The sequence below is a fragment of the Vanellus vanellus genome, assembly GCF_965231255.1.
Source record: "Vanellus vanellus genome assembly, contig: HAP1_SCAFFOLD_147, whole genome shotgun sequence".
Lineage (NCBI taxonomy): Eukaryota > Metazoa > Chordata > Aves > Charadriiformes > Charadriidae > Vanellus > Vanellus vanellus.
In genome coordinates this window covers 22,257-87,400 of record NW_028126926.1, presented here as the reverse complement: position 1 = coordinate 87,400, position 65,144 = coordinate 22,257, and the positions used below count along the sequence as shown (strand labels likewise).

Genomic DNA, 65,144 nt, shown 5'->3' with positions numbered 1-65,144 from the left:
CTTCTGAAAGCTGGCTTTGCCATAAAACGAAGTAAGGTTAAGGGACCTGCACAGGAGATACAATTTTTAGGAATAAAGTGGCAAGATGGACGCCGTCAGATCCCAATGGATGTGATCAACAAAATAGCAGCTATGTCCCCACCGACTAGTAAAAAGGAAACACAAGCTTTCTTAGGTGTTGTGGGTTTTTGGAGGATGCATATTCCAAATTACAGTCTGATTGTGAGCCCTCTATATCAAGTGACGTGGAAAAAGAATGATTTTAAGTGGGGTCCTGAGCAACGACAAGCTTTCGAACAAATTAAGCAGGAAATAGTTCATGCAGTAGCGCTGGGGCCAGTCAGGGCAGGACAAGACGTTAAAAATGTGCTCTACACTGCAGCCGGGGAGAATGGCCCTACCTGGAGCCTCTGGCAAAAAGCACCAGGGGAGACTCGAGGTCGACTCCTGGGGTTCTGGAGTCGGGGATACAGAGGATCCGAAGCCCGCTATACCCCAACAGAAAAGGAGATATTGGCAGCATATGAGGGGGTTCGAGCTGCTTCGGAGGTGGTTGGCACTGAAGCACAGCTCCTCTTAGCACCTCGACTGCCAGTGCTGGGCTGGATGTTCAAAGAAAGGGTCCCTGCCACACATCATGCAACTGATGCTACGTGGAGTAAGTGGATTGCACTGATCACCCAGCGAACTCGAATGGGAAACCCCAGTCGTCCAGGCATACTGGAAGTGATCATGGACTGGCCAGAAGGCAAAGATTTCGGAATATCACTAGAGGAAGAGGTGATGCGTGCAGAAGAGGCCCCACCGTATAATGAACTGCCAGAAAATGAGAAGAAACATGCCCTGTTCACTGATGGGTCCTGCCGAATTGTGGGAAAGCATCGAAAGTGGAAGGCTGCTGTGTGGAATCCGACATGACGAGTTGCAGAAGCCACTGAAGGACAAGGTGAGTCGAGTCAGTTTGCAGAGGTAAAAGCCATCCAGCTGGCTTTGGACATTGCTGAGCGAGAGAAATGGCCGGTACTTTACCTCTATACTGATTCATGGATGGTGGCAAATGCTCTGTGGGGGTGGTTACAGCAGTGGAAGCAGAACAACTGGCAGTGCAGAGGTAGACCCATCTGGGCTGCTGAACTGTGGCAAGATATAGCTGCCCGGATTGAGAATCTGGTTGTGAAAGTACGTCATGTAGATGCCCACATCCCCAAGAATCGGGCCACTGAGGATCATCAAAACAACCAGCAGGTAGATCAGGCTGCTAAAATTGAAGTGGCTGAGGTGGATCTGGACTGGCAACGTAAGGGTGAACTATTCATAGCTCGGTGGGCCCACGATGCCTCAGGCCATCAAGGAAGAGATGCGACATATAGATGGGCTCGTGACCGAGGGGTGGACTTGACCATGGACACTATTGCACAGGTTATCCACGAATGTGAAATGTGTGCTGCCATTAAGCAAGCCAAGCGGTTAAAGCCTCTTTGGTATGGAGGACGATGGCTAAAATATAAATATGGGGAGGCCTGGCAGATTGATTATATCACACTCCCACAAACTCGCCAAGGCAAGCGCCACGTGCTCACAATGGTGGAAGCAACCACTGGATGGCTGGAGACATACCCTGTGCCCCATGCCACCGCCCGTAACACTATCCTGGGCCTTGAAAAGCAAATCCTATGGCGACATGGCACCCCAGAAAGAATTGAGTCGGACAACGGGACTCACTTCCGAAACAGCCTCATAGACAGCTGGGCCAAAGAGCATGGCATTGAGTGGGTATATCACATTCCTTATCACGCACCAGCGTCGGGTAAGATAGAACGATATAATGCACTGCTAAAGACTACCCTGAGAGCCATGGGGGGTGGGACCTTCAAACATTGGGATACCCATTTAGCAAAAGCCACCTGGTTAGTTAACACTAGGGGATCTGCCAATCGAGCTGGCCCTGCCCAATCGAAACTTCCACGTACAGTAGAAGGGGATAAAGTCCCTGTAGTGCATATGAAGAATATGTTAGGAAAGACAGTCTGGGTTAGCCCTGCCTCAGGCAAAGGCAAACCCATCCGTGGGATTGCTTTTGCACAAGGACCCGGGTGCACTTGGTGGGTGATGCGAGAGGATGGGGAGGTCCGATGTGTACCTCATGGGGATTTGATTTTGGGTGAGAATAGCCAGTGAATAATTTTATGATGTAATAAGAACTGATCTCAGTATCTGGCGCCCAGCAATTTTCCTTGAGATCGACATCTTCAACCTGTGGACCATGGGCATGGACTGTATTGCATTCCCCAGTTATGAGCTTCAAATACAGCACCCACCAGTTCAGCACTACACATCATCTTATGTGCCCTGAGAGACTGTTCTCATTGGACATTTTTAAGGGATGGCTCATAGACTATGGGAACTGAAAGATCTGGGCATGACATAGATGGTATGGAATAAGGGGTGGATAATGTCCTGGTTCCGGCAAGGATGGTGTTAATTTCCAAGGAGCCGGCAGGGGAGGCACGTATTCCATACCACGTGACCCATGCCCCGCTATAAAAGGAGCTAGCCGGGGCGGGGGAATCAGTCACCACTCGGGGGTGGGTTGCGGTGGTGCGGGTCTGGTCGGTGCGCTTCGCGGCGGTACTGTAATCGCGTTCTTGTATTCCTTTACCGGTGTTATTGTTTTTCTTTCTTTCTTTTCTTTCTTTTTCCCTTTGTCTGTTCTGTTAAATTATAATATTTCAACCCACGAGTTTTTCCCTTTTCTGCTGATTTTTCCCACGGCTGTGGGAGTCGAGTGAGCGGCTGCGTGGTTCTCTGTTGCTGGCTGAGGCCAAACCACGACACCAGGGTAGCGAGCTTACTGTGTGCCCTCCTCGCCACCTTAAATATCTCAGACTCTGCCATCTCAAGGTCACTGCAGCCAAGGCTGCCCTTGACCATGGCATTCCCCACTGCCTCCTCTTTGTTGGTGAGAACAAAATCCAGCATGGAACCTCTCTTCGTTGGCTCCATTGTCACTTGGAGAAGGATGTAATCATCAATGCGTTCCAGGAACCTCCTGGATTGCCTATGTGCTGCTGTGTTTTCCTTCCAACAGCTATCAGGGTGGTTGAAGTTCCCTCTGAGGACCAGGGCTTGTGAACATGAGCCTACTCCAATCTGTCTATAGAGGGCCTTATCCACTCAGCCTTCCTGGTCAGGGGCCTGTAGCAGAACCCCCCTGTAACATCACTTCTCTGTGCTCTCCCTTAAATCTTGACCTATAAGTTCTCAGTCGGCTCCTTATCCATCCCCAGGCAGAGCTCCATGTACTCCAGCTGGTCCTTGACATAGAGGGTGACACCCCCTCCTCGTCTCCCCTCCCTGCCCTTCCTGAAGAGCCTGTACCCATCCTTTCCAACACTACACTCATAGGACCCATCTCACCATGTCTCCATGATGCCGATTAGATCACAGTCTTGCAGGCTAGGGAGTTCCCTCTAAACATGAGGAGGACCTTGTTTACTTTGAGGGTGTCAGAGCACTGGCACAGGCTGCCCAGAGAGGTGGTGGAGTCTCCCACTCTGGAGACATTCCAAACCCAGCTGGATGCCGTCCTGTGCAACTGCTGTAGGTGCCCTTGCTCGGGCAGCAGGTTGGACTAGATGATCTCCAGAGGTCCTTTCCAAACCTAATGTTCTGTGATTCTGTGACCTGTTGGAGCATGTGCATAGGAGGGCCACAAAGATGACCAAGGGCTGGAGCACCTCTCCTGTGAAGACAGACTGAGGGAGTTGGGGTTGTTCAGCCTGGAGAAGGAAGGCTCTGTGGGGACCTTATAGCAGTCTGTCAGTACCTAAACAGGGCCTACAGGAAAGCTGGAGAGGGACTCTTTATCAGGGAGTGCAGCGATAGGACAAGGAGTAATCATTTTACACTGAAAGTGCGTAGATTTAGATTAGGTCTTAGGAAGAAATTCTTCACTCTGAGGTGGTGAGACACTGGAAGAGGCTGCCCAGAGAGGTTGTTGAGGCCCCATGCCTGGAAGTGTTCAAGGCTACGTTGGACAGGGCTTTGAGCAACCTGATCTAGATGGAGGTGCCCTTGCCCAGGACAGGGGAGGTGGAACTAGTTGATCTTCAAGTCTCTTCCTACTCTGACCATTCCATGAGTCTGTGATTCTCCCCTTGCAGGGATCTCTCCTTCCACTCACAGCTTCTCCCCACAGCAGCGTGGGGAGCTCTGTGGGCAGGCTGAGTGGGGATCCTGGCAGGGGGCAAAGTCCCTGCCCTGGCACACAGGGGGCTCCCTGGAGTGCGCGGACCCTGTTGTGAAGGACAGCCCGGGGCAGCCCTAGCTGCACCCGCAGCTTCCCACCCTGAAGCCATCCCCAGGAGAAGGCAGCCATCATGACCTTTCCCTCTGACGGTGCAGCAGGGAAGCCCTGCTCTGCAGCACGTCCTCCTTCTCCACCCCAGAGAAGCCAAGACAGACACCGTGACAGCTCCTCTCAGCAATGGCATGTGCCAGCTCTGGAAGACCTGTCCAGGATACTCAGACTGCTTTCTTGTCTTATTATTGGGCAGGACATGCAGACAATGGCAGGCAGGGACCTTCTTTACTCCTGGTGGGGGATAGGGCTCAGCTGAGTCAATGGAGGCATCTCATCCTGCGTTTCTATTGCTAGCACTGGAAGGGGACTCAGCTCCCTCCCATGCCTGTCACAAACCCACAGGCGGTGGCACTCCTCTTGCCTCACTTCAGGTGGGCATTAAATAGGCACCTGCATGTGAGCTCCTTGTCTCAGCTGCCATGGTAATGAATGAAGATGTAGGGTAGGAGCTGGCTGTTCAGATGAAACACCTGGTGACATCTGAGTGACAGAGGTTGTCCAAAGAGAGTGGAAGAGAACTGCACCTGTCCCTATTTACTGTTTTCTTTGCAGCCTATGTGCCATCTACCCAAATGGTGTCCTGTACCACAGGGAGAGCTCACTTTGTCTCTTTTCCGTCAGCTGGGTTGACTAGATCTCCATTGACTATGATGATGGTTTTCATCCCCACGTTGCCTAATGAGATTCCAGGCAGTTCCTCTCTTTCATGTCCCAACAGAAGCCTGTAGTTTTGCGAGATGCCAAGGCTCTCACACATCGCTACATGTGGCCGGCAGGTACCGCACAGGAAAGCCATCCCCGTTCCGAGTGAGTGTGGGATAGATACTCCAGACCACCCTGCAGACAGGTTCGGTGCCTTTGTGCCAGCCACGGATTGCCCCCACCACAGCGTGGCAAGGTGTGTCCCTTCTCCATTCAGTAGACATAGGGCAGTGCAGGAACACGAGGCACATCACACATGGGCCTACGCTCTCCGAATGGTGGGTTTTCTCCCTCCCACATTTGACCTACCCCCTTGAAGACACAGTCAAGGAACAGACCAACAATTTTCACAGTGGGCTGCTCAGCAGCACCTTGTTGTTCATGGAGATGGCTTTCACGTGCACGGAAGGCCTTCTGGAGCAGCAAAGAAAGCATTGACAGCACCCCCGTATCTTGCCAGGCCTGCACTTCCCAGCCCTGTTTCTCTCTGTCCTTGGGGACGGCAGGCTTTGCTCGCTCTCTTGACATCCAATCATTTCAGCTTTGTGTTTCCATCCCCTTTGGCATGGCTCATCTCTGAGGCAAAGCCTTTGTAAACAGGGGGTCTGGAACGCTTGGTCCAAGGTTTCTCTCAGTCAGAGCTTGGCCTGGTGCTACACCTGAGGTGCCACAGCCCTTACGGGCACTGATGCCCTCAGCCAGGACGAGCTGGAGCCTCTGGTTTTTGACACCGATGGAGTAACTGCCAAGGTGTGGTAGAAGAAGTCACAGAGTTTGGGGTGCTGCAATGGATGGGTTCATAGTTTTCAGTACAGACAGGCTGGAAGGATTGGGGATGGGTTCCCTCAAAGTGAACAAGTTGCTTGGATGTATGGAGCTCCTTCATGGGGCAAGTGACAAATTGGGTGAGCCCTTTTGAGTGGAGGTCATAGGAAGTGCCAGTAACAGTGCTTTTGTGGTGGGAGATAAGGAAGCCACAGTCAAGGTGGGGCAGTTGGCATAGTCTTTTCTAAGCACCCCAAAGAAGTCTCTGGGTGTAGAAGAAGCCTGGTCCTCCATGGGGACTTTAATGACCTGGCATTTTCCGGAAGGGCAACACCGCAGGATGCAAACAGTCCAGGCAGTTTTGGGACAGCTTCTGAGCACAGCTGCCAGATGGGCCAACAAGGGTCATGCAAACCCAGATCTGATACTTGCAAGCAAGCAAGAGCTGCTCAGGGATGTGAAGACGGTCTGTTGTGACCCTGAAATGGTGCGGCATGATCTCCTGAGGAGAGGGAGAAAGGGGAATAGAAGACTGCAGATGCCGGTCATCAGTGGAGCAGATTTTGGTCTCTCCTGGGTAATTGTAGTGGGGATCCCATGGTCAGCGGCACTGGTGGGCAGGAAAGCTAAGTATACCTGGTCTTCAAGGACAGCATCCTCCAAGCACAGCAAGCTTATAGAATCATAGAATCATAGAATCAGTGAGGTTGGAAGGGACCTTTAAGATCATCAAGTCCAACCATTAACCTACCCTGATAAAAACACCACCACTCCTAAACCATGTCCCTAAGCAGCTCATCTACCCTTTTCTTAAACACCTCCAGGGATGGTGAATCCACCACCTCTCTGGGCAGCTTATTCCGATGTTTAATAACCCTTTCAGTGAAAAAATGCTTCCTAATATCCAATCTAAACCTGCTCTCACATAACTTGAACCTGTTTCCTCTTGTCCTATCACTTGTCACCAGGGAGAAGAGGTCAGCTCCCATCTCTCTAAAACCTCCTTTCAGGTAGTTGTAGAGGGTGATAAGGTCTCCCCTCAGCCTCCTCTTCTCCAGGCTAAACAACCCCAGATCCCTCAGTCGTTCCTCATAAGGTTTGTCCTCCAGACCCTTCACCAGCTTTGTAGCCCTTCTCTGGACACGCTCCAACACCTCAATGTCCTTCTTGTAGTGAGGGGTCCAAAACTGAACACAGTACTCGAGGTGAGGCCTCACCAGTGCCGAGTACAGGGGGATGATGACTTCCCTAGTCCGGCTCACCACACTATTCCTGATGCAGGCCAGGATGGTGTTGGCCTTCTTGGCTGCCTGGGCACACTGCTGGCTCATGCTCAGCCGGTTGTCCACCAACACCCCCAGGTCCTTTTCTGCCAGGCAGCTTTCGAGCCACTCCGCCCCCAGTCTGATCTATCAAGAATCGCTTGAAACGTGGAAGAGAATTCAAGAACTCAATACTATTTCAGGAACAGTTGAAGAAGAACTGAAGATAATAAAGATGTGTGATTGTAGCTCAACTTAGTCTTACAGTAGGTGGAGACAGATCTGAGATACTTCATGTCCTTTTTGCCTCATATTTCACCAACGAGTTCTCCTCAGCCGTTTTGCCTCAAGGCAGGACTCTAGAGAAATCAGCCAGCGGTGAATAGGAACAAAACCAGGGGCTACTTGAGCAAACTCCAATGTTACCATTCAAAAGGATCCAGATGTATAAATCCGTATTCACATAGAGGGAGTGAAGGTGTCATCAGCTCTGGTCCTTGCCCAGGACATATGCAAAAAATTATGACTATTTACAGAACAGTATCAAAGTTCTGAAAATGAAGACTTCTTACACACTTATTACACTGCGGCCTTTTCTGCATATGTTTCAACTTCTGCCTCACATCATCAGTCAGGGGGTGGTGCCCACACAGAGGTGCCCACTGCCTCCCAGATTCCCAGGCATAGCTGAAGCCCTGACGTGGGACTGGGAAATGTGACCCCGGGCTGATGGGAGCAGTTGTGGAGCTGCGGCTGGTGGACAGGCAGGGTAGGGCAAAGCATCTCAGTGGAGACAACAGATTTCTCTCCCTCCAGGAGAATAGGAAGCCTGGGCAATTGCACCCAAGCTGTCCAGCGCTGGAGGAGGATGGGCAAGGAGTGGGTGTGGATGTTTCAGAATCTGCCTGAAGATGCTCCTGTAACCCAGACCCCTTGGGGTCAGTGCACCTTTGGCCATTCCAAAGAGAGAATGCCGTTCACTTTGTCTCTTTGCTTCCCTCTGTGAATGGAGGGAGCTCGTGACTTCAGCATGTGCCTCGCTGTGAGCGCATATGAACCAAGACACTCTGGGGCAGGGAGTGCTTTGGGGGTTCTCGGGATCCGTGCTTGGCCCCTGTAGAGGCAGTATGGGAAGTGCACAGCATCAAATAGACGGTGCAGCTTGAGTGGTGTGAGTAGAATTGTAGAATCGTAGACTCATATGATAGTTTAGATTTGAAAGGAAATTAAAGATCACCAAGTCCCAACCCCCCTGCCCTGGGCAGGGACAAGTCCCATTAGACCAGGTTGCTCCAAGCCCCGTCCAACCTGGCCTTGAACACCTCCAGGGATGGGGCAGCCACAGCTTCCCTGGGCAACCTGGGCCAGTGCCTCACCACACTCACAGTGATATTTTTTTCCAAATATCTATTCTAAATCTCCCCTCTTCCAGTTTGAAAGCATTCCCCCTCGTCCCGTCCCTACTTGCCCTTGTAAAAAGTCCCTCCCCAGCTTTCCTGTTGCCCCCCTTCAGATACTGAAAGGCCACTATAAGGTCTCCCAAAGAGCCTTCTCTTCTCCAGGCTGGATGCTGATGATCCAGGGCCAAATGCCTGGCCGGGCATGTGTGCCACCAACCACATGTGCCGTTTCGTAGTCGGAAGCCATGGGCTGGAGCCTGCATGTCCCTCTGTCACCAGAAACTCATGACTGTCCTTCTCGATGGCTTGCTGCGGTTCAGGTTGAAGGTCAGCCATCTCCCATCCCCACAGCAGGGCCAGAGAACCCTGTGGGGCATGCGTACGCCCACCTCTGTTTCTGCTTGAGCCCCACAGGAGAGCTGGGCCAGCAGCCTGGGTGCTGGCAAGGTTCTGAGGCTCCCACATTGGGTTTTGGAAGCTGTGGCACGGCCACAGGGGACAAGCAGACCGTCCAGTGAAGCCCATAAGGGTTGCTCAAACTCCCTCTCAGAACCTCGGGCACCTTACCCACTGCTGTCCCATGTGCTGTTCACGGCCCAGCACAGGGCTGGCAGGACGAGGACAGGGAGCACATTCATCACTGCCAGCAGCGGCACGTGGCAGCTGCAAGAGCCGAGGGGTCGTCCCCACCAGTGCAGCAGCCAACGCAGTGCCCACAGTCCTCACGGTGCCTAAGGTGCCCTTGTTCCCAGGGCTGATGACACAGAGTCGCTGGTTCTGGGCGCTGGGCATGGTGGCTTCTCAGGGGGAAGGAGGGGCAGACTGGGGGGTTCCAATCAGGAGGGGAGGCAGAAGCTGGGATTGGACAGCCCTAAGAGACCCCACTGAATGCTCTGCCTGTGGGATGATGGTGTGAAGGCCCCGTGGCAGGCAGCAGCGCCTGGCTCCGAGCACTGCCTGCTGACAGCTCGCAGGAACAAACCAAGCATGGCATCATTGCCCTTTGGGCAGTGCCTGCTGCGACAGGGCAATGGGTAGAGGTTTTAAGGCAAAAGAGGGTCGATTTAGACTACATAGACTACATCTTTGGCAGCAGGCTGGCCAGCTTGGTGAGGCGGGCTTGAATCCAGAAGACTTGGGGCTGGGGTGAAGGGGACAATGCTCATGCCATCACAGCTTACTGGGGAATAAGCCCGGCCAACCAGAACAGTGACAAATATTCCTAGGTGGACTCCCAAGGTGATATCCAGAAAGCCAACCACCTCCACGGTGCGTACGACTGTGATGGATCCTCTCGCTCTCCTCCAGGAAAACCTGCATGCTTGATGACCTCTCTGAAATGCCTGAATTGATGAGGCCTTCTACAGACAGCTGGAAATAGCCTCATGGTCACAGGCCCTGGTTCTCATGGGGGACCTCAGCCATTCTGGTATTTGCTGGAGAAACAACACAGCCAGTCACACACAGTCCCAGAGGTTTCTGCAGAGCATTGATGAGAACTTTTTGACACAGTTGGTGGGGAAACCAACGAGGAGAGGTGCGCTGCTGGACATATTACTGACAAATAAAGGAGGACTAGTTGGGGATGTGAAGGCTGGGGGTAGCCTTGGCTGCAGTGACCATGAGATGGTGGAGTTCCGAATCCTGTGTGGAAGAAGCAGGGCAAAAAGTAGAACTGGACTTAAGGAGAGCTGCCTTTGGACACTTCAAAGACATACTTGGAGGAATCCCATGGGATTTTCCCATAGAAAAGGTCCACTTCCTCCAAGCTCAAGATCAGTGCATTCCTAGGAATAAGCAATCGGGAAGAGGAGGCAGGAAATCTGCAAGGACCTTCTGGAAAAAACTCAGGTGCAAGAGGGAAGTTTACAGAAAGTGGAAAAAGGGACTGGCCACTTGGGAGGAGTATATAAAAATTGCGAGAGTATGTAGGGATGGAGCGAGGAAGGCTGAAGCCGGCCCTCAGCAATCCAAGGCCCTGGGGGAAGAGAAAAAGCCTGGAAAAGGGAAGATTTTCCCTTGGTCAAGGTGGATAGGGTTAGAGATCATTTAGGCAAACTTGACACCCACAAATCCATGGGCCCTGAAGGGACGCACCCGGGAATGTTGAGGGACCTGGCAGATATTATTGCAAAGGTGCTCTCCATCATCTTGGCTTTAAACTGGAAGAGGGCAAGTTCAGATTGAACATTAGGAAGAAGATTTTCACTTTAAGGGTGGTAAGGCACTTGAACACGTTGCCCAGAGAGGTTGTTGAGGCCCCATCCCTGGAGGTGTTGAAGGCTAGGCTGGACGTGGCCTTGGGCAACCTGTTCTAGTGAGAAATGTCCCTGCTATGGCAGGGGGGATGGAACTTGATAATCTTTAAGGTCCTTTCAAACCTAAACCATTCTATGATTCTATGATCTTTGAAAGGTCACAGGGGACAGGAGAAGTGCCTGAGGACTGGAGGAAAGCCAAAGTCACGCTAGTCTTCAAAAAGGGCAAGAAGGAGGACCCAGGAAACGGCAGGCTGGTCAGCGAGACCTGGAAAGGCTGGAGAGTTGGGTGGAGAGGAACATAATGAAATTCAACAAGGGCAAATGTAGAGTCCTGCACCCTGGGATGAAAAATGCCATGCACCGGTAAAGGTTGGGGGTTCACCTGCTGCAAAGCAGCTTTGCCAAGAGGGACCTGGGAGTCCTGGTGGACAATAAGTTGACCATAAGCCAGCCCTGTTGGCCAAGAAGGCCTATGGTCTCCTGGGGAGCATTATAAAAGAGCGTGGGCAGCAGGTGGAGGGAGGCCATCCTTCCCCTCTGCTCTGCCCTGGTGAAGCCACATCTGGAGTACTGTGTCCAGTTCAAGAAACACAGGGAACTACTGGAAAGAGTCCAGTAGAGGGCTACAAAGATGTTCAGGGTACTGGAGCACCTCTCTTATGAGAAACAGCTGAGAGAGCTGCGTCTGTTGAGCCTGGAGAAGAGAAGGCTGAGAGGGGATCTCCTCAATGCTTATCAATATCTAAAGGACGGGTGTCAAGAGGATGGGGCCAGACTCTTTTCTGTGCTGCCCAGTGACAGCACAAGGAGAAACGGGCACAAACTGGAACACAGGAAATTCCATCTGAACACAAGGAAAAATGTCTTTACTTTGAGGGCACCAAAGCACTGGAACAGGCTGTCCAGAGAGGCTGTGGAGTCTCCTTCCGTGGAGATATTCAAAAGCCGCCTGGCTTCATTGCTGTCCAACCTGCTGAAGATGACCCTACTTTGGCAGGTTGGTTGCACTAGACAATCTCCAAGGGTTCCTTCCAACAACTACCATTCTGTGATTCTGTGGTCCTGTGATTCTGTGATCTTCTATGTTTTCCGTTGGCCAACGGGATTCCCCACCAGTGCCCCCAGATGCTGCCCTGTCTCTCACAATTGCTCCATTAGAGCATGCAGTTCCCTGCACGTGTCCTGAACCACCTCTGGCACCTCAAATGTCACCCGGTGTTTGCATCGGAAAAGCTCCCTCCTGGCCTCTGTCTCCATTACTCACAGGGCAGCTCAGAGAAGGAGCTCACTCCGATTTAGGGCAGCTGAGCTGAGGCAAGAGGAATCCTCCCTCTGGTGGGTCTGTGGGGTGCACTGGAGAAGCTGAATGTCCCTCCGGCCTCAGAAACACTGCTGAGAGCTGAGATGCCTCATTGACTTGGCTCAATCCCTGCCCTGCACTGGTGGAAATGATCCCTGGCATGTCACTGCCTCCGTGCCCTGCCTGGCAATGGGGCAGGAATGGGGGTTTCCAGAGGGGAACATGGACACCTCCTGTAGGTCCGCACACCCTGGCAGACAATTCCACCTGCAGGAATCAGTCCATTCAGGGTCCAGAAAGAGACAGTCAGTGATGACTTCATTGTGCTTCAAACTCTGCTCCCCAGGAGAGGCCCCACTGCCTTGGAGGAGCTGTCAGCCCTGGAGGCGCAGGGACACCTCGAGGGGTTGGGGCAGTGCGGGGAGGAGGCAGAGAAAGGCCCAGTGGTCCCCTGCTGCTGAGCTGGGCCGGGCTGCTGGGATGGAGGGAGCTCCTGGCAAGCGGGCAGTGCTGCAGAGAGACAGCTCTGCCCAGGAGCAGCTCCTCTGCACAGCGCAGCAGGGCTGAGGGCACTGCCTGCAGGCAGCGAGGGCAGAGCAGGGAGGCAGAGAGAGGTTGAAGGCAGTCTGGAGAGGGAGGATGCTGAGGGCGAATGGGGGGAGAACTCTTCCTAAAGCAGAGCAGCTGCAGTAGCTGGAGAGATCTCCAAAAGCTGGCACCTCCCACAGCCCGTGGGATCTTTCAGAAGGACGCTCACACTTCTCTGCTGTGGAAGAAGAGGACATTCTCTAGATTGGGGCTTCCCTGCTTCACCATCAGAGGCACAGGGCATGACAACTGCCTTCTCCCAGGAATGGCCAAAGGGCTGTGAAGGTGGGTGTGCAGGCAGGGGTGGTCAGGGCTGTCCTTGCCAGCAGGGTCCCTGCAGCCCGGGGGCTGTGTGCCGGGCAGGGACTCTGCCATCTGCCTGGGTCAGCTCTCCGCCTGCCCAGAGAGCTCCCACGTAGCTTCTGTGGGGAGAAGCTGTGGGTGGAAGGAGTGACCCCTGGCTGGGCAATGTCCTTCACCTTGAAGAGGGCGCTGTGTGGGTCAGGGCTCTTTACACCTCCAGATGACCTCTGGTCATTCCTGGAGGGACTTTTCAAGATGGAGTTCCCTTAATATGAAGGTAAATTTCTTTTGCTGTTTCTTCTCTTGGTTGGCTGGGTGGGCAGTGGCACATGTCCAAGAGGACTTTCAAATGAAAGATCAAAGGAGGGATCCCTGTAGAGATAAGGAGCTTTCCGGAGTCCGTGTCTTCGGTTTCCAGCTCTGGGGGCTACAGACAGCACCAGCATCCCCTTTCCAGTCTCACCAGGGTCTGTGGGACCTGCCCTTTAGCCCCTGCACACACGCAGAGGCTGCAGGGCAGAGCTGGGCACACGGGGGCTGCCATGGGGTCTGCGAGCAATGGCAGGGAAGAGACGTGGGGGCAGGGAAAGAGCTGCTGGCAGGGAGAGCTCCAGGCAGTGGAGATGGGCAGGGAAGGAGGGAGCTGCTCCTGGAAGCCCTGCTGCAGGGGAGATAGGGGCACCTCCAGCCACCTCTGCAGTGCAGATGCCTTCCCTGAGTCACCCAGCACAGCCCTCAGCCCTCACGGCCATGGGCTCTGGGGTGGGAGTCAGCTCTGTGCCCGGCAGAGCAGCAGGAGAGGCGAGGGGCATCCCTCCTGCCACGTGCCCCATTGCTGCTGCCCAGCGGTGGGGCTGAGGGCACCTGCCCTGCATGATCAGTGTCTGGGTGGTGGTGTGCCCAGCAGGGTGAGGGTAATGCTGCCCTGAGTGCCCGGCTGCCTCTCCCCGTGACTCCCCCAGCCAGACCCTCATGGGATTTCTCCTGGTTTCTCCACGAGTCTCCTTTAAAGTTATCTTTTTATTGCTGTCAGCCTCCCTGGGATGGGAATTTCAGCTGCAGAGTCCCACACTGATCTTGTTCATCCACTCCTGCCGGTGTGTCCATGGGAACCAGTGTCAAAGTTTTCTTCTGACTTGTGGGGCTGTGGGCAATGCAAGTTGTGCGGGTGGGGAAGGAGTCCATTTTCTCTCACTGAGATCCCATAAATTGGGTATGTCCTTTGGGTGTCCATGGAAGCTGTGAGCTGCCCTCCAGGATGCCAACCTGTCCCATAGCACCTTTGTGTTATTGAAAAGCCCCACAGAGAAACACAGAGACTCTGTGACTGAGGAAATGCTGTTGGGTGGGTGAAATGAGTCATGTGTGTCCTTGGCTAGAGGCGGACTGCTGAGACCATGAGAAAGGGTGAGACATTTCATGGTCTGAGATGGATTCTTCTGCTCTCAGCACTGTCTGATTGCATAATAGAAGAGGGGAATCCCCCTCCATCTCATGACGGTGCAAGACGGAGGGACAAACCATCTCCCCTGACTCTGCTCTCTGCCCCAGGCAATCCTCATGTCTCACAGCACTCACTCTGTTCTCCTGGAGTGCAGCAGAAATGCTGAGGGTTTCTGACATCCCAGAACAATGCTCAGGGGAGGTGGGAGAGCTGTAAAATACCCAAAGCCTCTCCAACTGCCTTCTGCCATCCTGGTTCCTTAGCAGTGCATGTGCAGATGCTGACAAGCCCTTCTGCATTGTAGGTGTTTCCATCAGAACAGGCAGAACATCGGCACGGACCCCGGTCCTCACTCTTCCCAGGAACTCTTCCCTCCTCACAGCACAATCAGCAAGAGTAAACCAGAGCTCGAGTCAGGAAGCTGAGGAATGTCTCCTGGAAAAGGAAAAGGGCGTATTACAGGAGGGGCAAAGTCTATGGGAAATGGCTTTCATTTTCCTTAGGGAAATCTCTGGTAACAGACCTCTACCATGTTCCCCTGCCCAGAAGCAGCAAATGTCCAACAGCAGCTCCATCACACAGTTCCACCTCCTGGCATTCGCAGACACACGGGAGCTGCAGCTCTTGACCTTCGGGCTCTTCCTGGGCATCTACCTGGCTGCTTTCCTGGGAAACGGCCTCATCATCACCGCCATCGCCTGCGACCACTGCCTCCACACCCCCATGTACTTCTTCCTTCTCAACCTCTCTGTTCTGGACCTGGGTTGCATCTCCACCACTCTCCCCAAAGCCATGGCCAATTCCCTCTGGAACACCAGGGCCATCTCCTATGCAGGATGTGCTGCTCAAGTCTTTCTGTTTGGCTTCTTCATTTCAGCAGAATTTTCTCTTCTCACCGTCATGTCCTATGACCGCTATATTGCCATCTGCCAACCTCTGCACTACGGGACCCTCCTGGGCAGCAGAGCTTGTGTCCGCATGGCAGCAGCTGTCTGGGGCAGTGGGTTTCTCAATTCTCTCCTGCACACGGCCAATACATTTTCACTCCCCCTCTGCCAGGGCAATGCCGTGGACCAGTTCTTCTGTGAAATCCCCCACATCCTCAAGCTCTCCTGCTCACACTCCTACCTCAGGGAAGTTGGGCTAATTGTGGTTAGTGCCTGTTTAGCCTTTGGGTGTTTTGTTTTCATTGTGGTGTCCTATGTGCAGATCTTGAGGGCTGTGCTGAGGGTCCCCTCTGAGCAGGGACGGCACAAAGCCTTTTCCACGTGCCTCCCTCACCTGGCTGTGGTCTCCCTCTTTATCAGCACTGGCATGTTTGCCTACATGAAGCCCCCCTCCATCTCCTCCCCATCTCTGGACCTGGTGGTATCATTTCTGTACTCGGTGGTGCCTCCAGCAGTGAACCCCCTCATCTACAGCATGAGGAACCAGGAGCTCAAGGATGCCCTATTGAAACAAGCCCAATGGACGCTGTTTCACCGAAAATAACCTGCTACCCCTTCTCTGCACATTGCCCAGGGCTTATCTTAGATCATGAGCCTAATTTTTCTCTTGTCATAATCCTGCTGATTGATATTTTTCTGTGTTTATACTACTTGTTCTGAGGCTTGTTCCTACTGGGTCTGACCCTTGCACAACACTGTGTCAGGTGTGGCTTGACAGATAACAGCTCTTAAATGAAATGGGATGTCTCAGGTAGAAGAGCGAGAAAAGGGAAAAGCAGGGAAAAAAAAAAACATGGGCTGAGATAAATATTGTTTAATAGAACAGTAACAGAAAATAAAAGCAGTAGCAGTAACAATAATAATAATAGTAATAATAATAATAATAATAATAATAATAATAATAATAATAATAATAATAATAATAAAGTATATCTAGAATAAAGTGATGCCAAACAAATTGCTGTCACCACACAATGATTATTTGCCCCGCCTGTCTGGAGAAGTAATCACCAATCCCTGCTCCCAAGCTGACTCACATTTACTTACTGAGCATGACATCTATGGGATGGAACATTCCTTTGGCCAGCTTGTCTTATCTGTGCCCCCCCACATTCTACGGGACGTTGAAAAAGTCCGTGACTTAATATAAGCATCACTCAGCAACAGCTAAAACAATATGAGTTAACAATGTTATTCTCATAGTCAATCCAAAACACAGCAGCTACCAGGAAGAATATTAACTCTATCCCAGGCAAAACCAGGACAGCGTCCGCCCCTTATTCTATACCATCTACCTCATGCCCAAGTCTTACACTTTTCCATAAATCACCACCATTTTCCTGTCTTTCATATATGTATATATGCACACAGATATCATTCCCTTAGTCCATGGCCCATCCCACTGAAATGTCCCTTGAGTTCATTTAGTCCATGACTTTGGGCTCCATCTGTTGTAACTGTCTTTCCTGGCAGGAGACGTGGTGTGTGGTGTTGAATTGTTGCGTGCTGCATCTGGAGCTCGCAGCTGGTGTAGCCGGCAGGGCCCATGCCCATCATCTGTGGGTTGAAGATGTCGATCTCAAGACAATTCTCGGGTGCCAGTTGCTGCAGCCACTTCTGGTTCCATCACTTCTGCACTTTGCTCAGTTTCATCAAAGTTCATTCTTCATTAATTTAGGTCACTCTCACTGTAATGCCATAGATAGAGCATATAGCAACTGTAGTAGTGATGACATATAGTGGTAATTTAACAATAAATATCATATAATTTGATTCATTGGCTGTTCTCACCAAAATCAAATCCCCTTGAGGAACACATCGGTCATCCCCATCCTCCCGCATCACCCACCAAGTGCACCCAGGGCCTTAAACAAAAGAAATCCCACAGATAGGATTGCCTTTGCCTGTGTCAGGAATAACCCAGACTTTCTTCCCGAACATATTCTTCATGTGCCCTATGGGGACTTTATCTCCTTCCACAGTATGGAAAAGTTCTCACTGGGCAGGGACAGCTCGATATTAGATCCTCTAATGTTACCTTACCAGGTGGCCTTTGTTAAATGGGCATCCCAGCGTTTGAAGGTCCCACCCCCATGGCTCTCAGTGTAGTTTATAGCAGTCCGTTGGATCGTTTGATTTTCCCGGAGGCTGGTGTGTGGTAGGGGATGTGATACACCCGCCCAATGCCATGCTCTTTGGCCCAGGTTTCTATGAGGCTGTTTCGGAAATGAGTCCCACTGTCTGACTCAATTCTCTCTGGGGTGCCATGTTGCCATCAGACTTGCTTTTCAAGGCCCAGAACAGTATTCTGGGTGGTGGCATGGGGCACGGGATATATTTCCAGCTATCCTGTGGTTGCTTGTGAGGACGTGGCACTTGCCTTGGCGGGTTTGAGGGAGTGTGATAGAACCAATCTGCCAGGCCTCCCCATATTGATATTTCAGCCATCATCCCCAATACCAAAGAGGCTTTCACTGCTTGGCTTGCCTAATTACAGTACATGTTTCACATTCGTGGATAACCTGTGCAATAGTGTCAGTTCCATGGTCATCCCCACCCCTGGATCACGAGTCGATTTCTACATCACATCTCGTCCTTCATGGCCTTAGGCATCATGGGCCCACCGAGGTATGAATAATTCACCCTTCTGTTGCCAGCCAAGGTCGACCTGAGCCACTTCAATCTTAGCAGCCTGATCCTCCTGCTGATTGTTTTGACGTTGCTCAGTGGCCTGACCCTTGGGTACATGGCAATCTACGTGATGTACTTTCACCACCAGATTCTCTATCTGGGCAGCAACGTCTTGCCACAGTTCAGCAGCCCAGATGGGTCTACCTCTGCACTGCCAGTTGCTCTGCTCCCACTGCTGTAACCACCCCCACAGACCATTTGCCACCACCCATGAATCAGTATAGAGGTAAAGCACCGGCCATTTTCCTCATTCGGCAATGTCCAAAGCCAGCTGGATGGCTGTCACCTCTGCAAACTGGCTCGATTCACCTTGTCCTTCAGTGGCTTCTGCAACTCCTCATGCAGGATTCCACACACGAGGAAACTTCCCAGCCTGGCACAGCCCTCTGACTGTTACCCACTGCTGCTCTGCCATGGGGGTGGTAATGAAATGGCAACACACCGCCCAAAGGTGATTAAAAGAAGATCCAGTCAATACTGGCAGGGTATCAGGGCATCCACTTTGTACCTTAGGTGGACCGGTCTGTACTGGAAGGGGATTAGGAGATCCTGTTTCTATTGGGACGTGGCACAGGCTTTACTCGGAGGGGCCCAAGTGACCCAGTTTGTACTTTGATATTTTTAGAACAATGCACAGAATCCTGACTGTATCTGTTAGTCATCTTGAACAATACAAATAGACTCACCATTTTGCATCACTTTTATTTTCAGTCCATTCAGTACATTTCAGAAAATGCTGTCCCTCTATTGAATAGTTTTGCTGCAAATACTATGGGTAGATATAAATTCCTAAGGACAAGAGTATGTTTTCTGATTTTCTTCTAATTAAGCGTAAATTATCTTCGTGAACTTCATATTCTTTCTCAAAATCTATATTTTGTGCTTAGTAGTAGTTCTCCTGTGGGAGCTGTTACAAAGGCACTTGAGCAGCAGTCGGTGCTTACATTTGGGGAGCTTTGTATCCTGGCCAAATAATACTAAAAAGTTGCAGGGGAATCATGAGGCTATTTTGCTCAGAGCAGCCACCAACAGGGTTTTGGTACAGTGTCTGGCGGACTCTGAGCTGTGGTGAAGGCTGAGGGCAGCTGTGGAATGTGGACCTGGGAGGACCAGGACCCCAGTGGCTGCGAGGGGGCTCACAGCTGGTCCAGTGTCACCCCTGCGCCTGTGATTTCACTTTGGGGCACATTCCAGAGCCACCAGACAGGCAGGGGTTGGGAGACGGTGTTGGAGGGAGGGCACGACAAAGCGCTGTGGCACCTCCGGGAGAAGCACCATCCACTGCTGCAGGCTGTGACATGGGCGATAGCTTGGCTCCCAGCGACACTCATCCTCACCCAGGGAGAGGAAGATGAGTGCTGTGCTTTGCACCGCCTTCAGTGAGCTTTGCCTGGAGGAGAAACTCTGCGATGTGGTTATCAGCGTGGGTGACATTGAGTTCAGTGGTCACAAGAACATCCTCTGTAGCTGCAGTTAATACTTCAGGTCAGTGCTTGGAACAAGAGGGGATGGGGACACACAGCATTTCCCAGGCTGTGTCACGCTGCCTTAGTGTCCCTCCAGTGCTTCCCTCAGCCCCAAAACTCTCCTCCAGCACATCCCCATAGTCCTGGTGCCTCCATGGACACCGGAATTCATCCCCAACCCAAGATCTCACAGCAGCACTGGAAGCAGTGCCTGACGAACCCCCCAATGTGGTGCAGGGCTGGAGTGTGGCCAGCCGGGCTTGTCTGCCGTGGGGCGGGAGGTGTTCCTTCCCCACACACTGCCATTCTCTGGTGGTCTTGTTGAAGCAAGGAGGGCACTGGCCCTGTGGCTCTCTGTGCACAGCCGGAGGCGGTGACTCCTTGTTAAAACAACCGGCTCATAACACATGAATTAATAAATTAATAAACCCCACAGCCTCCCAGTGTAGCTACTGTGTGTGCCGAAATTGGTGCCCAGAAAGGAGGCACAGGGGATAACCGAGTCCGGGTTTAATGCAGCAAAGATGATTTTTCCCCCAGCACTGCTTTGCTTTTTTCAGGGCTTTGTTTTCCACCCGCTGGAGCAATGGTGGGAAGGTCGTCTGTAAAATCCCCGGCACTTCACCTGAAATGATGTGGCTCATTATCGAGTACGCCTACACCGGCACAGTACCGGTCACGGCCAACAACGTTGAACTTTTGCTGATAGCGGCCGACCAGTTCAACGTCATGGGCATCGTCAGACTGTGCTGCGAGTTCTTAAAGTCCCAGCTGTGCTTGGAGAACTGCGTCGGCATCTGGAGATTCACCGAGTATTACTACTGCCCTGACCTGCGGGAAGCAGCCCACGCGTTCATCCCCCTTCACTTGGAAAGGGTGACCAGGGTATTGAGAGTTTCTGGAGCTCTCTGTCAACGAGCTCCAGTGCGTCCTGCAGAAGGAGGAGCTCCGTGGGAAAGAAGGGGCCGTGTTCAAGGCCATTCTGCAATGGATGGCTCACGACCCGCAGAACAGGAGGCAGCAGGTTGCAGTCTTGCTGGGCAAGGAAGAGTGGAAGGGGGGACACAGGGGATGTATAAAAAAAAAAAAAGAAAGTCTAGGGTATTCTGAGTTTAGAAAAAAATAAACTCAACATTGTTGACAGTTAAGACTTTGCTTGAAACTGTTGAAATCCTACCTAAGCAAGAGTATGAATGTCGCAAGGTCGGGCATTGGAATAGACTGCCCAGGGAGGTGGTTGAGTCACCATCCCTGGGTGTGTTTAAGAGATGTTTAGATGTGGTGTTGGGGGATATGGTGTAGGGGAGAACTTTGTAGAGTAGGGTAGATAGTTGGACTCGATGATCCCAAGGGTCTCTTCCAACCTAGACAATTCTATGATTCTATGATTCTATGAATTTGTAGTTCATATTCATTGTACAAACACATGACTCACCCAAATCCCATTGCTTGTTAGCACGTGCATGGTTTCCGAAGGCACACACACTGACACTGACTGTATGGAAATGATCAGGTATCTATTTTCTATGAGTGCCCAGGCCACAGTTGTGTGAGGCATTGCACAAACATCCAAAATCAATGCACCGCTGCAGCAAAGGCCAAGAGGTTCCTGGGCTGTGATAGGAAAAGTGTTGTCTTCAGCTGGAGGGATGTGATCCTTCTCTTCTCCTCAGCACTGGTGAGGCCACATCTGCAGTGCTGTGTCCAGTGCTCGGCTCCCCAGTGCAAGGAAGCTCTTGACCTCCTAAAGGACTTCCAGCAAAGTGCCCCAAAGCTGATTTAAGGGGTTGCAGCATCGTTCCTAGGAATGAAGGCTGAGAAATCAGCAGTGTTCCCAGAAACGTCTGCAAGCTTCAGCATATCAACCAGCAGAGCTAGACCTCGTCATTCAAGGCAGGATTCCATGCGCTAGGGCTGTGTCAGCAGCAGCTGTGGTGATTGAGAGAGCAAGAAATGGTCTCCTGGGGCACATCCTCATGCTAACGGTTCATTCCTGACTCCTTCGTCCTCCTCCGCAGAGTTCAAGCAGCAACTGTGTGTGTGCTGCGGTTGGGAAGTGCATTGGTTCATGGCAATAAACAGAGGTGGTCATTGGCCTCTTTGGCTGAACTCTCCGTCCGAGCCCCAAGGTGCTCTCAGAGTCCCCAAGATGTCCCCTGCCGTGGCTGGCCCTGCAGCGTGGGCAGTCGGGTGCCCCAGGGCAAAGCCCGCTGCATCTGCCCCGGCTGGCTGCGGAGAGGAAGGGACAGCGGGGGTGACAGTCCGGGGTGTGACAGCCCAGGGGGTGACAGGAGGGTCAGCAGGCGGTGAGAGGCATGGGGGGTGGCAGGATGGGCACAGGGCTGTGGGGAGGGCCAGCACTGGCCCACGGGCTGCCGGGAGGTGACTCCGGGTGATGAAGGCCCCAGGGGGGACAGGAGGGACCCCAGAGACTTGAGGGGACAGGAGACCCATCAGGGACAGGTCACAGGACAGCAGGGACAGCAGCGGCCTGGGGTGGCGACAGGCCTTTTGTCACAATGAGCGTGAGGTGTGGGGGGGCGGGGGCGGCGTGCCGTGTCCCCGTGGCCATAGTGACCGGTCAGGCCTGGCAGCGCTGCGTGCCAGAGAGGGAGCAGAGGCCACGCTGGGCTCAGCCAGGTAAAACGATGAGGAAATGTGGGAGGATATCTTATAAGAACAAACTTGCCAGATGTCTTTGAAAGCTGCTGGAGAGCGCTGAAAGGGACAGAAACAGAACGGAAGGGCAATTTGAGGAAAAAGTGGTTTGGGCGACTTAATGTTGTCTTCAACTTGTTTTACTCCACTGCACTGGAGAACTGGTTTTGTGGCAGTTGCAGAAACTGCTCACCAGCAACATTTTGGATCAAGAGTGTATCTGTGAGGTATAATCTACGCAGGCCCTTGAAAGCCATCTTGCACAGGAGTTTTCTCCCTATCTAAATGACAATTTGGAATCTCTTTTTAACGTGACTTCTTTTCTACACCAAAGAAATTGTCATTCAGGTGCTACTGAGCACCATTTCATCATTCATTTCTAACTGTATTTTTTTCCCTGGTACTACGAGTTAACCATATCAGGGCAGTACTGAAGTTTTACGGTAGAACATTTATGGTGAATATATGTAAGCACTGTTCTTAGAGAAGTCTTAAATTCTCTTAAATCTAGTCAAAGATGCCTGATTCTCAGAGATCATAACGGTTTTGTATTACCCAGTATGATATTTCAGTTTGGTAATCTGCCGTCTTGATAAATTTGAATGTGATTAAAGACTTGGGGATGGGACTTCTCAGAAACAGAAAGACCTGTAACGTGTTTTCATTCCTTAAACATTAAATTCCCCCCAACCCCGCCCCTCCCGCCGGTCGTTCTGTGACACTCTTACAACAATCTTTTCTTTAAAATGGGTACTCGTGGGTGTTTTCCTCTTCCTTTTTCATGTATTAAAAGTTAAAGAGAATAATATGTACGCTGCAGTAACTGTAACTTTGGGCTCTGCTGGGTGGAAGAGGAGACCAGGGCGTTCCTTCAGAGTGGGTGTCTGCACTGCAGGGGATGGCAGGGAGGGTGCCCAAGTCCCCTCTCCCAAGGTGTTTGTGGGAGCAGGTCCCTCCGACTCCCTGCCCACGTCTCTGCTGCCTGGAGCTGTCCCTGCCGGGAGCTGTTTCTCTGTCCCAACATCTCCTCCCTGACAGTGCTCACTGACCCCATCCCTCCCGCTGTGTGCTCAGCTCTGCCCTGCAGATCCCTCCTGGCAGCAGGGCACTGCCCAGGGACATCTCTGCGTGCCAAGAGGATAAGAAGAGGCTCAGACAAACGCTAACGAGAACTGAGGTCTCCGTGCCTGCTCCAGAGTGGAGAAAAAAAAATTCCTATCTCCCAATGTCAGGGATGTCACAGTCAGGGGTGAGAAGGTAGAGTTGAGGCTCCTGAAAGAAGGGAACAAGGCCAAGAGCAGAAGTTCAGGAGAGCAGGCTTTGGCCTTCTGAGGGACCTGATCAGAAGAATCCCATGGGATATGGCCCTGCGGAGAAGAGGGGGGCAGAGAGCTCTTTGATAGTCAAGAATCAACTCTTGCAGCTCCAGAACAGTCCACCCCATCATACAGGAATTCTGTCAAAGCTGGCAGGAGCCTGGCATGGGTGAGAAAGGAGGTCCTGACTAAAATGAAGCATGAAGGGGCAGCCCAGAGAAGGTGGACGCTGACTGGCTTCTGGCCTCAATGATTCTTTGACTCTGTGCTGGAGAGAGCTATTGTGTGAGCGTGTGCTTGTCTGTGGCGGGGGGGGATCAGGGGGACGAGGGGATCCCAGGGCCAGGTTCTGGATAGATGGAAGGTGTCAGACCAGCTCTTGGAAGGATCCATTTTTGCTGTGTGTCTATATGGGTAGATATCTTACACTAACATAATACAGCACACAAAGAGCCCACCCTTGTTTCCCTCTCTCCACTGACTGTGGTTTTGATTGCCCTAGAAACCTCTTCATGCATCCGTGATGAGGATGCATTTGGGGGGGGGGGAGGGGCAGGGAGGCTGGGTGAGTAGAGGGATGAGGCTGACTCTGACAGGGGCCATGAAGCAGCTGCCCGGAGGTGACAGCAAGGACTTTACAAGGAAGAAACTTATCTCTGTTGACGTCATTGTTTTTAGGAAGGCAAAGCTCGCCTTGAGCCAATGGTTGCAAGGAAGGTCAAGAGCAGAAAGAAGGCTTAGGGGGACGTCCTTGCAGCCTGTCAGAACCTAGGAGGAGGTCATAAAATATGGAGATAGGCTCTCCACCTCTGGTGCATATTAGGAGGATGAAAGACAAGTGTTGGGTGAAAGAGGGGATGTTCAACCTGGAGATAAGGAGAAGGTTTTCCGCCAGTGTCAGGGCTCGCCCTGAGCCAGGTGGCCATGAGCCCTGCCTGCCCTTCTGTCTGCCATGGTTGGTCAGGTTGCTGTAACAGAGGTGCCCCCAGGATCAGAACCCAGGTGGGCCTCTTCCACCTGCCTCACCCCCTCCCCTCCCCAAGGACGGAATTCCTCTTGGGTGAGGTCTCTGATGCGCTGGATGACCTCAGCCTGCCAACCAGCCTCCTGAGGGCCAACCAGGCTGCTGCTGTGGAAGTGCCCTCAGAATCATCACCATGCCAGCCATCTCCCCTTGGCCTGCCACTCCCCTTTCCCTCTGACCCTATCTTGGCTCTGCTGGGAAGAGCGGTTTTGTGGTAAACCTCTTGTCCCCAAATTGCTGGGGCCAGCTGCTGGCCAGTCATGCTACTACAACAGTAGTGGCCTCACAATCAAATCAGAACTTGTCTCACCTTTGCCTATCTCTCCCCATCCACTCCCTTGACTCCTCATCTCTGCTGGACCCCACCTTCAACATCCAAACCCCGTTACTGGCTTTTCCCTCTCCTCTGCCCCACGGGTTGCCAGAGACAGGGTGGCACATCTTATGTTTAAGCTTTGCAGTGCTCATGCATAGTTATTGTGATAAAGTCAGTGCTGAGATCAGACTCTACGGTGTGGAGCAGTTTTAACTGCAGAATGGCAGTGGTGGCAACTATGTTGGTTTCGAAAGGGGGAGGGGCTTCTGTCCGTTTTAGAAAAGGGAAATTTGCTTTCCCTTACGTTGCAGGTTGACCTGATGGGTCTTTTCACATTAATCCCTTTCATTGCCCTGCTTGGAAGATGACATTTTCCCACCTTGGGTCAAGACGATGGGCTCTCTCACAGCCACTCCAAGTGTCTTACTCTGGAGTTATTCAGCCTGAGTTTGCCATACATGAAGAGTGTTTGTGCATGCTCATGTGTCCGCTAATAAGAGGGCCAAGTTTCTCCTATTCCCAATGGCCACTTCCGATGTGTGAGAATCTGCTGGCAAGCGTTCCAGGATCCCTGGTGCCAGCCCACAAGAACCTGGGCCTTCCCAGTAGACCCTATGGATCTTGTCCAAGACATACTCTTGAATTCCCAGACTGATGGGAGTACGCTGCATTGGTTGTGACTTCTGTTCATGACTATATGTTACTCTGCTGGAAGCTGAGCTGCTGTTCCAGCTTACTGTAGCTCATTTTCTAAAACCTTTAGTTCTGTTTCTAAATCTTGTGCTTGTCCAACTTCTAAGTCCAGCTGTTTAATTTGTAACCAGGGTCTATGCCTGTTTACCCTGAGATCTTCCTCTCAAACTTTGATTAAGATGATTGTCTTTATTTTGGGAAATTCCTCCTCCTTCAATTTATGGGTGTCTTTTTTTCACATTCTTTACCTCGTCATCCATTTCTCTCAGGAGATCCTGTGAATCATACATGGCACACCACAGGGTTCCAATGGCACCGGCTTCCTTTTTCACTTTGCAATGACTAAAGTAAACTTGACAGGTTGGAGAAGTGGGATCTGCTACTTTAAGACAGTGGGATCTCCTAGGGCATTGCCCTGGTTCAATCACCTGCTTATTGAGTTTGTAACATCCTTTTCCTCCTTAACATATATTTTAGCTCAAGCTGCCTGGTCTGTTTTATGCTGTGCACTTCCCATACAGCCTTTACACAGGCAAACACTAACAGGAATTTTGCTGCTCCAAGCGACTCAGTAGAAAAGAGTTTTAAATGTGTTTTCCGTAAGCTCCAATTCCAGATTGACTTTCCTTCAGAGGTCCATTGGTTCTGAGCATCCAGAAAGCCACACCAAAGATGCAGTGTGGGTCATTTCAGTCACCACCATCACCCACAAACCTTCCACTTTGACTGCAGGGCTTGCCTCTCCGTTTACAGACCACGCAATGAAGTTGGGATGAGGCTGTTCATTAGGAGAGCTTCCCAGACAAAATGCTGTTTGAGCCCAGCCAAGGATGTGTTGGGGACAATTCCTCGAGGCAGCCAACCAAATATTAAATGAGCACAGAGCTATTTGTGGCTGGAATTCTGTGTGCAGGAGCAAGGACTGCCTTTAGTCCAACAGTGCAGTTCCTTCACTCTTGTCGTGGTTTGGGCCAGCCTGGCCACTGCGACAAACGACAGATGCTCTCCCTCACCTCTCTTTCCAAGGAGAGGAGGGAGAGAGAGAAAGGACTTGTCAGTTTAGATAAGTTAGTCAGTTTGGGGTCACTTCTCATCGCCGCTCCTATCCAAAGGTGTGACCCCTCTACAATTTACTGCTTCCGACCCTCCAACAGGGCATATAACAAAGTGAGCTGCCCTTGGTTGTTATAGCAAAAAGTTTAAGCAAGAGCCTCTCTGCATACCATGCCTTGGCATCAATTATAGATAATCAGGTTTTGTCACTCTGAGAGCCAACAACTTACGCACAATATGCATTACATTTCAGAGAAGTCAGTTAGTTCGAGGAGGCTTGGCTGCAAAGTCAAATTACTGAACAGAAAAAGGGTTCTGTTTCACCTCAAACCAGCACAGGTGGGCTGTTCTTTTGGGAGGGTATTAGGAGAATAAAAGAGAAGCACTCGAGATTTCAGGGAATGGAATGAGAAGCAAAGGATGCTGTTGGCCTTCTTTGCCCCTGGCTCCTGTTTTGCCTAATGAAACTGAAGGACCAGCAGAGCCTTTCCCGCAAAGCTGCCACCCAGCCACACCGCCCCGGCCCTCTGTCATTGCTCGGGGTTAGTGCACCTCAAGGGCAGGACTTCAGAGTTCTCTTTATCGGACATCATGATATTACTTTTGGCCCATCCCTCTGGCCTGTCTATGTCCCTCTATGTTCCCTCCCTCAACCTCCATGGCCTTTCAATGATTACGGAGTGTCATTGAAAACTCTGGGACATTGGCTTACCCTGTCATCTCCCTCAGCTGTCACCCCTCCTGTCCCATAGACTGGTAAGGATTGTCTTAGTTAAGGTGACTTGGGAACAATCCACTGCTGGTGGCGTTCCTCCAGATTCCTGCCCCGAGTCTCAGAGCCCTGGGTAACCTTGCTGGGGCAGACTGAGGCAAAGAGGATGTAGAGAATCTCCGATATAGCTCCACCTGCTCTATGAAACTCAGCAGTGGCCACACAGTGGCTTTGTTTCTCCTCAAACTGTTCCTGAAGGAGTAAACACTCATTCTAGTGCCCTTGAATTGCCTTTCAGGGTTAGATTGAATTGCGAACTGGACTATAGCAGAGCTTGGAGGAGGCTGTCCTTGAAGACCAGCTGGACTGAGCTCTGCCACCATGTGACAGCTCTGTCTGCCACAGGAACGGCTCCAGCTCCTCCTGTCTGTGCCCCTGGCTGAGATCACTGCTGCTCGTTTGGGCTAAAGCCCCCCAGCTGTGGCACAAGGCAGCTGTGGACTTGCCATAAGGATTCCTGGTACTATAAGTACAAGACCCCGTGTGTGCTACTGATGGGACAAGAAGATGGGGTACTCATGGCCAGCTCTTCTTCTGCTGGGAGAAATAACACTGCTGGAAGTAAGTGTCTCTGCACAGCTGAGGGAGGGAACATCAGAGATTGCATCATTTTTTTTCACAGGCGGTTCCCCTGGAGCCCCAGGGACACCTCCAAGGAGCCCAGAGGGGACAGAGGCAGTGCCAGCGTGGGCTGGTCCTCTGCTGCTGAGCTGGGCCGGGCTGCTGTGACGGAGGGAGCTCCTGGCAAGCGGGCAGCGCTGCAGAGAGACAGCTCTGCCCAGGAGCAGGGCTGGGGGCACTGCCTGCAGGCAGAGAGGGGAGACCTGCGAGGCAGAGAGAGCTTAAAGGCAGTCTGGAGTGGGGGGTGCTGAGAGCTCACTGGGGCAGAAATCTTCACCGCCCTCTGTGTGGTAAGTCTCGGGGTGCCGGGCAATGCAGCTCCAGTTCCTGGAGGAATCTCCTCAAGCTGGACCATCTGAGAGCTGCTGGGCTCTGTCAGGAGGACTCTCTCAGTTTCAGTGCTGTAGAGGAGGAGGATGTGCTCCAGAGCAGGGCTTCCCTGCTGCCCGGTGAGAGGGACAGGGCCCGAGGGCTTCCTTCTGCTGGGGATGGTTGTGGAGGTGTGCGTAGGGGTGTGCAGGCAGTGGTGGCCAGGGCTGTCCTTGCCAGCAGGGTCCCTGCACCCTGGGGGCTGTGTGCCGGGGCAGGGACTCTGCCAGGGTCAGCTCTCCGCCTGCCCGGGGAGTTCCCATGGAGCTTCTGTGGGGAGAAGCAGTGGGTGGAAGGAGTGACTGTGAGCAAGGCAGATGCCTTCTGTTGCTGAGATGGACCTGTGTGGGTCAGGGCTGCTCCCGGATCCCCATCACCCCCAGGACATTTGCACAGAGTCTTTTTGAAAAAGGACATCGAGGCACCTTTCCCCTGAAGGGGAACAAGTCTGTGCTGTGGGATTTCTCCTCTCGGGTGCTGGGTGGGCAGTGGGAGGTGGGAATGGATTTCTCCTTTGTGGAGAAGGCACAGAGACCCCCGTTCTCGATAGCACTTCCCTGAACCCCTCCTGATCCCCCACACACCCAGAGATGCCCCCGGACAGCGCTGTGCTGCCAGGAGGGGTCTGCAGGGCAGAGCTGAGCACACAGCGGGTGGGATGGGCTCTGGGGCACTGGCAGGGAGGAGACCCGGGGGCAGAGAAGCAGCTCCAGGCAGGGGCAGCTCCTGGCAGCCCAGACACAGGCAGGGACAGAGGGAGCTGCTGCCAGACATGCCCGGGCCCCCTGACCTGATCCCGGCACCTCCCGCCATCCCCTGACCTTCAGACAACTTCTCCGCAGCAAGCCTCTGCTCTCCTCTCCCGCCCGCCCCACAGCCACAGGGTCCAGAGCCCGAGATGCCTTCTCGGCAGCTGCACCTCCAGTCCAGGAGAAGTGTTTTTGTCCTACAAGTGATGCACAACATAAAAGCAAGTGCCCTGCAGCATCTCTGTCTGGAGACACTTTCACTGAGGAGAAAGCTTCTCTGCACACCTGTCTGACTCCCTCTCCTCGCTTCCTTTTTTCAGAGCACAGAGGCATTTCTCCTCGTTTCCCCACCCCTCTGTTGAACTCTGCATCTCAGGAGTTGGGGAGGGGTTGCGGGTCAGCTTCTCTTCTGCCTCTGACTCTGGGAGTCCTGCCCCAGAGGTGTCCTCATGTAAAGTAGGTAACGAAGTAGTATTTTCCCTGGTAAGGGAGTGTGTCATTGAGTTTGTGGGGTTGGGAATGAGCTGGGTCATTCCTCATTCAGCTGTGGGAGGGGGATTTCTGTGAGGAATGGCATTGGGATTTCCTCAGAGAAGTCTCCCAGTTTGTCACTGCCTTTTCCCCCTTGGACAGGTCCCCCTGCCCAGAAGCAGCAAATGTCCAATGGCAGTTCCATCACACAGTTCCTCCTCATGGAATTCGCAGACACACGGGAGCTGCAGCTCTTGACCTTCGGGCTCTTCCTGGGCATCTACCTGGCTGCCCTCCTGGGAAACGGCCTCATCATCACCGCCATCGCCTGCGACCACCGCCTCCACACCCCCATGTACTTCTTCTTCCTCAACCTCTCTCTCTTTGACCTGGGCTCCATCTCCACCACTGTTCCCAATGCCATGGCCAATTCCCTCTGGAACACCAGGGCCATCTCCTATGCAGGATGTGCTGTCCAGCTCTTTTTCTTTCTCTTTTTTACTTCAGCTGAGTATTTTCTCCTCACCGTCATGGCCTATGACCGCTACATTGCCATCTGCCAACCCCTGCACTACGGGACCCTCCTGGGCAGCAGAGCTTGTGTCCGCATGGCAGCAGCTGTCTGGAGCAGTGTTTTTCCCTATGCTGTGCTGCACACGGCCAATACATTTTCACTGTCCCTCTGCCAGGGCAATGCCCTGCACCAGTTCTTCTGTGAAATCCCCCACATCCTCAAGCTCTCCTGCTCACACTCCTACCTCAGGGAAGTTGGGCTTCTTGCAGTTAGCATCTGTTTAGTCTTTGGGTGTTTTGTTTTCATTGTGGTGTCCTATGTGCAGATCTTGAGGGCGGTGCTGAAGATCCCCTCACAGCAGGGACGGCACAAAGCCTTTTCCACGTGTCTCCCTCACCTGGCCGTGGTCTCCCTCTTTATCAGTACTGGAGTGTTTGCCCACCTGAAACCCCCCTCCATCTCCTCCCCATCTCTGGACCTGGTGGTATCATTCCTGTACTCGGTGGTGCCTCCAGCAGTGAACCCCCTCATCTACAGTATGAGGAACCAGGAGCTCAAGCATGCCCTATGGAAACTGACCCAATGGACGCTGTTTCACCGACAATAACCTGCCACCCCTTCTCTGCACATTGCCCAGGGCTTATCTTAGATCATGAGCCTAATTTTTCTCGTGTCATAACCCTGATGATTGATATTTTTCTGTGTTTATACTACTTGTTCTGAGGCTTGATCCTACTGAGTCTGACCCTTGCACAACACTGAGTCAGATGTGGCTGGTCAGGTAACAGCTCTTAAATGAAATGGCATGTCTCAGGTAGAATAGCGAGAAAAGGGAAAAGCAGGGAAAAAAAAAAAACAACCATGGGCTGAGATAAATATTGTTTAATAGAACAGTAACAGAAAATAAAAGCAGTAGCAGTAACAACAACAATAATAATAATAAGTATAAGTATATATAGAATAAAGTGATGCAAAATATATTACTGTCATCACCCAATGATCATTTGCCCCGCCTGTTCGGAGAAGTGATCACCGATTCCTTCCCCCAAGCCGACTCCCATTATATACTGAGCATGACGGCTATGGGATGGAATATTCCTTTGGCCAGCTTGTCTTGTCTGTGGCCCCCCACGTTCAACAGGAAGTTGAAAAAGTCCGTGACTTAATATAAGCATCACTCAGCAACAACTAAAACAATATGTGTTAATAATGTTATTCTCATAGTCAATCCAAAACAGAGCAGCTACCAGGAAGAATATTAACTCTATCCCAGGCAAAACCAGGACAGCGTCCGCCCCTTATTCTATACCATCTACCTCATGCCCAGGTCTTACACTTTTCCATAAATCACCACCATTTTCCTGTCTTTCATATATGTATATATGCACACAGATATCATTCCCTTAGTCCATGGCCCATCCCACTGAAATGTCCCTTGAGTTCATTTAGTCCATGACTTTGGGCTCCATCTGTTGTAACTGTCTTTCCCGGCAGGAGACGTGGTGTGTGGTGTTGAATTGTTGCGTGCTGCATCTGGAGCTCGCAGCTGGTGTAGCTGGCATGGCCCATTCCCATCATTTGTGGGTTGAAGATGTCGATCTCAAGACAATTCTCGGGTGCCAGTTGCTGCAGCCACTTCTGGTTCCATCACTTCTGCACTTTGCTCAGTTTCATCAAAGTTCATTCTTCATTAATTTAGGTCACTTTCACTGCAATGCCATAGATAGAGCATATAGCCACTGTAGTAGTGATGACATAGAGTGGTAATTTAGCAATAAATATATAGTTTGATTCATCGGCTGTTCTCACCAAAATCAGATCCCCTTGAGGAACACATTGGTCATCCCCATCTTCCCGCATCACCCACCAAGTGCACCAAGGGCCCTAAACAAAAGAAAACCCACGGATAGGATTGCCTTTGCCTGTGTCAGGAATAACCCAGACTTTCTTCCCGAACATATTCTTCATGTGCCCTGTGGGGACTTTATCTCCTTCCACAGTATGGAAAAGTTCTCACTGGGCAGGGACAGCTCCATAGCAGATCCTCAAATGTTACCTAACCAGGTGGCCTTTGCTAAATGGGCATCCCAGCGTTTGAAGGTCCCACCACCCATGGCTCTCAGTGTAGTTTATAGCAGTCCGTTGGATCATTTGATCTTCCCAGAGGCTCGTGCATGGTAGTGGATGTGATACACCCACCCAATGCCATGCTCTTTGGCCCGCTGAATGCTCTGCCTGTGGGATGAGGGTGTGCAGGCCCCGTGGCAGGCAACAGCGCCTGGCTCCGAGCACTGCCTGCTGACAGCTCACAGGAACAAACCAAGGGTGGCATTATTGCCCTTTGGGCAGTGCCTGCTGCGACAGGGCAATGGGTAATAGTTCTAAGGTAGAAGAGGGTCGATTTAGACTACATAGAAGTCTTTTCCTCTGTTTTACCAGGTAGAGAAGGGAGCAGCCAGAAACGGACGCATAATGCATGTCAACTCCTGGCTACGTGGCTGGTGCTATCATGAGGGTTTTTGCTTTTATGACAATAAAATATGAACATGGCCTTTTAGAGAGGGATGGGATCCACCTGTCTAGAAGAGGCAAGGGAGTCTTTGGCAGCAGGCTGGCCAGCTTGGTGAGGCAGGCTTGAAACTGTCACATCCAGCTGGGCAATAACCACGGCCAACCAGAGCAGTGACAAATATTCCTTAGCGGACTCCCAAGGTGATATCCAGAAAGCCAACCACCTCCAGGGCGTGTACAACTGTGATGGATCCTCTCGCTCTCCTCCAGGGAAACCTGCATGCTTGATGACCTCTCTGAAACGCCTGTACACACGCAGCATGGTTAATGGACAGGAAGAATTACAGATCTGTGTGCGGTCATAGGGCCATGGTTTCATTGCAATTACAGAGACATGGTGGGATAGCTTGCAGGACTGGAATGCTGTCACAGATGGCTATGTACTTTTTTGGAAAGACAGGCCAGCAGGGTGAGGTGGTGGAGTTGCTCTCTATGGGACAGAGCAACTGGAACTCATTGAGCTCTGCCTGCAGCTGGATGAAGAATGTGTTGAGAGCTTATCGTTAAGAATTAAGGGACAGGCTAATGTGGGAGTCACTGTTGTGGGTGTTTGCTACAGACCACCAGATCAGGAAGAGGAAGTTGATGAGGCCTTCTACAGACAGCTGGAAATAGCCTCATGGTCACAGGCCCTGGTTCTCATGGGGGACCTCAGCCACCCCGATATTTGCTGGAGAAACAACACAGCCAGGCACAAACAGTCCCGGAAGTTTCTGCAGAGCAATGATGAGAACTTTCTGACACAGTTGGTGGGGAAACCAACAAGGAGAGGTGCACTGCTGGGCATTTTACTGACAAATAAAGGAGGACTAGTTGGGGATGTGAAGGCTGGGGGTAGCCTTGGCTGCAGTGACCATGAGATGGTGGAGTTCCGGATCCAGCATGGAAGAAGCAGGGTAAAAAGCAGAATCAAAAGCCCGGACTTCAGGAGAGCTGACTTTGGCCTCTTCAAAGACATACTTGGAGGAATCCCATGAGCAAAGGCTCTAGCAGGAAGGGAGGTGCAGGAAAGCTGATTAATAGGAAAGCTCCACTTCCTCCAAGCTCAAGATGGGTGCATCCCTACAAGTAATAAATCAGGCAGAGGAGACAGGAAATCTGCATGGATAAGCAAGGACCTTCTGGAAAAACTCAGGTGCGAGAGGGAAGTTTACAGAATGTGGAAAAAGTGAGTGGCGACTTGGGAGGAGTATATAAACATTGCGAGAGTATGTAGGGATGCAACGAGGAAGGCTAAAGCCCACTTGAAAGTAAACCTGGCAAGGGATGTCAAGGACAATAAGAAGGGCTTCTCCAAGCACATTAGTGGTAAAAGGCAGATCAGGGAAAATGTGGGCCTGCTACTGAATGAGGTGGGTGCCCTGGTGACGGAGGATGCAGAGAAGGTGCAGTTACTGAATGCCTTCTTTGTTTCAGTCTTTACTGTTAAGGCTGGCTCGCAGCAATCCCAGACGCTGGAGCAAAGAGAAAGAGTTTGGAAAAAGGAAGACTTTCGCTTGGTGGAGGAGAATCGGGTTAGAGATGATTTAGGCAAACTTGACACCCACATATCCATGGGCCCTGATGGGTCACACCCAGGAGTGTTGAGGGACCTGGCAGATGTTATTGCGAAGGTGCTGTCCATCATCTTTGAATGATCACGAGGGACAGGAGAAGTGCCTGACGACTGGAGGAAAGCCAAAGTCATGCCTATCTTGAAAAAGGGCAGGCAGGAGGACCCAGGAAACAGCAGGCCGGTCAGGCAGACCTGGAAAGGCTGGAGAGCTGGGTGGAGAGGAACATAATGAAATTCAACGAGGGCAAGTGTAGGGTCCTGCACCTGTGGAGGAAAAACCCCATGCACCAGTAAAGGTTGGAGGTTCACTTGCTGCAAAGCAGCTTTGCCGAGAGGGACCTGGGAGTCCTGGTGGACAATAAGTTGACCATAAGCCAGCAATGTGCCCTGGTGGCCAAGAAGGCCTATGGTCTCCTGGGGTGCATTACAAAAGAGCGTGGCCAGCAGGTGGAGGGAGGCCATCCTTCCCCTCTGCTCTGCCCTGGTGAAGCCACATCTGGAGTACTGTTTCCAGTTCAAGAAACACAGGGAACCACTGGAAAGAGTCCAGTAGAGGGCTACAAAGATGTTCAGGGGACTGGAGAACTTCTCTTATGAGAAACAGCTGAGAGAGCTGCGTCTGTTGAGCCTGGAGAAGAGAAGGCTGAGAGGGGATCTCCTCAATGCTTATCAATATCTAAAGGACGGGTGTCAAGAGGATGGGGCCAGACTCTTTTCTGTGCTGCCCAGTGACAGGACAAGGGGAAACGGGCACAAACTGGAACACAGGAAATTCCATCTGAACACAAGGAAAAACGTCTTTACTTTGAGGGTACCAAAGATCTGGAAGAGGCTGTCCAGAGAGGCTGAGGTGTCTCCTTCTGTGGAGATATTCAAAAGCCGCCTGTCTGCATTGCTGTCCAGCCTGCTGTAGGGGACCCTGCTTTCGCAGGGGGGTTGCACTAGACAATCTCCAAGAGTTCCTTCCAACCCCTACCATTCTGTGATTCTGTGATCCTGTGATTCTGTGATCTTCTATGTTTTCTTCTGGCCAAAGGGATTCCCCACCAGTGCACACGGATGCTGCCCTGTCTCTCAAAAGTGCTCCATTAGAGCTTGCAGTTCCCTGCACGTGTCCTGAACCACCTCTGGCACCTCAAATGTCACCTGGTGTTTGCATCGGAGAAGCTCCCTCCTGGCCTCTGTCTCCATTGCTCACAGGGCAGCTCAGAGAAGGAGCTCACTCCGATTTTGGGCAGCTGAGCTGAGGCAAGAGGAATCCTCCCTCTGGTGGGTCTGTGGGGTGCACTAGAGAAGATGAATGTCCCTCCGGCCTCAGAAACACTGCTGAGAGCTGAGGTGCCTCATTGACTTGGCTCAATCCCTGCCCTGCACTGGTGGGAATGATCCCTGGCCTGTCACTGCCTCTGTGCCATGCCTGCATTTCCCCTCTGGAAACTCCCACTACTGCACTTTGCTCAGTTTCATCAAAGTTCATTCTTCATTAATTTAGGTCACTTTCACTGCAATGCCATAGATAGAGCATATAGTGGTAATTTAGCAATAAATATCATATCATTTGATTCATTTGCCATTCTCACCAAAATCAAATCCCCTTGAGGAACACATTGGTCATCCCCATCGTCCCGCATCACCCACCAAGTGCACTCAGGGCCTTAAAATAAAGAAATCCAACAGATAATTTTGCCTTTGCCTGTGTCAGGAATATCCCAGACTGTCTTCCTGAACATATTCAGATCCTCAAATGTTACCTAACCAGGTGGCCTTTGCCAAATGTGTATCCCGACTTTTGAAGGTCCCACCACCCATGGCTCTCAGTGTAGTTTATAGCAGTCCGTTGTATTGTTTCATTTTCCCAGAGGCTCGTGCATGGTAGGGGATGTGATACACCCGCCCAATGCCATGCTCTTTGGCCCAGGTGTCTATGAGGCTGTTTGGAAATGAGTCCCACTGTCTGACTCAATTCTCTCTGGGGTGCCACGTCGCCATCAGACTTGCTTTTCAAGGCTCAGGATAGTTGTTCTGGGCGGTGGCATGGGTCACAGGGTGTGTTTCCAGCCGTCCGGTGCTTGCTTCCACCGTTGTGAGCACGTGGCGCTTGTCTTGGCGGGTTTGATGGAATGTGATAGAACCAATCTGCCAGGCCTCCCCGTATTGATATTTCAGCCAACGTCCTCCATATCAAAGAAGCTTTAACGGCTTGGCTTGCTTAAATGCAGCACACGTTTCACATTCGTGGATAACCTGTGAAATAGTGAACGTGATCAAGTCCACCCCCTGGTCACGAGCCCATCTATATGTCTCATCTCTTCCTTGATGGCTTGAGGCGTCATGGGCCCACCAAGCTATGAATAGTTCACCCTTACGTTGCCAGTCCATGTCCACCTGAGCCACTTCAATCTTAGCAGCCTGATCCACCTGCTGGTTGTTTTGATGTTCCTCAGTGGCCTGACCCTTGGGTACGTGGTCATCTACATGATGTACTTTCACAACCAGATTCTCTATCTGGGCAGCAATGTCTTGCCACAGTTCAGCAGCCCAGATGGGTCTACCTCTGCACTGCCAGTTGCTCTGCTCCCACTGCTGTAACCACCCCCACAGAGCATTTGCCACCACCCATGAATCAATATAGAGGTAAAGCACCAGCTGCGAGGGGGCTCACAGCCGGTCCCGGGTCACCCCTGCGCCTGTGATTTCACTTTGGGGCACATTCCAGAGCCACCAGACAGGCAGGGGTTGGGAGACGGTGTTGGAGTGAGGGCACGGACAAAGCGCTGTAGCACCTCCAGGAGAAGCACTTTCCACTGCCACAGGCTGTGACGTGGGCGATAGCTTGGCTCCCAGCGACACTCATCCTCACCCAGGGAGAGGAAGATGAGTGCTGTGCTTTGCACCATCTTTAGTGAGCTTTGCCTGGAGGAGAGACTCTGTGATGTGGTTATCAGTGTGGGTGGCATTGAGTTCAGTGGTCACAAGAACATCCTCTGTAGCTGCAGTCAATAGTTCAGGTCAGTGCTTGGAACAAGAGGGGATGGGGACACACAGCATTTCCCAGGCTGTGTCACGCTGCCTTAGTGTCCCTCCAGTGCTTCCCTCGGCATGAAAACTCTCCTCCAGCACTTCCCCACAGTCCTGGTGCCTCCCTGGACACTGGAATTCATCCCCAACCCAAGATATCACAGCAGCACTGGAAGCGGTGTCTGACGAACCCCCCGATGTGGTGCAGGGCTGGAGCGTGGCCAGCCGGGCTTGTCTGCCGTGGGGCGGGAGGTGTTCCTTCCCCACACAGCGCCATTCTCTGGTGGTCTCGTTGAAGCAACGGGGGCACTGGCCCTGTGGCTCTCTGTGCACAGCCGGAGGCGGTGACTCCTTGTTAAAACAACCGGCTCGTAACACATGAATTAATAAGCCCCACGGCCTCCCAGCGTGGCTACTGCTCGTGACCAAATTGGTGCCCCAGGAAGGAGGCACAGGGGATAACGGGGTCCGGGTTTAATGCAGAAAGATGCTTTTCCCCCAGCACTGCTTTGCTTTGAAAAAAGCCCTGAAAAGGGCTTTGTTTTCCACCCACTGGAGCAATGCCGGGAAGGTCGTCTATAAAATCCCCGGCACTTCACCTGAAATGATGTGGCTCATTATCGAGTACGCCTACACCGGCACAGTACCGGTCACGGCCGACAACATTGAACGTTTGCTGATAGCGGCCGACCAGTTCAACGTCATGGGCATCGTCAGACTGTGCTGCGAGTTCTTAAAGTCCCAGCTGTGCTTGGAGAACTGCGTCGGCATCTGGAGATTCACCGAGTATTACTACTGCCTTTATTATTGACTTTATTATTGACCTGCGAGAAGACGCCCATGCTTTCATCCTCCATCACTTGGAGGGGGTGACCAGGGTGTCGAGAGAGTTTCTGCAGCATTCCGTCAAAGACCTCCTGTGTGTCCTGCAGAAGGAGGAGCTCAGTGGGAAAGAAGAGGCCGTGTTCAAGGCTGTTCTGCAATGGATGGCTCACGACCTGCAGAACAGGAGGCAGCAGGTTGCAGTCTTGCTGGGCAAGGAAGAGTGGAAGGGGGGACAGAGGGCATTTATTTAAAACAAAAAAAGTCTAGGTTATTCTTAGCTTAGAAAAAATAAACTCAGCATTTTCGACAGTAAGGACTTTGCTTGAAACTTTTGAAATCCTGCCTTCACAAGGGTATAAATTTGAAGTTCATATTCACTGTACATACACGCCACTCACCCAAATCCCATTGCTTGTTAGCACGTGCATGGTTTCCGAAGGCACACACACTGACACTGACACTATGGAAATGATCAGGTATGTGTTGTCTATGAGTGCCCAGGCCACAGTTGTGTGAGGCATTGCACAAGCATCGGAAATCCTTGCCCAAAAGAGTTTGCAAACCACCCGTTCCTTTCGACTGGGCTCGAAAGGGGGACCATCTTGCATAGGGGAGGATGGCACATCGCTCTCATGTTCTTGAGGCAGTCCTATTCGAGCCATGGTTTCAGTCAGAGTCCTTCCTGAATGATCATTGCCTGGGAGGACAATTTGATTTCTTCCTCTAAGGCTGTCATACTGCCTGCCCTCATTAATGGCTTTTTCTAATTCTCTTGGCACATTTGCAGTATCCCTGATCATTGCCTGGGAGGACAGCACCATAAAGGCAGTCAAGTGCCTTCTGGGCCACCCCTGGGGACAATTCTCGGCCTTCGAGGATAACATCATGAAAACTGCAAATGGGATTGGGTCAAGGGCAGCTTTGGCTGCAGTGACCTTGAGGTGGCAGAGTCTGGGATCTTTAAGGTGGCTAGGAGAGCACACAGTAAGCTCGCTATCCTGGCCTTCAGGAGATAGACATTGGCCTCTTCAGGGATCTGCTTGGTGAACTACATTGGGACAAAGCCCTGGAAAGAAGAGGGGCCCATGAAAGTTGGCTAATATCCAAGCGCTACCTCTGCCAAGCTCAGGAGCAACACATCCCGGCAAAGAGGAAGTCAGGCAAAGACAGCAGGAGGCCTGCGTGGATGACCAAGGAGGTCCTGGTCAATCTCAAAAAGGAAAAGGAAGCCTACAGAGGGTGGAAGCAAGGACAGGTAGCCTGGGAGGAATTGTCCGAGCAGCGAGAGATCAGGTTAGGAAAGCTAAAGCCCAGGTAGAGGTAAATCTGGCCAGGGACATGAGGGGCAACAAGAAAGCCTTCTATAGGTATGTGGGTGACAAAAGGAAGACTAGGGAACACGTGGGCCCACTCGGGAAGGAACCAGGAGACATGGTAACCCAGGACATGGAGAAGGCTGAGATACTCAGTGACTTCTTTGCCTCAGTCTTCCCTGGAAAGGACTCTAGTACTGGAATAGTCCTCTCCCAGTCACTTCCCAGCACTCCCCAGCCCCTGCACAGCTCTGCCCACCTCCCCTGCTCTCTCCCCAGGACAACCCAGCCCAGCAGCCCAGTCTGGACTGGCCCCACAGCACTGCCCGCCGCAGGCTGATGCAGAGCTCTGGGCACTCACCGCACAGCCCCAGCTCCTCCCAAGGGCACAGCAGCTCCTGGGGGGCAGACAAGGAGGTCAGCCTGCCCATCAGCCCCGGGGCTCGTGCTGGTGCTGAGGGAATGAGAAAAAAGAGGCTGGTCACTCTCTGCTTCTCTGGAATTCATATTGTGCCTCATTCCAAGCCCTGACTGAATTTGCCCCCTTCTCTCCCCAGTCAGCCCCACGCCCCAGGACAGCACAGCAGACCTGGCCCTGGGGTTCCCTCAGGCAGCTCCTGCGTCTCCCCACTCTCCCCTCCCTGTGCCTGATGAGTCCCTGCTGACTCCCTCGGCACTGCAGCGTCCTTGTGCGTGGACACATTGATTCAGTGCTTTATATTGGTGGACTTCACCTTGGAGGGTGTTTCACCTTCGGAGTCTCCATCCATTCTCGTCCAAGGGCAAGTGTTGAGTCCCTAATCCTGCACCTCCTCCCCCCTAAAAGATTCATTTCCAGAATGTCCTTTATATGCCATCAGTCCTGTCATACATGAATAAGACTGAGGAGAGAATGGGAGCTCATGGACCGTCTCCCCTGCCATTGGGCACCAAGAAGAGCGCTTTTAAATCCAGAATATTTGGTGCAGTGGAACCCAATAGTACCATCAGCTTAGCTCCAGAAACATTGAAAACACAAGAAGAGACTCATTAAAATATTGATTCCTTGAACGTGTTCTTGGAAGGAACTTTGGAGGAACACCCCATCCTTCAGGCACTGCACTTGGGAGATGCCCTTTTATTGAAGAGCTGTTATCTCTCAGGCCACACCTGACTCTGTGTTGTGCAAGGGTCAGACACAGTAGGATCAAGCCTAAAGACAAGCAGTGTAAACTCAGAAAAATATCTATAATCAGGATTATCACAAGAGAAAAAAGCAGACTCACAGCCTAAGATAAGCCTTGGGCAATGTGCGTGGAAGGGGCAGCAGGTTATTGTCAGTGAAACAGCGTCCATTGGGCCTGTTTGTGTAGGGCATCCTTGAGCTCCTGGTTCCTCATGCTGTAGATGAAGGGGTTCATTGCTGGAGGCACCACCGAGTACAGAAATGACACAACCAGGTCCAGAGATGGGGAGGAAATGGAGGGGGGCTTCAGGTGGGCAAACACTCCAGTACTGATAAAGAGGGAGACCACGGCCAGGTGAGGGAGGCATGTGGAAAAGGCTTTGTGCCGTCCCTGCTCAGAGGGGATCCTCAGCACCGCCTTCAAGATCTGCACATAGGACACCACAATGAAAACGAAACACCCAAAGGCTAAACAGGCACTAACCACAATCAGCCCAACTTCCCTGTCGTAGGAGTGTGAGCAGGCGAGCTTGAGGATGTGGGGGATTTCACAGAAGAACTGGTGCAGGGCATTGCCCTGGCAGAGGGGAAGTGAAAATGTATTGGCCGTGTGCAGGAGAGAATTGAGAAACCCACTGGCCCAGGCAGCTACTGCCATGCGGACACAAGCTCTGCTGCCCAGGAGGGTCCCGTAGTGCAGGGGTTGGCAGATGGCAATGTAGCGGTCATAGGCCATGACGGTGAGAAGAGAATATTCTGTTGACATAAAAAGGAGTACAAAAAAGAGCTGGACAGCACAGCCAGAGTAAGAGATATCCTGGGTGTTCCAGAGGGAATTGGCCATGGCTTTGGGGAGAGTGGTGGAGATGCAGCCCAGGTCTATGAGGGAGAGGTTGAGGAGGAAGAAGTACATGGGGGTGTGGAGGCGGTGGTCACAAGCGATGGCAGTGATGATGAGGCCGTTTCCCAGGACGGCAGCCAGGTAGATGCCCAGAAAGAGCCCAAAGGTCAAGAGCTGCAGCTCCCGTGTGTCTGCAAACTCTGTGAGGAGGAAGTGGGTGATGGAGCTGCTGTTGGACATTTGCTGCCTCTGGGCAGGGGCACCTGTCCAAGGAGGAAAACAGAGTAAGTCAATGCAGACTTCTGTAAGAAAAATGAAAGCCATTTCCCGTAGGCTCTGTCTCTGTTGCATACACTCCCTTTTCATTTTCCAGGAGACCTTCCTCACATCCATGGCTGGAGCTCTGGTTGGCGTTGGCTGCCTGTGCCGTGAGGAGCAGGGTGCTGCCCAGTGGCTGCCGAGGAGTCAGCCCTGCTCTGCAGCAGGGAGTTCATAGGGAGGGTGGTGGCAGGAGCCAGTCCTGGTGTTCTGCTTTGGCTGAGGAACCCACACCTAATGCAGATGGGCTTTTCAACATCTGAACACTCACTGCTATGGAACAGGGATGGCAGAAGGCAGTTGGAGAGGTTTGGGGTATTTTACAGCTCCCCCACCTCCCCTGGGCACTGTTCTTGGATGTCAGAAACCCTCAGCATTTGTGCTGCACTCCAGGAGAACAGAGTGAGTGCTGTGAGACATGAGGATTGCCTGGGGCAGAGAGCAGAGTCAGGGGAGATGGTTTGTCCCTCCATCTTTCACCGTCATGAGATGGAGGGGGATTACCCTCTTCTATTATGCAATCAGACACTGCTGAGAGCAGAAGGATCAATCTCAGACCATGAAATGTCTCACCCTTTCTCAAGGTCTCAGCAGCCCACCTCTAGCCAAGGACACCCACGGCTCATTTCACCCACGCAACAGCATTTCCTCAGTCACAGAGTCTCTGTGTTTCTCTGTGGGGCTTTCCGATAACACAAAGGTGCTATGGGACAGGTTGGCATCCTGGAGGGCAGCTCAGAGCTTCCATGGACACCCAAAGGACTTACCCAATTTTGGGGATCTCAGTGAGAGATTTAGCAGGGGCTAAAGAGCAGGTGCCACAGATCCCGCTGAGACTGGAACAGGGATGCTGATGCTGTCTGTAGCCCCCAGAGCTGGAAACCAAAGACACAGACTCAGGAAAGCTCCTTATCTCTACAGGGTCCCTCCTTTGATCTTTCATTTGAAAGTCCTCTTGGTCATGTGCCACTGCCCACCCAGCAACCAAGAGAAGAAACAGCAAAAGAAATTTACCTTCACATTAAGGGAACTCATTAAGGGAACATCTTGAAAAGTCCCTCCAGGAATGACCAGAGGTCATCTGGAGGTGTAAAGAGCCCTGACCCACACAGCACCCTCTTCAAAGCAGAAGGACATTGCCCAGCCTGCCCGGCACACAGCCCCCAGGCTGCAGGGACCCTGCTGGCAAGGACAGCCCTGCCCACCCCTGCCTGCACACCCACCTTCACAGCCCTTCGACCGTTCCTGGGAGAAGGCAGCCGTCATGCCCTGTGCCTCTGATGGTGAAGCAGGGAAGCCCCAATCTAGAGAATGTCCTCTTCTTCCACAGCAGAGAAGTTGTGAGCGTCCTCCTGAAAGATCCCACGGGCTGTGGGAGGTGCCAGCTTTTGGAGATCTCTCCAGCTACTGCAGCTGCTCTGCTTTGGGAAGACTTCTCCCCCCACTCACCCTCAGCATCCTCCCTCTCCAGACTGCCTTCAACCTCTCTCTGCCTCCCTGCTCTGCCCTCGCTGCCTGCAGGCAGTGCCCTCAGCCCTGCTGCGCTGTGCAGAGGAGCTGCTCCTGGGCAGAGCTGTCTCTCTGCAGCGCTGCCCGCTTGCCAGGACCTCCCTCCGTCCCAGCAGCCCGGCCCAGCTCAGCAGCAGAGGACCAGCTGTGGCTTTCTCTGCCTCCTCCCCACACTGCCCCAATCCCTCGAGGTGTCCCTGTGCCTCCAGGGCTGACAGCTCCTCCAAGGCAGCGGGGTCTCTCCTGGGGAGCAGAGTTTGAAGCAGAATGAAGTCATCACTGACTGTCCCTCTCTGAACTCTGGACGGACTGATCCCTGTGGTGGGAAGGAATTTCTGCTCTGCCAGGGTGTGTCTTCCTCAGCAATGTTCCTGAGGCCGGAGGGACATTCAGCTTCTTCAGTGCACCCCACAGACCCACCAGAGGGAGGATTCCTCTTGCCTCAGCTCAGCTGCCCAAAATCGGAGTGAGCTCCTTCTCTGAGCTGCCCTGTGAGCAATGGAGACAGAGGCCAGGAGGGAGCTTCTCCGATGCAAACACCGGGTGACATCTGAGATGCCAGAGGTAGTTCAGGACACGTGCAGGGAACTGCAAGCTCTAATGGAGCAATTTTGAGAGACAGGGCAGCATCCGTGTGCACTGGTGGGGAATCCCTTTGGCCAACGGAAAACATAGAAGATCACAGAATCACAGAATCACAGAATCACAGAATGGTAGGGCTGGAAGGAACCCTTGGAGATTGTCTAGTGCAACCCCGCTGCGAAAGCAGGGTCCCCTACAGCAGGCTGGACAGCAATGCAGCCAGGCGGCTTTTGAATATCTCCACAGAAGGAGACTCAACAGCCTCTCTGGACAGCCTGTTCCAGTGCTTTGGTGCCCTCAAAGTAACGACATTTTTCCTTGTGTTCAGATGGAATTTCCTGTGTTCCAGTTTGTGCCCTTTTCTCCTTGTCCTGTCACTGGGCAGCACAGAAAAGAGTCTGGCCCCATCCTCTTGACACCCGTCCTTTAGATACTGATAAGCATTGAGGAGATCCCCTCTCAGCCTTCTCTTCTCCAGGCTATACGTACCCACCTCTCTCAGCTGATTCTCATAAGAGAGGTGCTCCAGTCCCCTGAACATCTTTGTAGCCCTCTACTGGACTCTTTCCAGTGGTTCCCTGTGTTTCTTGAACTGGACACAGTACTCCAGATGTGGCTTCACCAGGGCAGAGCAGAGGGGAAGGATGGCCTCCCTCCACCTGCTGGCCACGCTCTTTTGTAATGCACCCCAGGAGACCATAGGCCTTGCCCACCAGGGCACATTGCTGGCTTATGGTCAACTTATTGTCCACTAGGCCTCCCAGGTCCCTCTTAGCAAAGCTGCTTTGCAGCAGGTGAACCCCCAACCTTTACTGCTGCATGGCATTTTTCCTCCCAGGGTGCAGGACTTGCCCTCGTTGAATTTCATTATGTTCCTCTCCACCCAGCTCTCCAGCCTTTCCAGGTCTCGCTGACCGGCCTGCTGTTTCCTCGGTCCTCCTTCCTGCCCTTTTTGAAGACTGGCATGACTTTGGCTCTCCTCCAGTCCTTAGGCACCTCTCCTGTCCCTCGTGACCATTCAAAGATGATGGAGAGCACCTTCGCAATAACATCTGCCAGGTCCCTCAACACCCCTGGGTTCATCCCATCAGGGCGGTGGATGTCAAGTTTGCCTAAATGATCTCTAACCCGATCCTCCTCAACCAAGGGAAAGTCCTCCTTTTTCCAGACTCTTTCTCTTCGCTCCAGCGTCTGGTATTGCTGAGGGCCGGCCTTAGCAGTAAAGCCTGAAGCAAAGAAGGCATTCAGTAACTGCACCTTCTCTGCATCCTCCGTCACCAGGGCACCCACCTCATTCAGTAGCAGGCCCACATTTTCCCTGGTCTGCCTTTTACTACTGATGTACTTGGAGAAGCCCTTCTTATTGTCCTTGACATCCCTGTCCAGGTTTATTTCCACGTGGGCTTCAGCCTTCCTCGTTGCATCCCTACGTACTCTCGCAATGTTTATATACTCCTCCCAAGTGGCCAGTCCCTTTTTCCACATTCTGTAAACTTCCCTCTCGCACCTGAGTTTTTTCAGAAGGTCCTTGCTTGTCCATGCAGATTTCCTGCCTCCTCTGCCTGATTTATTACTCATAGGCATGCACTGATGTTGAGGTTGGAGGAAGTGGAGCTTTTCTATTAATCAGCTCTCCTGCACCCCCCTTCCTGCCAAAGCCTTTGCCCATGGGATTCCTCCAAGTATGTCTTTGAAGAGGCCAAAGTCAGCTCTCCTGAAGTCCAGGCTTGTAATTCTACTTTTTGCCCTGCTTCTTCCACACAGGATCCAGAACTCCACCATCTCATGGTCACTGCAGCCAAGGCTACCCCCAGCCTTCACATCCCCAACTAGTCCTTCTTTATTTGTCAGTAATACGTCCAGCAGCGCACCTCTCCTCGTTGGTTTCCCCACCAACTGTGTCAGAAAGTTCTCATCAATGCTCTGCAGAAACTTCCGTGACTGTGTGTGCCTGGCTGTGTCTTTTCCTGCAAATATCGGGGTGGCTGACGTCCCCCGTGAGAACCAGGGCCTGTGACCAGGAGGCTATTTCCAGCTGTCTGTAGAAGGCCTCATCAACTTCCTCTTCCTGATCTGGTGGTCTGTAGTAAACACCCACAGCAGTGTCTCCCACATCGCCTGTCACTTAATTCTTAACGATAAGCTCTCAACACGTTCTTCATCCAGCTGCAGGCAGAGCTCAAGACATTCCAGTTGCTCTGTCCCGTAGAAAGCAACTCCATCACCTCACATCGCTGGCCTGTCTTTCCGAAAGAGTACATAGCCGTCCGTGACAGCATTCCAGTCCTGCGAGCTATCCCACCATGTCTCTGTAATTGCAATGAGACGATGGCCCTGTGGCCATCATCCCCTCCGGAAGGGTTTTGTGGAAAGGAAGGCTGGGACACTGTGTCAGGGTTTTCACTGAAGGAAGTATTGACCCAGAAGCCTCATCATTTTACTGCTGTCCTTTAGTCCTTGTACCCAACACATGTTGTTCAGACACATGTCCTTCAACACATGTCCTCCCAGAAATGGAGGAAAGTATGCCAAAGAAAAAATTATCAGGGGAATTGTTGGGAAACAGCACAGGATGGGCTCAAAGATGTCTCCCTTATCTTGTCAATATCTTCTCTTTCAGCAGTGCGCCATGCCCAGAGTAGCTGTTCAATTGCAGCTCCAATACCCAGTTCTTCCTTCTGGCATGTGCAGACACTCGGGAGCTGCAGCTCTTGACCTTCTGGCTCTTCCTGGGCATCTACCTGGCTGCCCTCCTGGGAAACGGCCTCATCATCACCGCCATCACCTGCGACCACCGCCTCCACACCCCCATTTACTTCTTCCTCCTCAACCTCTCTGTTCTTGACCTGGGCTCCATCACCACTCTCCCCAAAGCCATGGCCAATTCTCTGTGGGACACAAGGGCCATCTCTTACTCAGGATGTGCTCTTCAGGTGTTTGGTTGTTTGTTTTTTTTTTTATTTTATTTTTTCTGTGTTGCAGCAGAGCTTTCTCTTCTCACTCTCATGGCTTACAAACACTACATTGCCATCTGCCATCCCCTGCACTACAGGACCCTCCTGGGCAGCAGAGATTGTGTCCGCATGGCAGCAGCTGCCTGGGGCAGTGTTTTACCCTATGCTGTGCTGCACACAGCCAATACATTTTCACTCCCCCTCTGCCAGGGCAATGCCCTGCACCAGTTCTTCTGTGAAATCCCCCACATCCTCAAGCTCTCCTGCTCACACTCCTACCTCAGGGAAGTTGGGCTTCTTCTAGTTAGTATCTGTTTAGCATTGGGATGTTTTGTTTTCATTGTGGTGTCCTATGTGCAGATCCTGAGGGCGGTGCTGAGGATCCCCTCTGAGCAGGGACGGCACAAAGCCTTTTCCACGTGTGTCCCTCACCTGGCTGTGGTCTCCCTCTTTATCAGCACTGGAGTGTTTGCCCACCTGAAGCCCCCCTCCATCTCCTCCCCATCTCTGGACCCAGTGGTGGCAGTGTTGTACTCGGTGGTGCCTCCAGCAGTGAACCCCTCATCTACAGCATGAGAAACCAGGAGCTCAAGGATGCTCTGAGAACAATGATGGTTGGAAGTTTTTCAGAAGCAATAGAGTGCCTGTTTTCTTCTGCACAGCATTCAGAGTGTAACTCATTACAGGCCCAGCCTGTCTTCTCAGGTTTTTGCTGTGTGTGTGTTTCTTTGCTTTTCTTGTTATAATGTTGTGCTCAGCAAAATTTTATTATTCTTCCCACTTCTAATTCATTGTGTACCTGTAGAATTTGACACAGAGACTGTGTAAATCAGGTGCAGTGCTCTCTGTGTATTCAAACAAAAGAAAGGACCCTGCAGCGACTTGTTTGTCTTAGGTCCTTCCTCTGAGACCTCTGTAAAGACACAGGGCAGTGCCTGTGTGCAGAGGTGGAGGGGAACTAGTCCCAGCACAGCAGCACTGCCAGGGCGCACCAGCCTCGGTCTTGCCAGAGCTGCTCTCTTGCCACTTCCATGCCCTCATTGGAGCCCTTGTGTAGGTGTAAGGCCTCAGGGGTCACAGTCCTGCTGTGTGGTAGTCCTGTGACTGCAGGCAGGGACAGGCCATGAGCACTTCTGTGACACAGCTGACCTCTATAACGGCATCTCCATCATGACAGGGGATGTCCTCAGCACAGTGCTTGAAGGCTTCGGTCTTCTTCCAAAGTTGCTCTCAGGAACATGCCCAAGGAATAGACTCTAAAGAGCCTTGTTGCTTTGTTTGTTCTCTGTGGGCTCAGTGCAATGAGATTGTGGTCCCAGGATGGCCTTCTAGGGACTTAGGGCTGGTTCAGGTGTTGCTTGTTGGTGGCCAGGACCCATGCAGACAGTGAATGGTCTCCAACGAACCTGCCTGGGGCTCTGCAGCAGTTCATAGGGCTGATGTCAGAGCAGCGTTTTTCTGGAGGGACTTGGGAGCTGCCAGAAGAGCACAAGGGATCTGCAGGGACAGCGTGTGCCAGGGAGTCAGCAGTGAATGGTGCTGACTGAGCACGAGCCTGTCCATTGTGGTGTCACCCACAGACAACACACCAAGTCTGTGTATGAGCCTGCAAATGAGAGCTCTGCAGCCGCGAGGGAGACAGCTGGCACAGGGAAAGGAGTCTGGCAAGTGATTCATTTTACCCTCAGTGAACTTTCACAGACTGGATCCAGCGCAGCACCCAAACACATCTCACAGCACTGGAGTAAGGCAGGGTACCTCTGAGCACCTTCCATGGCCACATAAGAGCCTGTGTGGGAGGTGCTCAGTGGCAGTGACCACCATCAGCTGGGTCTGCCTCCCAGCCTGACCAGCACAGACCAGCAGAATCACCCCATTGGTCCTGGGCACCACAGCCCACTTGCTCTGCAGAGCAGCATCACCAGCTCGGGGGCTGTGGGGACCATGGGGACAGGGCGCAGCAATGACTGGCTGAGCCAGCACAGGCGTGCTGACCTTGGGAAAGGCTCTGTGGGCAGGTGGGATGTCCTGGGAGAAGAGCAGGGAACGGTGTGTGTGCAGGGGAGACATGGAAAGAGAAACACTTGGCTGTGAGTGCCAGCTTGGGCCAGGTTGCCCTGCGGCTGGGACAGCTGAAGCTGCCAGAGGAGCGCCGGGGCCAGGACTCTGTGCTTTCCTGGGGAGCGCCGCTGGTAACGGGGGCTGCACGCTTCCTGGGATGGGATCTCCAGGACATGACAGCAGAAGAGACACTGCTACTTACCTCTGTTTCCTCCTTGCTGCAGGGCCCAACCAGACCGGGCTGCTCTGCTCGGCTGGGGAGAAGGTAGAGGAGTGGGGAGAGCTGGGAAGGGGCTGGGACGGCTGGGCTCGGAAACGCTGGGGAGGAAGAAACACCAATGTACAGCTAAAGTGTGTGAGCGTGCAGGGTAGGGGCACACAGCAGTGTCCTCACACAGCCCGGGCTCCTGGGAGAGACACACAGGAGCAGCAGAGCAGGGTGATGTCTCTGCCTTTGTTCATGGGACACCCCAGGGAAGCTGCCCCGGGGCAATCGTCACAGGGCAGCCACTAACAAGCACCGTTTCCAGCACTGCCCTCTTGCCCAGCTCAGAGAGGTTGTTCTTCCCTCCACAGAGGAACATTGAAAGACGAGGTGTGAAGACCATGTTTGCGTTGTACAGAGGAGACAGAAGTATACACATTGCGTGCGGGTGGTAAGATGAACCCAAGTGAGCACAAACGCCATCAGCTGTTCTTAGGGATGCCATGAAGGACTGTGGGACAGACGGTGTCTTGAGGTCACTCCACCTGGAGAGTAAGGTCCCCTGGGAAACCCCCATAATGCAGCACTGGAATGTGCTTCCTTGAACTGAGGTCCCCCTGTTCATTCTTCACGATTTGGGGCATCTCAGATGAGTGAAGAGCAGGAGGACACACCACAGGGCTGAGGTGCCGGCCAGCCTCTGGCACTGGCAACAGGAGGCCAGGGAGACACTACGACTGCTGCAGTGCTCTGCCTCTGCCTTTGGAAGGGAAGGACTCGTGTCTCCAAACACCCCTGTGTGTACGAGGAGTGCATGAGGCCAAATGAGGTGGGGACTCCTCACAGCCCTGACATTTGTGTGACTGACTTCAGGAACAACCCCCACCATCCCAGTGAGGTTCATCTCACTTGGACAGGCTCATTACCAATTCCTCTGTGTGCTATGTTATCCGTCCTTAGCTTTCTGGCCAAGAAAGGGGAGGGGGACAATCAAACCTCCTTGATGCAGTTTCCCCTCCTTCAAATGGCGAACATCACCAACACTTTGACAAATCTCTTCATCCTCTCTTATGACTTGCCCCGTATCTTCTTGCCTTAAAAGGCTGCCAGGCTCTTCCTTATTGTGCATGATGGGAGGAGGAAGGCCAATGGACGTCAGCTGAAAAACATGAAGAAAATATTTCTCCCCATCAAGATAGTCAAGCACTGGAGGAGATCTCTCAGAGAGCTTATGTCATCTCTATATTTCATGGAATCATAGAATGGTTTAGGTTGGAGGGGAATTAAAAAACCATCTACTTCCAACCCTACTGCCATAGGCAGGGACACCTCCCACTAGACCAGCTTGCTCAAAGCCCCATCCAGCCTGGCCTTGAACACCTCCAGGGACGGGGCATCCACCACTTCCCTGGGCAACATGTTCCAGTGCCTCACCACCCTTGGAGTAATGAATTTGTTCTTAATATCTAATCTCAATCTCCCCTCTTTCAGTTTAAAACCATTACCCCTCATCCTATCGCTACACTCCCTGAAAACAGTGCCTCCCCAGCTCTCCTGTAGGCCCTCTTTAGGTAATGGAAGGCCACAATAAGGTCTCCCCAGAGCCTTCTCTTCTCCAGGCTGAACAACCCAACTCTCTCAGCCTGTCTTCAGAGGAGAGGTGCTCCAGCCCTCTAATCATCTTTGTGAGCCTCCTCTGGACTCACTCCAACAGGTCCATGTCATTTTTCTGTTGAAGGCTCCAGAGCTGGATGCAGTACTCCAGGTGGAGTCTCACAAGAGTAGAGTAGAGGGGAAGAATCACCTCCCTCGACCTGCTGGCCATGCTGCTTTTAATGAAGCTCAGGATGTGGTTGGCTTTCTGGGATGCAGGCACACATTTCTGGCTCATGTTGGGCTTCTCATCCACCAACACCTCCAAGTCCTTCTCCTCAGGGCTTCTCTCTATCCATTCTGCACCCAGCCTGTATTTGTGCTTTGGTTGATTTCCTCTTGCAACTCTAAACTTCAAACATTTTTGGTGTTGTTATTCTCTTTGCTTGGTTTTGTCTTGTTTTAATAAGTGATTTCTCAGCGATTTTGTGTGCTGCCTTTGTTTGCAAAGGCAAGTGATCATAAAATTGGGGTGGGATGCAGTGGCAGGGACACGGGAGCGATATGCCAGTGTAGGTGCCTGGGACCCTCTGCCCAGGCTCCAGCTGCAGCTTCCCAGGGGCTCTGGTCTCCAGCAGCTCCTCTGGGACAGCGGCCAGGCCCAGGCAGGTGCTTCGGAGACACAGGGTCCTCTGGAGGTACCACTGGGTACTGATGGTCAGACAGCGGAGCGCTGCCTGGAAGCCTGAGAAATATTAACATGCATATGAGCATGACCTCATCACCTTAACAAGTGAATACTTGTAATAAATATCAGTGTTTTCCCATACGATCAAATGAGTTTATTTTATAGGAAGAGGAGAGCTATTGATCTTCCCCTGTACTTGCATTGTCAGGACTCCCTCTCTCAGGCTCCGCATTTAATCTTCCTCATCTTTCTCATATTTCCTAACTAAACTGACTATGTCTGAAGGCACCTTTCCAGCAGTGCATCTGCACAGAAGCACTTGCGATTGCTCTCTACATTTCCCTTCCCCTTCCTCTTTTACCATTGTTGACACCTCTCAACAATCCAGTTGTGGCTTTGAGCTTCAGGCACTTAAAAGCTGGCCTATCTTTCAGTAGTCTAATTCTGTTATTAGCAAACTCTTTAATTGTGCTTATTTTGTAATTTCCCATCTTTCTGAAACATGTATTGCATGTCTTCATCTGTGGAAATATCCAAACCCACCTAGACAAGCCCTGAAAAAGCTGATCTAGCTGAGCCTGTCTCAGCTGGAAGGCTGGACTAGGTGATATCTAGAGGTCCCTTCCAAACTCCATTTTCAGTGATTTTGTGAGTATAAAGGAGAGAAGTAAGACTGAAGGAAATTAACAACACGTAGCCTGTACCAGAAATAGGGTGAGATCCTGTGAGGAGGACCCATGCCGGGAAGGGTAAAAGTGTAAGGAGGAAGGAGATGCAGAGGTTCTGTGCTGACCATAACCCCCCATTCACCACCCCCACCCCCCACATGTCTCAGAGTCAGGGTGGGTAGAAGAATTGGTAAAGATGGAGTAATCTGAGCCTGGGAAAAAAGAGTGGGGAAGGGGAATGGTCTTTAATATTTTTATTATATTATATTTTATCACTACCAAAATCTATTTTAATTGGCAATGAATTAAACTGATCATCCCCAAGTCAACTCTTTGCCCCGGACAGTAATTCGTAAGTCATCTCCTTGTCTTTATCTTGACTCGTGAGCTATCGCATCTTATTTTCTCCTTTTGTCCTTTTGAGTCTGGGGTGTGAAGGAGCAGCTGGGTGGGTGTCTGGCAGCTGGTAAAGGCTGACCCACCACAGGACCATCACATCAGGACAGCTGTGTCCAATCTGGGGCTCCCCAGCACAAGAAAGACCCTGACAGGCAGGAGCAAGTCCTGCAAAGGCCAGAAAGATGGGCGAGGCCTGGAGCACATTATATACAAGGAAAGGCTGAGAGAAATGTTTTGTTTGTTGTTTTATCTTTCCAGAAATCTCTCAGAGCCATACACTGGAGCACAGACCCAGGCAACTTGGCGGAGTCTACAACAATGTAGATTTGCAATATCTCTCGAGACAAGGCCATGAGCACCTGATGGAGCCAGAGCTGTCTCACAACAGGCTTGGCTGAGGGACCAGCAGTGGCAAGAGCTTCTGGGATTTGGTGTGTGATGAGTGTCAGTAGGAAACTGGTTTCCTTTTTATTAATAATTGCAGTGTATTTGGGTATCACGAAGCTGCAAAGGATGGGGGTGACCATGAAGCAAAGGTCCCTCCTCAGAGCTGGGCTGTACGGCCAGAGATGGAAAGCCCGGTGTGTGGAGTGGTCAGAAAGAATGCCTCTCGTGCAGCTTCCCCGGGGTGTCCAGGGAAAATGGCATAGACCGGGCCCCTCTCTTCTGCACCTTTGCTGACTTGTTTGCCTCACTGTGTCATCTGGCTCTGCCCTGTGGGCACCCTGTTAGGTGCCCTCCCCCTGCACACCCAACCAGCTGAGCTCTACACGGGTGTTTTCCTCTCCCAGACACTTTCCTGCCCAGACCAGCCCAGGAGAGAAGTCCAGCCTGGGCTGGCCCTACAGAAATCCCCACCACAGGGTGCTGCAGAGCTCTGGGTTTCCTGACCCAGGGGCTCCTCAGGCTTCTCCTGCAGCCCCAGCAACAGTGCAAACTGCCCTGAGCTGCTGCGTGCAGAAACGGGTCTCTTTTTCTTTTACCTCCCCTGTGGAAGCATGGAGGTGCTCCTTTGCTCGTGTCCAGGGGTGTCCCTGTCCCCAGAGACCCTTTTCCTGGGGGACTGCGTCCATGTTGGCCTGGCTGGCCATTCCAGCTCCATCCCCATGGTCCCCACAAGACCCTGAGCTGGCAGTGCTCTTCTGCAGGGTGAGTGGGCTGCGGTGCCCAAAAGCCACAAGGAGACAATCCCAGGCAGGTCCCTGTTGGTCATTCATCGTTACCATTGGAACTGGGCGCCCACACGTAAAGGCTCAGGACAGACCCATTCCCCAACACATCACCCCGTGCCATCCACCCCTGAGGCCGTGACGAACCCCAGCTCAGCAGCATGGTCTCATGGAGGCAATCTCTTCAGCCTATTCCTGACCTCAGCTTTGGAAGAAGAGCTCAAACTCCAGACACTGGGACTGAGAAAATCTACTTTTATTAGAAAGCTGTGGCATGGGAGAAAAACTCTACCATCATGAAAGACACACGTATAAGGCCTTTGAGTCAGACTGGTCAGGCTGGGTTCATGCCTCTGGAGAGGTGGAGTGGATGTAGACACTCCTGGGCAAACAGGACTATCACAGGTAAAATGCCCAAAGCACAGGAGGTTGCTGATAGGAATTCAAAATCACTTTTGAAGAGACATGGGCTGCTTATCACAGCTGAAAGACAAGTGATTGAAGAAGTTTCTTCAGTGCGTCATTGAGCTCCTGGTTCCTCATGCCGTAGATGAGGAGGTTGCATCCCGAGGGAAGGTCACAGCTTGGAAGGACACCTCAGGGAGGAAGCCTGTTGTCCTTATGATGATATTTCATTAAGTAAGAGCCGGCTCATATCCCAGCCCTACAGACTGCATTGACCACATCTCCACGTGTGCCAGGAAATCTGGGACTTGTTCCCATAGACACAGCTGAGTGAAAGGACACACAAGATCAGTGTGTGTCCGCAGCAGAAACTCCACCTCCCCAGAGAGCCTGACAACCAGAACAAGATAACAATAGCAATGGCACAAACCTGTAGAGGAAGAAGGAAAAGTAGAGGAAGAAGGAAAATCACAGTGAGCTTATAGAAGCCATGGGAGAGGCAGCCGGGCACTCAGGATAGCCTTACCCTTACCCAGCCGGGCACGTCACCTCCCAGACACCAGCACTGCCCGGCAGTCGCTCTCAGCCCCTGTGCTCTGCAGAGGGCAATTGGCACATGGCTGGAGAGCTGCACCGCGCTTTGCTGGAGCTCTGGCTGCAGAGGAGGTGGTTCACGCCTTGGACCCCACAGCTCTGAGGGCAGAGGCTTTGCTGGGTGGGAGAGGAGGCAAGGGGGCTTGCTCAGAGGAAGGGGTCTGCACTGGAGGGGATCACATGGAGATTTCTGAATTCTCCCTCCCACCACCTTTCTGGTTTTAGTTTCCTCTCATTCCCTGATCATATCCCTGCTGCCTGGAGATTTTCCTCCTGGTAGGTGTTTCCCTGTCACATGTCTTTTCCCTGTGAGTGCTCACAAATCCCATCCCAACCTCTGTGCGCTCACCTGGGCTGGGCAGAAACCTGCCTGTTTGCATGTTCCTCTTTGCAGGTGGAAAAGGGCAGGTCAGGACAACCCTGACAGGTCCAGCAGAGGGGATGTTGGTGCTGTCCATAAGCAGAGGAGTGGCTGAAGGCACCTTAGGAGGCTTGTGGCAGATTCTAATGAGCCCTCAGAGTTGAATTTCAGGAGTCTCAGGGACTTGTTAAAACTTGAAAGCTCCTTTTCCAGGTACACTTTTCTCTTCCCGCATCCCCTTCCCAGAATAGGAAACTGAAAAGACAGAGTCAGGAAAGCTCCTTATCTTCATAGTGATTCCTGCTTTGATCTTCTTTTTGAGACAAACCCTTGGAAATATCCTGGGGGTGATTTGCATCTTTGAGCAGCCCTGACCTGTGAGCAGCAACCCTCAAAAGCAGGAGGACCCTACCCTGCTGGGGGATGCTCCTTCCACCCACAGCTGCTCCCCACAGAAGCACCGTGGGAGCTCCCCAGGAAGGTGGAGAGCTGACCCTGGCAGGCGGCAGAGTCCCTGCGCCGGCACACAGCCCCCCGGGTGCAGGGACCCTGCTGGCAAGGACAGCCCTGGGATACCACACAAGCACATCCACCTTTACACTCCTGCAGACATTAGGAGAAGGCAGTCATCGTGTTCTTGTCCCTCTGACGGTGCAGTGAAATGTCGCTGACCTGCAGCACATCCTCCTCTACAACAGAGAAACTGTCAGAGTTGTCCTTACTGATGCCACAAGCTGTGGGATGTGCCAGTTTTAGGAGATCCTTGCAGGAACTGGAGCTGCATTGCCCTGCAGCCAGAGATGTACTGTGTCAAAGTCTGTGAAGATTTCTCCCTCAGTGAGCTCTCAGCGTCCTCCTGCTCCCAGTTGCCTTTAAGTTCCCTCTGCCTCGCTCCTCTCCTCTCGCTGCCTGCAGGCAGCGCCCCCAGCCCTGCTGCTGGGCAGAGCTGTCTCTCTGCAGCGCTGCCCGCTTGCCAGGAGCTCCCTCTGTCCCAGCAGCCCGGCCCAGCTCAGCAGCAGAGGACCAGCCCACGGTGGCACTCTCTCTGTCCCCTCTGGGCTCCCTGGAGGTGTCCCTGGGGCTCCAGGGGAACCTGATGGGAAACAGCCTGAAGGAGTCCCTGATGTCACCACCCTCTGCTGGGCAGAAGTACTTCTTTCCTGCACTGTCATTTCTCCTATTAGGAAAAGATTTTTGTGTTTGAGAATCACCTTTCCTGGTCCCATCATCTGACGGGACACCCAGTCAGCTACTGGGAGGGATCTCCTTTACCCCTGCTGAGGGAAGGGATGCACATGAGTCAATAGGCGCATCTCATTTGTCCGTTTGTAGTCCTGGGGCCAGAAGGGGGCTCAGCTCCCTCCCACGCACAGCACAAACCCACAGGAGGTGGGATTCCTCTTGCCTCAGGTCTTCAGGTGTGCACAAAATCGACAGCTACACGTGAGCTCCTTGCCTCAGCTCCCTTGCTGGTTAATGGAGGTGGAGGGCAGGGTTGGGCTGTTCAGACACAACGCCTGGTCACATTTAAGGTGTTGGGGGTGGACGAAGATATGTGCAGGCAACTGCAAGCCCTACTGGAGCAGTTCATAGCGACAGGGCAACTTCTCTTAAAGGCTGCTGGGAATTTCCTTTGGCCAGCTGGAAGGAGAGCTGATGCCCAAATTATGGCCACTGAACATGTCCCCACTCGTTATTTTCAGGGCAGCTTTTAGAGTTATTCGTTTGAACAACTGGAGTCATGTGCCACAGGGAGAGCTCTGGCTCTCTGTCTCTCTCTCCATCAGCTGTGTTCACCAGGTCTCCACTCACTAGATTGGCAGTTGCCTCATGCTCATCTCCATGTCGCCTGTCAAAACTAAATGCTCAATTTAATTTTTAAATGGAGGCCCACAGAGCTACTTGAGATGCCAACTCTGGCAGGGACAGCACAGAACCAAGAGGAGAGCAATTCCCATTCAGGGTGGGTGTGCGACAGACACCCCAGATGGCATTGCAAGGAATGAGATTTGGAGCCTGCATGCCATTGACTGATACCTTCAGTCAGAGGCATCCTTGTCAGACGCCATCAGTGAGGCAAGGTCTGTCCCTTTTCTACCCAACAGCTGTGGGCATTGCATGGACACAAAGCACATCACACCAGGGTCTTTGCTCACACCAATGATGACAGAGCCGAGGAACAGACAAATCATTTACATGGTGTGCCTGGAGGCGACTTGTTTTCAAAGAAAGTATCCTCCAAGCACGGGAATGGTTCATGCCAAAACTCAATTGAAACTGAAAGGCGACTCAAAGGCAACAAGATGAGCTGTTTCTACTTCAGGAACAGCTAAAGAAGAATCAGAAATATTGTGGGACAACAGTTCAATTTAGTAAGAGTAGGTGCAGGTAGATCGAGATATTTGACATCCTCTTTGCCTCAGTTACCGCCAGCAAGGTCTCCCAGGCCTTTGTGCTTGGAGGCAGGTCTCTGGAGGAGAACAACCAGCGGTAGATGAGGATCAGGCCAGGGGTTGCCTGAGAAACTGCACCCTTACCAGTCCATGGGACTGGAGGGTTTGCATCCAAAGGTTCTGAGAGAGTGTGAGCCTTACAAGAAACCAACCCTGCTCGATGTACAATGGTTCTTCTGGTCAGGAGGAGGGCTTAGGCTTTCCTGTGAGGAGTCTGTGCTCCACCCTTGTGCCACAGCTGAGCTGCTGCAGCCAAAACGTGCCCAGCCAGGAGGAGGTGGATGGCAGGCAGGAGGAGCTGGAGCCCTGCGGCTTGTCATACCACTGTGACGGGTTCTGACTCAACGAGATGTGGTGGGACAGCTTGCTCACGTGGGGCTCTGCAGGGGAGGAATACAGGCCCTGCTGGAGAGACTGGCAGAGAGGATGAGTACAGGGGATGTCCCCTGTGTTGAGGGGATGCCCCCTGTGATCCCCTCCCGTGGAGGAGGACAACCACCAGTGGCTGGGGATCACCTCAGGGGTTACTTGAGCAAACTCAACCACCATTACAGAAATAGAGCTGTGTCATTTGACCAGATCCCTGACCACAAGTATTGATACGCCATGACCCCAGAGATTCCACTTTTCGGTCCAGAAGAGTGTGATGCCCCTTGAGGTGTCCTGGAATATCTCCTGCCCCATGTAGTGTTTTAGGCTGTGATGAGAATCAAAACACCACCTTTGAGTGGAATAATTTCACCTTCAATGCTGATATGAAGGGCAGATGGAGGGACTTCAGCCCTTCCAGGCACTCTGCTGAAGGGATAGGTCTGCAGAGATCCAAAATGAATATAATGGTGGTGTACTGGGCTCCACCACAAAAATTTGGCCTGCTTTGTGCTTTCCACCAGTTGGGGATCTGTCCCTTGACATTGCTTGGTAAAACAATCAACTCCTCTCACATTTGAAATATGGAGGAAAGAGAGACCACCAAAATAAATTAGGGGCAACATCGGTGCAGAGGTCTTACCATGAAATAATAAGAACGAGTTTGCAATGAGAGATAAAGGCTGTTCTAAAAACTTCGTGCCTGAATCTAAATGCTCTTAAGTTACAGCGGTCTTATGAAGTAAGAATGAAGGACAAGAATAAAATGAATGATATTTAATTTGTCGTCATCAAGATGGAAGAGAAATTTTAGCGCACAGAACTGTTACAGCACTGAGTGGAAAGGGAAACATGTCCGCTGAGCCCCGACCCGGCAGCTCGCTCACTCTCCTCTCCTGAGGGATGGGGAATGAACTGGAAGGGTAAAGTGAGAAAAACATGCATCAAGATGAGAAGACTTGAACGGGTAAAGCAAACACCGTGCCCGCAAGAACAGGAAAGTAGGGAATTCATTCACTGCTTCCCATTGGCCGGGAGATATGTTGCCATCTCCAGGAAAGCGGGGCTTCATCATGTGTGACTTGGCAAGACAAATCCCATCACTCTGAGGAATCCCTTTCCTCCTTCTCGGCCCAGCTTTTATTGCTGAGCACGATGCCCTGTGGTACGGAAAATCCCTTTGGTCCGTTGGGCTCAGCTGTCCCAGCTGTGTCTCCTCCCAGCTTCTTGTGTACCCCCAGCCTACTCACTGGTGGGGTGGGGTGAGGAGCAAAAAAGGTCTCGGGGCAGTGCAAGCGCTGCTCAGCAATGAATAAAACATGGAGGGATTAACAACACGCAAGTTACTAGGAAGATAATTAACTCTTTCTCATAAGAACTCCCTTGTAGAAAGGCAGCCTCATTAGAGGTAGCTTGTCCTGAGCGTGTGATTGCGGACTGTGTGTTATTGTTTAGGAAATCTGATTATGCTTTACTTTTCTTTTCTTACAAACAGGAAAAGTTCTCCTGCGCCTGGGTGCAGCCAGGGCTCTGAGGAGCGCAGGTGGGAGATGGGGCAATGGAGCTGTGACATCCAGCTGCAGACTTCAGTGGAGAAGTCTGATGCAAGGACCAGGGGTGTCAGTCCCAGGTGGCCAATGTCAGAAATGGGGAGGGTGGGGAGGTGAGGAGCAAAGCTGTCCTACAGTGTCAGACCTCCAGGGACTGCTTCTCCTCCCTGTCCAGACCCCCTGAAGGGACACCCTGTATCCAGAACAATCAGAGAATGCTTCTATCCTAATCATAAGTGATAATCGGGAGTAATATAGTATATCCTTTAAAATAAAAAAAGACATTTTTCTTAGGTGCGCTTTGAAATCTCCTCCTTAACTACACTCTGAAACCTCTCTAATTGGCTGTACAAGTCTTGAAGATTTGAAGAAAAGTACAAGAACAATGAACACCTTGTTAGGGCTTTCTGTCTTTTAATGAGCCCCACGGTGTATTTGGTGCTGAGTCCATGAGCCTCAGGCACTGAGAGAAGATTGAACAAAGTGCTCCAGAAGTCCAAGTCAGAAGCAAAGTACCTTGAAGCCTTGATTGGCCCCACTGAGGGTCGTTACTGCCAAAGTCTCCACAGGGACTCGTTAGAGGAGATAACTGGAGGCTGTGGTTGCAGGTAGGCAAAGGCACTGTGCAGGTGGCTGTAACGCTGAGGAACCCCTTGGCTTGGTTGATGCAGCAGAAAGGCCAATCCCTGACCCCCAGGCCCTGGGAAGGCAGGTCCTGCCCCTCACTGGTGACTCAGGGCTCTTCCTGGGGGCAGTGGGGTGTGAGGGTGAGTGAGGCCGAGTGTAGGAAAATTCTGTGACACCTCCTGCCCTCCCAAAAAGGGTCAAGGACAGAACAAAATCCAGAGTCCCAAAAGAATCAAAGAATCATTGAGAATTGCAAAAGACCTTTAAGATCATAGAGTCCAACTGTAAACCTAACACTGCCGAGTCCACCACTAAACCATGTCCCTGTGTGCCACATCTGCACATCCATTAAATACCTCCAGGGATGGTGACTCAACCACTTCCCTGGGCCGCCTGTTCCAGTGCTCGAAAGCCCTTTAGCTGACGAAATTTTTCCTAATACGCAATGTAAATCTCCCCTGGAGAAACTTGAGGCTATTTCCTCAAGTCCTCTCTCTCATTACTTGGGAGAAGAGACCAACCCCCACCTTGCTACAACGTCCTTTCAGGGAACTGTAGAGAGCGAGAAAGTCTCCCCTCAGCCTCCTCTTCTCCAGGCTAAACAACCCCAGTTCCCTCAGCCGCCCCCCACAAGACTTGTCCTCCAGAACCCTCACCAGCTTCGTTGCCCTTCTCTGGACACGCTCCAACACCTCAATGTCCTTCTTGTAGTGAGGGGCCCAAAACTGAACACAGTATTTGAGATGGAACCTCACCAGTGCTGAGTACAGGGGGACGATCACTTTCCTAGTCCTGCTCACCACACTCTTACTGGTACAAGCCCGGATGCTGTGGGCCTTCATGGCCACCTGGGCACACTGCCAGCTCATATTCAGCCACCAACACTCCCAGGTCGTTTTCTGCTGGGTATCTTTCCAGCCACTCTGCCCCAAGAATGTAGCGCTGCGTGAGGTTGTTGTGACCCAAGGGCAGGACCCGGCTCTTGGCCTTGTTGAACCCCACACCATTTGCCTCGGCCCATGGATCCAGCTTGTCCAGATTCCTCTGTAGAGCCTTCCGACACTCAGGCAGATCAACACTCCCACCTTAATTGGTGTCATCTGCAAACTTACTGAGGGGGCACTCCACCCCCTTGTCTAGATCGTTGATAAAGATATTAAAGACAACCGGTCCCAGTACTGAGCCCCGGGGAACGTCACTTGTGACCGGCCGCCAAATGGATTGAACTCCATTCAGCACCACTCTTTGGTCCCGGCCGTCCAGCCAGTGTTTTACCCAGCAGAGTGTACACCTGTCCAGGCCATGAGCAGCCAGTTTCTCCAGGAGGATGCTGTGAGAAAAAGTGTCAAAGGCTTTAATGAAGCGCAGGTAAACAGCATCCACAGCCTTTTCCTCATCCACTAAGCTGGTCACCTTGTCATAGAAGGAGGTCAGGTTTCTCAGGCAGGTCTTGCCTTTCATAAACTCGTGCTGGCTGGGTCTGATCGCCTGGTTCTCCTGTATGTGCTGCATGATGGAACTCAGGATGATCTCCTCCGTAACCTTCCCCAGCACCGAGGTCGGACTGATAGGCCTGTAATTCCCCAGGTCCTCCTTCTGGTCCTTCTTGTAGATGGGCGCCACGTTTGTTATCTTCCAGTCAACTGGGACCACCCCAGTTAGCCAGGAATGCTGATAGATGACGGGAAGTGGCTTGCTGAGCACTCCCGCCAGTTCCCTCAGTACCCTTGGGTGGATCTCAAGCGGCGCCATAGACTTGTGTATTTCTAAGTGATGTAGCAGGTTCCTCACCATTTCCCCTTGGATTGTGGGGGCTTCATTCTGCTCCCCAACCCTGTCTTCCAGCTCAGGGGGCTGGGTACCCAGAGAGCAACTGGTCTTACTCTTAAAGACTGAGGCAAAGAAGGCATTAAGTACGTCAGCCTTTTCCTCATCCCTGGTCACTGTGTTTCCCTCCACATCCAATAAAGGATGGAGATTCTTCTTAGCCCTCCTTTTCTTGATGATGTATTTACAGAAACATTTTTCATTGTCTTTTATGGCATGGCCAGATTAATTTCTAGTTGGGTTTTAGCCCTTCTACTTTTCTCCCTGCATAACCTCATGACATCCTTGCAGTCCAACTGAGTTGCCTGCAACTTCTTCCAACTGTCATAAACCCCTTTTTTCCCCTCAGTTCCAGCCAAAGCTCTCTGTTCAGCCAGGTCTTCTTCCATGATGGCTCGTCTTTCGGCACATGGTGACAGCCTGCTCCCGTGCCTTTAAAAGTTCCTTCTTGATGAATGTCCAGCCTTCCTGGACTCCTTTGCCTTTCGGAACTTCCTCCCAAGGGACTCTGTTAACCAGACCCCTAAACAGGCCAAAGCCCACCCTCCAGAAGTCCCAGGTGGCAGTTCTGCTGACCCCCCTCCTGACTTCTCCAAGAATTGAAAATTCTGTCATTTCATGATCACTATGCCCAAGACGGCCTCCAATCCTCACATCCCCCACAAGCCCTTCTCTGTTGGCAAACAACAGGTCCAGTGGGGTGCTTCCCTCCTCTGCTCCCTCCCCACCTGTGTCAGGAAGTTACCCTCAACACACTCCAGGAACCTCCTGGCCTGCTTCCTCTCCACTGTATTGCATTTCCAGCAGACATCCAGTAAGTTGAAGTCCCCCACGAGGACAAGGGCTGACTATCGTGACACTTGTCCCAGCTGCTTCTAGAATATTTCATCTGTCTCTTCATCCTGGTTGGGTGGTCTATAACAGACTCCCACCATGATATCTGCCTTCTTGGCCTTTATTTAACACCTCCCAGTACAGACTGGGTCCTGTCCAGTACAAAGTGGATCATTTTAACGTGTCCCAGCATAGACTGTGCCGAATCCCAGTGTCAGTGGGATCCCCTGATCCCCTCAGAATGCAGACTGGGCACCATCCAAGTACAAACTGCATCTCCTGGGAACCTCCCAGCACAGACTGGGCCTTTTCAAGTCCAAAATGGGGCCCTTTGAACCAAGCCCAAGAAGACTGGGCCTCGTCTCTGTACAAACTGGATCCCCAATCCCCTCCCAGTACAGACTGAGCCTTCTCACAGTATAAACTGCATCCCTTTAACCCCTCCCATGACAGACTGGGCCCCTGTCCCACTAGAAAGTGGATCTCCTCAACCCCTCCCAGTAGAGACTGGGCCCTGACCCAGTATGAAGTGGATCCCCTCAACCTCTGCCAGTACAGATGGGGCCCTCTCCTAGTACAAACTGGATCACTCGATCCCCTCTTAGTAAAAACTAGTTCCTGTCCCAGTACAAACTCCACCACCTCATCCCCTCCACACAGAAACTGGGTCAGGTGCCAGTACAAACTGGATCCCATGGCCCCCTCCCTGTAACCACTGGGCCCCATTCCATGAGAAACTTTATCTCTTTAAACCCTCCCAGTACACACTGCGCCCTTCCCAGTACGTACCAAATGCCTTAACCCCTCCCACTACAGACTGGTCCCCGTGGCAGTACGAACTAGATGCTGTGGCCCCCTCCCAGTACAGACTGGGTCCCCTCCTGGTACAAACTGGATCCCGTGCTCCCCTCCCAGTACAGAACTGACTGTGAACAAATAGAGATTACTCCATTTAACCCCTCCAAGTACAGACTGTGTTCTGTCCCTTTATAAACTGGACCCCTTAAACACCTGACAGTAAATACTGGGCTCCATCCAAATAGAAACTGGATCCCTTTAACCCCTTCCAGTACAGACTGGGCCAATGCCGAGTCCAAAATGGACTCCCCGGTCCCCACCCACTACCAACTGGCCACCTCCAATACAATCTGGATCCTCTAACTTATGCCAGGACAGACTGGGCCCTGTCCCAGTCCAAACTGCATCCCCTGATTCCCTCCCAGTACAGAAGGGGTCTTGTCCCAGTATGAAGAGAATCCCTTTAATTCCTCCCAGCGGAGAAAGAGCCTCTTCCTAGTCCAAAGTGGATCCCAGCCCAGCTCCCAGTGCAGACTGCTCTGTGTACCAGTACAAAATGGATCGCTTTAACACTGCCCTGTACAGACTGGGCCTCATCTCAGTACAGACTGGATCTCCCAGTTTCCTCCCAGTACAGACTGGGCCCTCTCCACGTAGAAACGGGATCCTCTGAGCCAATCCCAGCAGAGTCTGGGCCTCGTCTCAGTACAAACAGACTGGGCCCTGTCCCAGTACAAACTTTATCCCTTTAGACCCTCCCAGGGTACACTGGGCCACCCTCCCAGTCCACACTGGAGCCCCTGGCCCCTTCCCACTACAGTCTGGGCTCTGTCACAGTACAAACTGGGTTGCTTTAACCCCTGCCAGTACAAACTTGGCCCCTCCCACTACAAACTAGTCCTCTTTCACCCCTCCAAGTACAGGCTGAGCATGCTTCCAGTATAAACTGCATCCTCTCATCCCCTCCCAGTACGACTGGGCATTGTGCCATTTCAAACTGGATTTCATTAAACCCTTCCAGTACAGACTTGGTCCCCTCCCAGTAAAAACGGGCTCTGTTTAGAATCATGGAATGGTTTGGATCGGAAGGCAGCATTAAAGGCCATCTAGTGCAACCCCCCTGCCATGAGCAGGGACACCTTCAACTGGATGAGCTGTCTCCAAGCCCCGGCCAACCTGGCCTGGAATGTTTCCAGGGATGGGGCATCGTCCTGTCTCTCTGGGCAACCTGGGCCAGTGTCTCACCATCCTCATTGTTAAAAAGTTCTTTATATAGAGTGTAAATTTCCCCCCTTTTAGTTTAAAACCCTCACCCTTTGTCCTATCGCAACAGGCCCTGTTAAAAACTCTGTCCCCAGCTCTCCTGTAGGCCCCCTTTAGGTACTGGAAGGCCATAATAAGGTCTCCCCAGAGCATTCTCTTCTCCAGGCTGAACAACCCCAACTCTCTCAGCCTTTCCTCACAGCAGAGGTGCTCCAGCCCTCGGAGCATCTTTGTGGCCTCCTCTGGACCCACTCCAACAGGTCCATGTCTCTCCTGTGCTGAGGGATCCAGAGCTGGAGCAGCACTGCAGGTGGGGTCTCACCAAAGCAGAGCAGAGGGGCAGAATGCCCTCCCTCGATCTGCTGGTGATGCTTCTTTTGGCTTTCTGGGCTGCGAGCACACATTGCCAGCTCATGTCCAGCTTTTCATCCCCCAGTATACCCAAGTCCTTCTCGGCGGGGCTGCTCTCCATCCTGTCATCCCCCAGGTTGTACTGATATCAGGGATTGCCCCTACCCAGGTGCAGGACCCTTCACTTGGCCTTGTTGAACCTCATGCTGTTCATACGGGCCCACTTCTTG

The 65,144-nt window shown here is 52.1% G+C and overlaps 2 protein-coding genes across 2 annotated transcripts; one reads left to right on the top strand and one right to left on the bottom strand.

Annotated features, from left to right (window-relative positions):
- Window positions 1–14,943: 14,943 nt before the first annotated feature.
- Window positions 14,944–15,879, top strand: LOC309685617 (olfactory receptor 14A16-like; the record flags this gene model as incomplete). Its single annotated transcript, XM_082501355.1, has 1 exon — window positions 14,944–15,879. One exon carries the CDS (start codon window positions 14,944–14,946, stop codon window positions 15,877–15,879), a length of 936 nt encoding a protein of 311 aa, XP_082357481.1.
- Window positions 15,880–40,646: 24,767 nt separating this feature from the next.
- LOC309685616 (olfactory receptor 14J1-like) lies at window positions 40,647–41,576 on the bottom strand (the record flags this gene model as incomplete). The annotated part of the gene is made up of 1 exon (XM_082501354.1): window positions 40,647–41,576. One exon carries the CDS (start codon window positions 41,574–41,576, stop codon window positions 40,647–40,649), a length of 930 nt encoding a protein of 309 aa, XP_082357480.1.
- Between the last annotated feature and the right edge of the window lie 23,568 nt (window positions 41,577–65,144).